The sequence below is a fragment of the Mytilus galloprovincialis genome, chromosome 11 (genome assembly GCF_965363235.1).
Source record: "Mytilus galloprovincialis chromosome 11, xbMytGall1.hap1.1, whole genome shotgun sequence".
Lineage (NCBI taxonomy): Eukaryota > Metazoa > Mollusca > Bivalvia > Mytilida > Mytilidae > Mytilus > Mytilus galloprovincialis.
Genome location: NC_134848.1, coordinates 38,756,084 through 38,828,172, shown reverse-complemented (window position 1 = coordinate 38,828,172; position 72,089 = coordinate 38,756,084). Strand labels below are relative to the sequence as shown.

General features: G+C 33.6%; 1 protein-coding gene and 1 long non-coding RNA gene across 2 annotated transcripts; both read right to left on the bottom strand.

Moving 5' to 3' along the window:
• Nucleotides 1–28,305: 28,305 nt before the first annotated feature.
• LOC143052140 (huntingtin-interacting protein K-like) lies at nucleotides 28,306–54,153 on the bottom strand. Its single transcript, XM_076225103.1, has 3 exons — nucleotides 53,925–54,153; nucleotides 41,340–41,447; nucleotides 28,306–29,751 (listed from the first exon to the last, which is right to left on the bottom strand). The coding sequence occupies exons 1-3, from the start codon at nucleotides 54,075–54,077 to the stop codon at nucleotides 29,656–29,658; spliced, it is 357 nt and encodes a 118-aa protein (XP_076081218.1). The 5' UTR covers nucleotides 54,078–54,153; the 3' UTR covers nucleotides 28,306–29,655.
• Nucleotides 54,154–56,603: 2,450 nt separating this feature from the next.
• On the bottom strand, nucleotides 56,604–59,539 carry LOC143052142 (uncharacterized). Its single transcript, XR_012971006.1, has 3 exons — nucleotides 59,141–59,539; nucleotides 57,040–57,155; nucleotides 56,604–56,735 (listed from the first exon to the last, which is right to left on the bottom strand). It is a non-coding gene; the product is annotated as an uncharacterized LOC143052142 (long non-coding RNA).
• Nucleotides 59,540–72,089: the final 12,550 nt, after the last annotated feature.

Genomic DNA, 72,089 nt, shown 5'->3' with positions numbered 1-72,089 from the left:
AATCAAGTTTATTCAGTCATTTTTAGATATTTTGCCTGTACTCAATCAAGTTTATTCAGTTTTTTTCAGATAGTTTGCCCGTACTCACTCAAGTTATTCAGTTATTTTTAGATATTTTGCCTGTACTCAATCAAGTTTATTCAGTTAATTATAGATATTTTGTCTGTACTCAATCAAGTAGATTTGTAGGTGTTTGGGATATGCAGAGTAAATCGAGTTTTGTACTTCTATAACAAACAATGCTTTAAAAACATTAACGGTGCCAATTTTTCTGCACTCTTCAGTGTTGCTCGTGGTCAAAATATTTGAAATCCAAAGTTTATATAAAAGTAAAAAGCTATAATACAAAAGTCCCAAAAAGTATATCCAAAATCGTGAAAGGAACCAGGGCTTTGCATGAGGGAGATACATTCCTTAATTTATAATAAATTCTTACATTTTGTCACAGCAAATTTTAACTACACAAAAAATCCGTATTTTCATGCCAGTACCAAAGTACTAGCTACTGGGCTGGTGATACCCTCGAGGACTATAACAGCCAAAGGCCATTGATATACCGGGACTGCATTATTCGTTTGTCAAATATAAATGAGGATATGGGATAAACGTTCATGACACAGAACCCTATTAGGCATCATTAAAGCTATACTCAAGTTATAATCATAATAGTACTATATCTTATTTTGACACAGATACATAGTATAGATCAACCAATGCGTGATGGTTTCCAAAACTTTACGGAGTGTCATTTTTTTCATCTTTCCTCCTCATAACTCTGTTGGAACAATTTCAGCAAAAGGAGCACATGAATATTAAACTGATAAAATAATTAATAAAGTTGTAGACGAAACCATAAAATGAAGAGAACACTTTTATTTGATTTTGCCATTTGATTAGAGACTTTACGTTTTGAATTTTCCTCTGAGTATTTTTGTGATTTTACTTTTCACCTGAAAAAAATATTTTTTGTTGGCTGTCATGTTCATTCACAGAACTTTATTTGACAGGTGGTTGTGTGTAGCAACTCAAATTATTCTCTAGATTTACTATCCATTAAAAATGCCAATGATAAGAACGACACAGTGTCTGAACTTGCAGACACTATAATATTGCAAGAGAACTCCAAAGTAGACCAATTTGATAACAGGATCCAAAGAATAATGGGTAATTTCATTATTAGAAAATGGAAATAACGTAACGTCATTGGTTGAATTTCCATTGTTTATGACATTTTTAACCAATCACGATGTTTTGGTCTACACTTTTGAAATTATTACCCCGGATGCATTAGATTCTGAAACGGCGAATTTGATAACAGGATTAAAAATCCAAAGTTTGAATACATGGTTATTTTCAACGGTTTATTTTCAGCATATCAACATGTTACAGAACCCCATAATTAAAACGTTTCTTGAAATCAAAGTAAGTTTAATTTTCTACCCACATTTGGACCAACTTGAAAACTGGACCCAAAACAAAAATATAAATACATGTTTAAATTCATCATATCAAATAACATCAAACATTCAATTTTCGTTAAAATCAAACTAAAATTTATTTTGGACCCTTTAAACCTTAATGTGAACTAATTTGTAAACAGGTTTAAAACCAAAATTCTAAATACACGGTTAGATTCAGCATATCAACGATCCTAAAAAAATCAATTTTTGTTGATATCAAAGTTACATTTTGAACCCTTTGGACCACAATATTGGCCAATTTAAAGTCGACTACAAAATTAAAAATTTAAACACATCGTTGGATTCAGCACATTAAAGAACCCCACGAATTAGACTTGGAACATATCTGTCGTCGTCTGTGAAATTGATCAAAGAATAAGCAATTTATACAAAGTTTAAAAAAAAGTATTATCTTTCGCCCCTAATGCCTTAACGGTTAGGGTCATAACTTTAAATAAATCCCAACCTTCCTTTTTGTTTTGGAACCTTGTTGTACTATGTCATAGAGATCTATAGAGTTATACTCGAGTAATTGTCTGGAAACCAGGAAATCCTTGTTTTTGTCTCATTTTGGCCCCTAATTCTTATACAGTTTGGTCATAACCCCGTTAATTAATCCCATGGTACAATTTCAAAGTGATCCATACACTTAATTTTATTCAAGTTATTGTCTGGAAACAAGAGTGCACTTGCTGAAATGTCTCGCCTGCTTTACTCATCATTGATTTTATGTTGAAAGTCTTAATGATAAGGGTTTTACAACAAGTATCTCATAAACTTAACATTATTAAGATCAATGACAATGAGTTCAAGGTCATATAATAAAAAAACACAAAATGTACACTCTACAATTATTCCATACACCAAATATGGTTGTGCTATTGCTTATGGTAATTTAAAAACAGACCAAAACACAAAAACTTAAAATTGACCAATGAACCATGGAAATGAGGTCAAGGTCAGATGATACTGGCTAGACGAACATTTACACCTTACAATCATTCCATATACCAATTATAGTTGCTATCAATAATTGAAAAACAGACCAAAACACAAAAACTTAACATTGATCTATGAACCATTAAAATGAGGTCAAGGTCAGATGACATCAGCTAGACAGACATGTACCCCTTACAATTATTTCATACACCAAATATAGCTGACCTATTGCTTACAGTACCTGAAAAACAGACCAAAACACACAAAAAATAAAAATGACCAATGAACCTTGAAAATGAGGTCAAGGTCAGATGAAACCTGCGTCTGACAGGTATTCCTTACAATCATTGCATACACCACACATAGTTGACCTGCTGCTTGTAGTATCTGAGAAACGGAAACTTCGTAACATAAGATATCTGCATTCAAGGTTTGAAGCATCTAGGTTTTCTACCATCTGAAATATAAAGCTTCATACAACCAGTTTAAGTGTGCAATTCAAATGCCAAAATTTTAATTCTTTTCAAGCAGTGCTGAACCATGAAATTAAGGTCAAAGACAATGGACATATGACAGACGGAAACTTTGTATCATAAGATATCTGCATACAAGGTATAAAGCATCCAGGTCTGTTACCTCATAAAATATAAAGCTTGATACAAATATTTTATATCTCCGCTGCTGCTGCTGCCAGATAGTAACTCTATGTCTCAAATACAGCAACTTTCTTCAAAGACAAAAATCCATTAATCATGAAACTAGTGCTTTCAGAATAATTTATAATAAAGAGCTGCGCTATGAGTGCATAATACGCCAATCGCTTTTTCAAAGAATACAGTTCCATAACTTCCAATGTCCTATTATAAATTTACAAAAAAATAAAATGCTCCGTAGGGCGCAGGTTGATACGATCGCAGAGGTCGAACCCTGAACAGTTGGGGCAAGTATGGATACAACATTCAAGCTTAATACAACTCTGAATTTGGATTGTGATTAAATATTTGACACAGCATAGTTTTCCGACACAGAATGAATGTGGTCTAAGAACTTAAATATTTTTAAATTGGACATTTCCAATATCCAATATCTAAATACATGGTTAGATTCAGCATATCAAAGAACCCAACGAATTCATTTCTTGATGAAATCAAACAAAGTTTAATTTTGGACCCTTATGACCTCAATATGGACCAATTGGATAACGGGGCCCAAAAATAAAAAAATTAAAAACATGGTTAGCTACAGCATATTAAAGAACCACAAGAATAAACCCCATTGAAATTGGTCCAGAAATAAGCGATTTATACAAAGTATTAGAAATGTATTGGTTTTACTCCCTTTTTGACCTCTAATTCCTAAACAATTAAGGCCATAACCCCCAAACTTAATCCCAACCTTCCTTTTTTGGTATGGAACCTTGTGGTACAATTTCAGAAAAATCAATACATTTACACACAAGTTATTGTCTGGAAACTAGAACCAGATACTCCGCATGGCGCAGCCTTATACGACCACAGAGGTTGAACCCTGAACGGTTGGGGCAAGTATGTACACAACATTCAAGCTGGATTCAGCTCTAACTTTGGATTGTGATTAAATAGTTGACACAGCATAGGTTTCTGACATAGAATGAATGAATGTGGTCTAATGAACTTTTTTGTTTTGCCTTTGAGCAATTCACTATGCTGTTGAATATTAATTCTCTCAAAAAAATTGAAGAAATTTTCTTCTTATTTATAAAATCTGAAATGAGAAAAATTGCCCCCCCCCCCCTCCCAATTTTTTTTCACATCCCCCTTTCCCTTATTCTAAAACTGATCTCAATGATTAGTATTATGTGTTTCTGAACATATACATTTTAACTCATTTTCTTCAAAAATTCCAAAAAAGTTGTCTGTTTATTTACATTCTACATCAGAAATTTCTGACATATACAGTGAAAATTATATTTTTGGATCCGCACTTTACATACACTGTCACACAACTTTTACTCTTTGTTTCTTGTTTTTATGGTCTTGAATGTACATGTTCTTGTATCAAAAGGATTTTACCATATTATCAAATTTAAGTAGTTTATCGATGTTCAATATATTAAATGAAAGAATGAGTTAACAATTTGCTCCGCGATATCACGTCAATTATCATTACATTATCATTTATATAATTGTGTACTGTAAATGTGCCAGTGTTATTGTCACTAACTCTCTCAATCTCAATGGTGGAATTCGGGTTGCTGCATAACCTTTCATCTGATGTTCATTTTCAATTATGTTTAATCATTAAAGATGACTTTTAAACATATCACAAAAATAACAATTTGATCTATTTTGTTGAAAGTGTCAGACCAAATTTTTTGTTTTATTTTGGTCAATGCAGAAGAAGTCTTTTGTTCATTTTCGACGAAATCAATTGTGTCAAGTAGAGTGTTGTTGGGTCAAATCTGTAGGGTAAAACAGAACACGATTAATGTTGAATTCAATTATAATTCAACGCATGACAAACTATGTTATTAACGATATGACTTATTTATGTTTGATCCTGATACAGTCCTCAGCTTTTCCTGAAATGTGAAAACAATATTATCGACTAAGCGCCTACTCAACTAAGAATGTTTTTCAAAGGACAGGAATCGTATGACCAAATAATAAATTCTATACACGACGAATCATTTTTAAAAGGATTTAAATGTGTCATATTGCATTAGAAATTGTTCAATATCTGGTATAAAAATTAAATTTTATTCAACTTGATAAAACTAAATTCGAGTACAAAGACACTCATAACAATTTATTAAAACTGTAAAATAACACAACAATACCGAAGTTTGTGCGACATTGCAAGTTAAGAAAGTATCGGCATCCTGAGTGTAAATATAGATGGACCGGTGAATTAAATTAATATGTAATTTATTCATCTGTATTTTCTTTTAAATGTTTATTGCAAACAGCTAGATAAAGGCAACAGTAGTTTACTGATGTTCAAAACTGATAAATCGATAGAAAAAAACAAATTCGGATCACAAATCAAAACCGAGAGCAACGCATTAAATATAAGAGGAGAATGACGACACAACAGTAAAATGTAACAGACACAGAAAAGAACTAAGCATTAAACAAAATCCGATGAAAATAACAAATATAACATCAAATCTCTTACAGACGTATAGTTTTACAAAGGGTCGATACTAGGCCAGGGGAGATTGCTGTAATCAAGATAGGAACGTGAGTGAAGTCCTAATTAGAAAAACTAACTTAAATACGAGGCAAAAATTGACGACTCATATTTTCATGGAAAAAAAAATATTTCTGAGTTAAGCACATTAAAACACTAACTTTTATGTATCTTTTTATAATGCATAATACGAACCAACTTATTTCAAAATATTAATTAAAAACAATTATACACGGCAATACGGATAATTTGTTTTTTACCCTCACTCTTGAATTTATGATTTCTTATTGGAAGTAATTTACTGTCTTTTTAGAAATTTTTCTCTCTCTCTCTTTCTGAAATTTTCTTTGTATTATGATATCATCTTGAAACTAAATCTGAATTAACTATCGTTTGTATTTTTTTCCTATCGACTTTTACAGATAGTCTCAAGAAAAAACGACTATTCCACGTACATTTTATGAATTGTTTGTAAGTTATTATTGAAAGGTCAAATGAATGTGTTTATAAGTTGTATGTATGAAAAAAACAAGATAAATATTTAAAAAGTGAAAACGATAAAAATAAAAATAAACATGAGACGTTTGAATATTCCCTATTTCTTATACCATCGATAGAAGCATTAGTTATTATTGCTACAATAACGAAAATTGGGTTAAACTGGTTTGAAAAATATCACTTCTTCATGAATTTTGCAGTTTAAATGTTAATATTTAGTTTCAGTTTCCTGACAACAAAACAAATAGAGACTCATTTACCATGTTAACTATTCGATCTTGTCAGTGTTTGACAATGACACCCAACTAAACACACCGAAAGTGTTTCGAAAAAAAAAGGAAAAAAACTTTTCATGGAAATTCAGTAGGCACAACATGTACCGTGAGACATTTTTGTTAGTTTCCTTTTTTGCCTGGACATTGTGTGAAATAGTTGTTATCACAAAACAAAAAGATACAATATATAGTGGTCACGTTCTGTTTACGTTATATATGCCGATGTGGTCATTGTGCGCCCAGTTTTGCTCAAGAGTGCAGTTGTGCAAATCTATAAACTTTATAGAATGGAATAAAACCTGCCAGATAAATGATGCTGAACCAAGGGAAAGTAAATGTGGACTAATTGAAAGTACCGACAATAGCTTTGTTGCTGCCTCGACCTTTCCACAGGTAGTTGCGATATAAGATCTATCAAAACAAATTATTGCAAAATATTTTCAGAACAGTTGGAAGAACAAAATATCTTATCTCATAATGCTTATTTCGAAATAAACAATTGAAATTAGTCATTTTTTATTAAAAATTAATTGTTAACGGTTTTTTACCATTGATTTGCTCGTATTCATTGTAAAAATATGTTAGTCTTTAGAAAGACAACTTTTCAAAAGTAATTGATATCGTCTGAATATTCAAAAATTAATACGATATTTTAGTGCGAACGGTTTAAAGTACAAAATGTATAAACAACATTTGAAAATTCCCTTCCTCCAGTTGAAAATGTACTTAAAATGGTACATATCTAATTAAAGTTCTTTTTGAAAATAAATCCGATAATTTGAGGTATAATTTGAAATTGATTACACAATTATAAAATGACTCATAAAAGCTATAAGTCATTACATGCCTATACGCCATATTGCTATTTATTCAATTTTGCTATTGTTTTTCTGTTTGTCTTTTTCATTTTTAGCCATGGCGTTGTCAGTTTGTTTTAGATTTACGAGTTTGACTGTCCCTTTGGTATCTTTCGTCCCTCTTTTATTCCTCATTAAAGAATATGTCAAACCTTGATGTAGAATTTGAATGTTATTGACAATGCAAAGGGTTATAGTTTGACATCAATATATCAAATGTTGCAAAATTAGGAACCAAAAATCTAAACGCTGGTATATTTGTAAAGAACAGATTTTAAAACTTCTGTGCAAGTTAAAAAAAATCTTCCAAGGAAAATCTTCATTAAATTCCGGTACATACAGATACAATACTTGCCATAAAGGCGATATTCATGTTGATCTAAAGATCTCATTCATCAGGATTTTGTTTATGTCTATATCTAAAAACATTGACCTAGATCTTGATGGAAAAACTTTATAAAATGGTCAGCGTGTATAAATGACATAGTACACACCTTTTATTTTATTATTCTGGGAAAAGAATAGGTTCACAATACTAAAAAATGTACATAGAAGTAATGTGTAATACGACCAGTTCAAAACTTCTAATTTATTTATGAAGATTTGAACCCCTTTTAGATTTTATAACTTAACGGTTTATTTATTTGACTACAAATTTGGTCTTGAGCGTCACTTACAAAATGTTTTTAGATACGCGTGAAGAAATTTATTCTAGGAAAACGTATCATAAGCATTTTAACAAGTGTCATTTATGTTAATTAAGCGAGATTATGTCATTTGAAACTACACATATCTTAGTATTTCCTATTCTTTCTTCAACGTAATTTTCATTGTTTGATGGTACTTTAATTTTATATACGAAAAAACGTATCGGTAAGTATTTGGGGGATGGGGTATCTATTGCATATTACATTCAATGACGTGAGAGGAAAAAGGATTAAAAAAAAGTATTATTTGGAAATTTTACTGAATTAATTGTTCGTATTTTGTCACTAGGTTGATTATTACTTTTCAAATCAAATACAGTAAACCTTTATTTTAATCAGACTTTATTATTGCAGCTATTAACTGTGCCAGGAAAATAAGGACAAACTTATACTACGGCATATTTTAGAATTTTTAAGTATTTTGTGAAAATGATGGTCCAACACATATTTCATTTTTAGATAAACAAAGTCTAAATTCATGAATAAAAGTTCAATCATAACAGTCTCAAAATGCTTTTGTAATTTCAACAAAAAATATTCGTCTAGGCTGAAAATGTTGTAACATCGGGAAAAAATCGTACAAAGTTTTGAAATGTTCATGTTCATATAATTGTTTGGCCGAACATCTTTCAGAAACTAGCTGGTCAATGCGAAAGAAATGATTGTATATGCAATGAGGCCTGTATGCCATGGGGACCTGAATACTTTTGTGCTCTATTACCTATAACGTTATCTGAATGTAGCACACGTAAGTTAAATATTTCATTGCATATACATCTACACAAAATGATCTGATTAATTAAAAAAATGTTTTCATTCATGACTTTAGATGTGTTCACCCTTCACATTTACTGTTGGAGTGAAACAGTATTTTTCTCGTGTCTTTACAGCAGCTTATCAACAGCTTTTAAAGGATGAAATTTCATGTACACCTTCTATTTTCAAACAACTTTGTCATATTTAAACTCTATTATGTAAACGATGTTCTTCAGTGCCTGAAGTAAAATTGTTTTCTTGTTATTATGTCGTTTCGTATGATCTCAGACGAAATTGATAATACATATCAATTCATTTTCATAATCTTCTCATTTTCTTATTATAAAAGTGAAATAATCAATTATAGTTGAAAGATTGGTAAAGAATTTACTTTACATTTAGATCACTGATACAAATATGTTTAAAACTTAATCATTACTAATAATGTGCTTCACTTGATAAGTAAGAAATTGCAAAATTGCAATCTTCTTAAGCTTTAACACTCATACAACAAGAACTGTCACGGTTTTGTGTCAGTGGTCACAGGTTCTTTGCAGCTAGGACCAGTATGTAAAGTTGTTAAAAAACTGAAAAATATTAAGCTTGATATCAATATTATTATCACAAAGTGTCATCATTCACTCATTCTCCGTGCATTATACGTATATATTATCTGATGCATGAGATGAATATAAAGTTATAAACATAAACAAAATTTATTTTTTAAAATGACTTCAGATCTTCGCATACGGGACTGCAGTGACCTTCCACAAGGAAGTGAATCAGGGGTATATACAATATATCCATCCGACGAGAAGATTGATGTTTACTGTGACACGGATACAGCAGGATTTGGTTGGACTGTAAGTGTAGTGAAAAGTAGATTTTATTCAACTTTCGTCTTAATGCTAAAGTGTCATTTTATTCGTACAGAATATATATATTAATGTTAAGTGTATCTTACTTTGAAACATTGGTGTTCACTTTGTCGAACAAATGCAATGAATACCAGTTTTTCTTTGTACTTTTTTACACGAAACATTTGTCGCATCAAAAGAATGTTTTATTAAATAAAAAGCAACAAAGACTAGTTTTATTTTTCTTTGTCAGCGCAGTTTTCCTTTACCTTTGTGTTTTTAAGAATTTGTTGTTTGTGATAGGCTTAATACCGGTTTTTTTTTACTTTCTGTTTTAGCCCCGAGTTATTTCTTCAAAAAACCTACGAGACTTGTTTGAGCTAACTGTCTGGGTTGATTGGGTTTTTTTGGAGGGAAGGTAGGGGTTTGCTATTTTGTTTTTGTTTTCCATTTATTTTCATCATCTTAATTGACAAGTTTATCCTTGTTTGGTGGGTGAATTTGCTAAAACTCGATTACAAGTTTAAAATATAGTGACAATTCAAAGTTGAGAGAATAAACTACTATCAAATATCGCAAACAAATTACCTTATTTAAAATTTGTCTCTATTGATTTTCTGTTAGAAAAGGTAAATCTATTAACATAATATAATTATTTTTGATATGTATGATGTTCACTGCAATGATCAAAACACTTTTTTACCTTGATCACGTATACTTGATTAACAATATTTGGATATCTGGTGAAGATATATGCATATCTAGTTATCCATAACTGTTTATTACTGCTTAAGGACCACCAAAATATGTACTCTTAGCTAAATTTGTTATTTCAGTAGATATAGATAAAGGAAGCTGTAGTGTGAGTGCCATTGAGACAACTCTCTATGCAAATAACAATTTAAAAAAAGAAAACCATTATAGGTCAATGTACGGCCTTCAACACGGAGCCTTGGTTCACACTGAACAACAAGCTATAAGGGCCCCAAAATTACTAGTGTAAAACCATTCAAACGGGAAAACCAACGGTCTAATCTATATAAAAAACGAGAAACGAGAAAAACGTATAAATTACATAAACAGACGACAACTACTGTACATCAGATTCTTGACTTAGGACAGGTGCAAAAATTTGCAGCGGGATTAAACGTTTTAATGGATCCAAACCTTCTCCTTTTTTCTGAAACAATACCATAAAATCACAACATAGAAAAACACACGATAAATATCAATTGGCAGGCCTAACTCAATCAAAAAACGTAAATTAATAGACTATGAACGAATACATTTGATCGGCGATATGAATGTATAAGTTTTGATTCGTAACATATAATCTTTCCAAGCATTTGGAGCTTCTACATTACATCTTAAGAATTGCCAGAGCCTTTTCTCTCAATAAGGAACAGTAAATGCATTTAAACGTTTTAGTTTTGATTCTTCTGACTTCTGGATTTGCCTTCATCAGTAAAGCTAAAAAGAAAATGAAAACGAAAGAGTTACAATTAGTAGCTCAAGTCAAAAGCTATAAATTAAAAAAAAGAAGACAAGAATAACAAAATATTGTTATGACGATACTGCATCCACACACAATTTAACTTCATTGGAAACGGACTAATCGCCGAAAGACAAAAATAATCAAAACCAAGGAGTAAACAAAGACTCACAAAACCAAGGACATTTACAGTTAAATAATAATTAAGAAACAACACGAACTCCACTAAAAACCGGGAGAGAAATCAGGTGCTCCGGAAGGGAAAGCATTTCCTTCACCGTATACGGCACCCGTCGTGTTATTTCTTTGTTCAGTTCGGTAATGATGGAAGGTTACTATGACTGAGAAAGAATATCAGATACAATTTTTGACACACTTTTGTCATAATGACCAATCAGTTCATGATGGCGACCGTAAAAGTTCTTGAGTGATGACCTTAATTTGATTGATTTATAGCCTTGTCCTAACAACTTTTGAGAAAGCAGTATTCCTCGTTCAACAAAATCAACGTACTTTGAGCTAGCTCTAGAGTAACGTATCAATTGTGACACATATGAAATGTCGAGAATGTGTTTTATTTGATTTCATTATCAAAAATGTAATTTTTCAAAGGTTTTCCAAAGCAGAATAAATGGAAGTGTAGATTTTTACAGAGGATGGTGCGATTATGAGATTGGATTTGGAAATTTGAAATCCGAGTTTTGGTTGGGTAATTTTCTTTTTATAATCCATTGAAAAATCCGTTCTCCATTCAGTACAGTTAGAAAAGCCGTCTTTGTTAATTATTTTTTTATGTTATTTGAGGATAAAGTTTTCAACTAAAATGACAAAAAAGATTGGTAATCATTTCTTTGTATAGGAATGTTAGAAGTTTTCAACGGAGACAATTCACGTTTGATGTAAATATAAAAAAAAGATGTCCACAAGAGACCAAAATAAAGGTTATTATTTGAGCATGCTACTTGTTTAGCTTAAACTTTGGAATTAAGGTTAAAGCTTTTTTAAACCAATAAGGCAATTTGACTTATATATCATTCAATTGTTTACCCATATCATAGATTAAATCAAAACAACAAAGTAAAGACCCACTCACAATCATAGTTTTATACGATTTGAACATCAAACACAAAACAAAAACCCACTTCCGTTTTTCACAACACCTGAATATAGGTTACAACCAAGAAAGTGTTGTATGTGTATTTTTGTGCTATTATGTGATTTTTTGTTTTGAAATGATTATTTTATGTAAGGATGATAGAAAAAGTCAAATACCAAAAATTCATTGTACGCGTATTTAAGAATTATAGGATTTAAACATAACTGATCAACCAATCGATTGGTGTTTGTTCTCAGATATATTTCTTATTTCACTTTCTTTTGCGCAGGAAATCATTTCATAAACGTTCTAACCTCTTCTGGAAACTACAAGCTTTACATACACCTTGAAGATTTTGAAGGGAATTCGAGATATGCAAAGTATTCCGAATTCAGTGTCGGAGATACCACAACAAAGTATACTTTGAATCAAAAAAGGATATAGCGGTAATGCAGGTATAACTTTACAATTTCACTTGAGTATTTTAAATAAAGGGACGTTGTGTGTGATATATCTAAATAAGGTGTCAATCCAACAGTATGTACAACCTTAAATATGCATAACAAAATGCGGAAGTATTCTAGTTAAAATATTTACTCCATTATCATTGAAAAGAAATTTTAATGAAAGTTATAGCTGGTTTATTAAAACAAAATGTTCAGAAAATTCATATTCACAAGTGATTAATACGATTTTTCATTAATTCATAATGATTTCAAATAATAAAATACCAAAAATATATAGATATTAGATTATATTGAGTATGGAATTTCTTTATTACAAACTGAATGAGTACGAATGCACAATATTTGGTTATATCGATATCGAAGAATCGATTTAAGTCGTTCTTCCTCATAATCTAGATGCAGCAGTTTATGATGTCTGAGCTTATCTGAAGTTGCATAATTTCTCCCGGAGTTGTGATATGTACCCCGGTATTCTTTCAAATTCTTGCCGTGTGTAATATAACAATCTTGCTTAACGTGATGTTTTCGGTTCAAAGCCGGGTACTCTTATAACTCCTGGTTATATTATTATCCGTAGTATGCTTATAATATGTCCAGCCTCATATGAAAGAGAGGTGAAATATACCAAAGTGACTTTCAAACGCATAAGTCGAAAATAAACTGACAAAGCCATGGCTACAAAAGAAAGAAAGACAAACAGACAAACAACAGTAAACAAAACACAACTTAGAAAAATTACAGATTGAGCAACAAGAACCCAACTAAAACTGGGGGTGATCTCAGGTGACCAGAATGTGGAAAGCGTTGTGTTGCTCATGTATATACAAACCGGTGGTATGTCTAATCGGTAGGTCATATTCGGGGGCATGGGGAAGGGGTTGAAGTTAAGACAATTGGCCGTTTAAGAATCTAAATAATGTCATTGTTCGTACCCCAAAATGAAAATAACGTCACGCCATTGGTTAAATTTCCATTGTTTATGGCATTTTTAACCAATCAGGACGTTATGGTGTTCAATTTTGAAAATATTACCCAGGATGCATTAGATTCTTAAACGGCGAATTGGAATTTATATCTGTCGTCATCTGTGAAACATATATCCAATAACTGTCAAGCGTTCGTATGCAGGCGCTGCTGGAATGTTTAAGAAATAATTCATGGGGGCTTGAATATATCGTTATTTTACCACGGGTTGGCCCTTTATGACAAATATTTTACCCTGAGCGATAGCGAGGGGTAAAATGTCGGCATAACGGTACAACCCGTGGTAAAATCTAGATGTATTCAAGCCCCCATGAATTATTTCGATTCTAATAGGACAAATACGGCATTTTTTGTAGATCGAAGCGCTCTAGGTGGAGGCCATTATTTGCCGTTCCCATAAATTAACGCACTTTTGATTGGCGTAAAAGAACGGAGCAAACAGAATAAGTGACATGCTCAAACTATTCACAAAACTTATTTAGATAGATTTGGATGAATTTTAATGATAACTTACTTCATGTACTTATATGTCTTCTATGTATATAAAAAAATGGGTTTTTTGTAGCCTTATACCACATTTTAGCATCTTTTGTTTACGTTTCCTTGTTGTGATGATTTTCGGTATCAAAAGCGTGTATTTTCCCGTAAAATGCTTAAATTATAACGTCATCATTCTATGACGTCGTGTACTTCATTCATGAAAAAACATATGACGTGGGAGTACGATCGGAACAGCCAATGCAATATATTCATATTTTACCACGGGTGTGTACTCAAAGCGTTTGAAGGACGTCATGTTAGAATGCTACATAGATATGGAAGGTTTACAATTGGTATGCTTAAATCATCTCTTTTGTCGTAGAGTTATGATTTCAATCGTCCCCCATTGTCAATTTCTAGATGTTAGTCAAGATATGAGGCAGACTTAAATGTATTTCTTGTATCCTTAATCTCATGTTCGATAAAGTAGATGCATTCGACATAGTCACCTATATAAAGCAGACTATAAACCATAATTTTATCGTATCTGTTTATTTATTTTGGAAAGATCAAATATTTTACAAGAGAAAAGTATCAACTTCCAATTACATCCACGGTAAATAACGAATTAAAATTGCAAATTGACTTGACCTTTTTAAAGTGCCAGTCTTTGTAAGGATCAGGCAATTTAGGTAAAAATTAAAACATAATTAGAAAGAACCCACCGAGGTAATCTTACTATTTAATACTAACCATCGTCCTCAGTTAAAAAGTGTTAGTCTTTCGTTTGTTTGTGTCTGGTAATATCAAAAACATGGTTTGCAAATTGGTTAGAATGATAGCAATTAAATTACAGAGTTATCTCCCCTTATTTGTTAATTTCTATTGCATTTCAACCAAATCGTATCTTCTATCACCAGAACAGAAAATGAGAATGATTTTTTTTTTTGTGCATAACTACATATTATGAACTGAAATCAATGTCAAATTGAGTGGGGTTTTTTGGTCATGTTTTCACCACTGCCTGAATCTTAGGCAAACTGGCACTTAATAAGATATGCAAATTTTGAGACATGAATGCAACTCATCAGTGAGAAAAATTATAGGCGGAAGATACCAAATGACCATTCAAATCTTCAGTCGAAAACAAACTTTCTATTCATGACAAAAAAACAACAACAAAAAACCAGTCAAAAGACAAATCATAAAACAGCCTACAAAATACGACAAAGCAATAGGAGGCCCTTAAAAAAACGGGTATGATTTCTAAAAGGTACTACTCAAGGTTAAATAAATCATCATCCGCAAGTGGCACCCGTCTATTTGATTTATTGTATATTTACGACTATTATCAATTATAAACAGATTATCGTTTTATGTATAATCTTTCTTCTCTTTCTTCAATGTAAGGGCAAATAACTCATTTTAGAAAGAAATAGTCAGTAAATTTACTTAATATTCTGTATTGTACTAATGTAGCAAGATTATTTTTTTTTCTGACATCATTTATTACCAAAGCTATCTTCGCATATTTCATTTCTAAATTTTATTGTTAATTAAGTGTCCTTCTATTTACCCAAAGGTTTTTAATCTGTAATCTGTACAATTTTGTGAAACCGAGAAGCTAAGTGATCGAAACTTTATATTTAAAAAAAAAATAATAGCACACGATAAGTGTAACTATAAATCTAGCGCTTTCAATTTTGACTGTTAAAAATTGACTGATCAAAAGTACGTTGCATCGAAACACCGTTCATAATCAAAATCAAATCATTTATAAAAACCGCACACACTAAGGTCCCCATATATAAAACTATCACTTTATTAAACAAATACCATAACTAAGAAAAGGCGTGAATACTTCAACGAGAAAGCAACCAAACATCTGAGCAAAGCTACAACATCTCCGGAAGTTCTAAATAGCAGGTACTAAATTGGGATAAATATTTAGTAAATCTAAGACTTACCACTTAATCAAAAAGTTTAATAACAAAAAAGAAATACAACAACGAACACAGTAACCCTGGACAGGTGCATGTTTGTCAATATTTCGTGGATTAAACTTGTTCCTATCCCGTGTCGATATTCCTATCAAAAGTTTTGGATTTCTAAATGTGTGTTTATGGTTTTGTTATGTGGAAGGATTCTTTTCTATTATTTAAATGGATAATTCAGGAATGACTGTAATATTTTGTCTGTCTATTCGAAATAACATCAAAAATGTGGTGCACACTAAACAACGCGCGTTGCAGGTTATTTTACAGTGTGCATCACATTTTTTATGTTATTTCGAATAGACAGATAAAATATTACAGTTATTTCTTATAATTTAATCTTCATTTTAAACCGGAGTAAACCATGAAAAAACGTTGATGACGTCATGGTCACACGACTAAATTATATCTATGAGCTGATAAACAAAACAACGTCAGCAAATCAGAAGACGTGTTACATTCAAAATGAAACTATTGTTGTATCAACGACATTACCTCAGTTACGTAATTACGTTTTTTATGATTTGAAGGAGCAAAAACCAATCGGAATATGCAAGAAAACAATATACCTTCATAAATTATTTTTGGGGATACATCTATTTCACTAACATAAATTTAATTTTGCAGTATTTTTCCAAAACGAATGAAATAACTTTCAAACTTAATGAGTTATTATAATCCAGTTTTTGCAAAGTGTTTCTTACATACATTTATATGGAAGTCAACTATATACAATCTTTTTTTATTTGCCAAGGAAATAGCCTTGCATACCACAACGGCATGATGTTTTCTACCAAAAACCAGGATAACGACGTACGTTCATTCAACTGCGCAGAATCCTGTCAAGGAGCATGGTGGTACAAGTCCTGTCATCATACTAATTTGAATGGGGAATATTTAGGAGGACCACACGAGTATTTTCATAAAGGGATGAAATGGAAAGCATGGAAAGGGGATTACTACTCATTAAAATCTACTAAAATGATGATCAAACGACATTAAGAACAATTTTGTGAAATATTCAAATTTTCTTTTTCAAAAGTACACAGTCAATTGAATTTTATGAAAGTGGTTCAATGAAGTAGCCTATGGATAATTTGAAGATTAGCACATAGTATAACAAATATGCTTAATATAGAGAAATAATCATTCGTGTTTTGTTTTCTTATTTTTTTGTTATTTACTACCTGTTAAATTTCTGTTTGATGAAATATCAATTTTTTAAAAACTATGAAACAGAGAAGTTAACAAATTATAAGATAATTCTGTTGTCTTCGTGCTTCTCCTTTCTTCAATCAGTAAAGAAACAGATGAAAACAGCATAGTATTTTTGGTACCCGAAAAGTACAAGAAACAAAACATTCTCGATTTATTGCCTTATATTTCTCACGAAAATTGATTTCATAGTTTTAAACAGAAATTTAGATTTTTACATCAACTGAACATTCTGAACCTAAAGAATCTAGTCTTGTCTAGAGTTTGTAGTTATTATTCAGTTATTTTGAAATATTTTGCCTGTACTCAATCAAGTTTATGAGATAGTTTTAGATATTTTGCCTGTACTCAATCAAGTTTATGAGATATTTTTTAGATATTTTGCTTGTACTCAATCAAGTTTATGATATTTTTAGATATTTTGCCTGTACTCAATCAAGTTTATGAGATATTTTTAGATATTTTGCCTGTACTCAATCAAGTTTTTTGATATTTTTAGATATTTTGCCTGTACTCAATCAAGATGATTCAGTTATTTTTTTATATCAAGTTTATTCAGTTATTTTCAGATATTTTGCCTGTACTCCATAAAGTTTATTCAGTTATTTTTAGATATTTTGTCTGTACTCAATCAAGTTTATTCAGATATTTTTAGATATTTTGCCTGTACTCAATCAAGTTTATTCAGTTAATTTTCGATATTTTTCCTGTACTCAATCAAGTTTATTCAGTTATTTTTAGATATTTTGCCTGTACTCAATCAAGTTTATTCAGTTATTTTTAGATATTTTGCCTGTACTCAATCAAGTTATTCAGTTATTTTTAGATATTTTACCTGTACTCAATCAAGTTTATTCAGATATTTTTAGATATTTTGCCTTTACTCAATCAAGTTTATTCAGTTAATTTTAGATACTTTGCCTGTACTCAATCAAGTTTATTCAGATATTTTTATATATTTTGACTGTACTATATCAAGTTAATTCAGTTATTTTAAGATATTTTGCCTGTATTCAATCAAGTTTATTCAGTCATTTTTAGATATTTTGCCTGTACTCAATCAAGTTTATTCAGTTTTTTTCAGATATTTTGCCTGTACTCACTCAAGTTATTCAGTTATTTTTAGATATTTTGCCTGTACTCAATCAAGTTTATTCAGTTAATTATAGATATTTTGCCTGTACTCAATCAAGTTGATTCAGATATTTTTAAATATTTTGCCTATACTCAATCAAGTTTATTCAGATATTTTTAGATATTTTGCCTGTACTCAATCAAGTTTATTCAGTTATTTTTAGATATTTTGCCTGTACTCAATCAAGTTTATTCAGTTATTTTTCGACATTTTGCCTGTACTCAATCAAGTTTATTCAGTTATTTCGCCTGTACTCAATTAAGTTATTCAGTTATTTTTTAGATATTTTGCCTGTACTCAATCAAGTTTATTCAGCTGCTTTTCTGACAATTAAGGAGGTAGACCTAGGTTTAGAGAAATAACTCATAAAATCATCAGTACGTTTGTTTTTAATTGTTTGACTGTTTGAATTAAAAGAAATACCGACATAGCTAGATAATACAATTAATTATCTAATTACTAAAAATCAACCTACCATTTTTTTCTTAAAATGTCCAGTACCAAGTCTGGAAAAAAGCAGTTTTTATCTTATAGTTCGTTTTTGTGTGAGTTGCATTGTCGTTTGTTTTTTGTAGCACTTACCTGTTTATGTTGTTTCGTTGTTTCCCTCTTATAGTTGATGTGATTTAGTTTGTAATCCTAATTTGTTTTCTCACAATCTATTTAGACTTTTGAACGGCGGTATACTACTGTATCCTCTATTTATTACGTCAACCATTTTCATAAATATATTCTAAGGTGCTTTGTTACATATATAGATTATTTCCAATCTATTTCAGGTACATGCTTAAATTATATTGCTAAAACTTTACTTTTACAAACGCATTACTAATTTAAAGAGTTTTCTCCCTGCACCAAGGTCTACCCCTTAAATATGTTGTTGTTGTGTACAGGTAAACAGTAACCACTGGAAAGTATAGACACAGAGTGAACATATCTTAATTGACTATAATCAACTGATGAGTTTATAGGGTGTTCGGGATATGCAGAGTAAAGCGAGTTTTGTACTGCTATAACAAACAATGCTTTAAAAACATTAACGGTGCCAATTTTTCTGCACTCTTCAGTGTTGCTCGTGGTCAAAATATTTGAAATCCAAAGTTTATATAAAAGTAAAGAGCTATAATACAAAAGTCCCAAAAAGTATATCCAAAATCGTGAAAGGAACCAGGGCTTTGCATGAGGGAGATACATTCCTTAATTTATAATAAATTCTTACATTTTGTCACAGCAAATTTTAACTACACAAAAAATCCGTATTTTCATGCCAGTACCAAAGTACTAGCTACTGGGCTGGTGATACCCTCGAGGACTATAACAGTCAAAGGCCATTGATATACCGGGACTGCATTATTCGTTTGTCAAATATAAATGAAGATATGGGATAAACGTTCATGACACAGAACCCTATTAGGCATCATTAAAGCTATACTCAAGTTATAATCGTAATAGTACTATTTCTTATTTTGACACAGATACATAGTATAGATCAACCAATGCGTGATGGTTTCCAAAACTTTACGGAGTGTCATTTTTTTCATCTTTCCTCCTCATAACTCTGTTGGAACAATTTCAGCAAAAGGAGCACACGAATATTAAACTGATAAAATAATTAATAAAGTTGTAGACGAAACCATAAAATGAAGAGAACACTTTTATTTGATTTTGCCATTTGATTAGAGACTTTACGTTTTGAATTTTCCTCTGAGTATTTTTGTGATTTTACTTTTCACCTGAAAAAAATATTTTTTGTTGGCTGTCATGTTCATTCACAGAACTTTATTTGACAGGTGGTTGTGTGTAGCAACTCAAATTATTCTCTGGATTTACTATCCATTAAAAATGCCAATGATAAGAACGACACAGTGTCTGAACTTGCAGACACTATAATATTGCAAGAGAACTCCAAAGTAGACCAATTTGATAACAGGATCCAAAGAATAATGGGTAATTTCATTATTAGAAAATGGAAATAACGTAACGTCATTGGTTGAATTTCCATTGTTTATGACATTTTTTAACCAATCACGATGTTTTGGTCTACACTTTTGAAATTTTTACCCAGGATGCATTAGATTCTGAAACGGCGAATTTGATAACAGGATTAAAAATCCAAAGTTTGAATACATGGTTATTTTCAACGGTTTATTTTCAGCATATCAACATGTTACAGAACCCCATAATTAAAACGTTTCTTGAAATCAAAGTAAGTTTAATTTTCTACCCACATTTGGATCAACTTGAAAACTGGACCCAAAACAAAAATATAAATACATGTTTAAATTCATCATATCAAATAACATCAAAACATTCAATTTTCGTTAAAATCAAACTAAAATTTATTTTGGACCCTTTAAACCTTAATGTGAACTAATTTGTAAACAGGTTTAAAACCAAAATTCTAAATACACGGTTAGATTCAGCATATCAACGATCCTAAAAAAATCAATTTTTGTTGATATCAAAGTTACATTTTGGACCCTTTGGACCTCAATATGGACCAATTTATAGACGGCTCCAAAATTCAAAATCTAATACATCGTTGGTTTCCTCACATAAAATACCCCAAGAATTAGACTTGGAACATATATGTCGTCCTCTTCTTCTTCTTTCAGAAACTTCCTCTTGTGGTTAGGAGCATTTTCAATCTCTTGATTATACACAATGGGATTATATTCAGGATATATTAAAAGACGATGGGCTTATTTTACACGAACGATATTAAAAGTTGTTCACTTTGATACTTCGTTAAAAATAGTCTAAAATCTAAAATGACACCGATTCACTTTATGACATTAGTAAAACCGTGGTCTGCCACTATTAAATATCTGCATGTCTCTATATTCTAAAAGGCATCAGCTACCACTTTGGTACAGCAATTGCCTGTATACCGGTAATACATATATTATTGTTAACATCGACGTATTCCTAAGAACATATATATATCTCAACTGTCCTCCATGTACTTCTCACTTTTAACTGATCTTTATGTACGCCACTATTGTGTGTTCTGACAAGGATTGAAAGAAAGCTCAATTCAATGTGATTATTAATGGATGTTTATATTATGACAGAGCATTAATCTGACTTAACCTTTGTTGATGCAATTTATCACATAGATTCCTAGAAATTGTTTCAACCATATTAAAAAAATTGTTGTCGTTTGGAAGTATAGAACCCGCTAGTTTTCTGCAGTCAACAATTGATTAGCTTAATGTTTCCCTATTTTGAAAATTCGTAATCCACTAATCAATTCCAATTATGCTGTCACCTGCTTAAAAAAAAATTTTGCACTGCTGAATTTGAGAAAAGTGAAAATAACAACAGTTGAGATGTTTCACAGCAGATAATAAACATCTGTCCAGTCTGGAGATTAGATTTCTATTTATATCTTATTACTTTTTGTATTTTCCTGTAATAGTGTTTGATCCAGAAATAATTAAAAGCATTTCAAATCTCCCGCAAGTATGCTACTACATTAAGACATACTTAAAACTGCAACTATTATGAACATGAAATGGTCATTTTATAACAGGGATAGATATGGTATCATAAGCAGTCTTTTAAAGTAGCCCTGATTGTGTATGACACAGACTTGTATACCTGTATTATTTTCCTATGTATCATTCTTTCTATCTCTTTTTTCAATGGAATGTCAATTATCATAGCTGGAAACGGTGGAGCTACTCACTATTTGCCATTACATATGGCAATGGTGGCCACTTCAATTCCAGTATTAGAATTCAAGGACTGTGGTACCTGTATGACGGACTCAGAGAATATCATATGTAGAAAGTGGGCTAAAAAAACAACAGAGACAACAGCCAAAGTCAGGATATAGACAGAGCTATGCACTTTACATTTTACATCAATTAAAAATTTAAAAGGAATTTTATGTAAATTTTATGATTTTGAGAAAGAAAAAAAATGTATTTCTGTTCCACATTATAGGGGAAAAAATTGGCTTTCCGTTCTTAAAAAAAAATTAGCTTTCCGTTCTTAAAAGAAAATTAGCATAATAAAACTGAACAAGAATGCAATGTCTCGCCTATTTTTCTCACTATTTTATGTTGAAAGTCTGAAAGATCAGGGTTTTATAACAAGTATCTTATAAACATAACATTTTTAAAGATCCATGATAATGAGATTAAGGTCAGGTAAACACTGTCACACAGAAATGTACATCTTGCAACTATTCCGTACACCAAATATAGTTGTCCTATTGTTTAAGGTAATTGAAAAACAGACCAAAACACAAAACTCAGCATTGACCAATGAACCATGGAAATGAGGTCAAGGTCATATGACACTGGCTTGACAGACATGCACACCTTACAATCATTCCATACACCAATCATAGTTGACATATTGCTATTAATATTTGAAAAACAGACACAACCAGATGCTCCGCAGGTCGCAGCTGTATACGACCGCAGAGGTCGAACCCTGAACGCTTGGGGCTAGTATGGACAAAACATGCAAACTGGATACAGCTCTGAATATGGATTGTGATTAAATAGTTGACACACCATAGGTTTCTGACACAGAATGAATTTGGTCTAATGAACTTAAAATGTGTTGGTTTTTTTTTTGCTTTTGAGCTATTCAGTATGCTGTTGAAAATTAATCCTTTTATATTTGTACAAATTTTCTTATTCATTTCTGAAATCTGAAAAAAGAAAATTTGAAACCCACCAATTTTTGTTCACCTCCTCCTTTCCCTTATTTCAAAAATGATCTCAATTCAAATTTCTTATAGAGTTTTCCACCAGAACTACTCAATGCATTTAAATACATCATAAAATTTAAAATGTCATACAGTCATGATTTCAGTTAATTTAACTACTATTCTGAACAAAGAAAGATAACTCCAATGCAATATTTTATATTGGCAAATTTCCAATGAAGTTTATTAACCTTAAGTTTTTGGCAAATTTCCAATGGAATTGATTAATAATAAAGTTTTTGGCAAATTTCCAATATACATAATTTTAGAGCAGTTTAGGTAAGATATTAAAATGAGTTTCATTCACCAACCTTACACTGCTTTCAAATTATGTTTTGTACTTAAGTAATTGTCCATTTACCTGGAAACCATTTTCCACCTTATTCATTAACGGTTAGAGCCATAACTCCCAAAGACAATTCGTACCATCTCTTTGTGGTATTCCAATATCCAAAATCTAAATACATGGTTAGATTCATCATATCAAATTAAAGAACCCCAAGAATTCAATTTTTGATGAATCAAATAAAGTTAAATTTTAGACCATTTAGACCTCAATGTGAACCAATTGATAACCAGTCCTAAATAATAAAAATCTAAATGCATTGTTAGATTCAGCATATTGAAGAACCCCATACATTCAATTTTTGTTGAAATCAAACAAAAGTTTAATTTTGGACCCTGATGTGGACCAACTTGAAAACTGGGCCCATAATCAAAAAATCTAAGTACATGTTTAGATTCAGCATATCAAAGAACCCCAAGGATTCAATTTTGGTTAAAATCAAACTGAGTTTAATTTTGGAACCTTTGGACCTTAATGTAGACCAATTTGAAAACGGGGCCAAAAATCAAGAATTTAAATACACGGTTAGATTCGGTATATCAGAGAACCCCAATAGTTCATTTTTTTATGAAATCAAACAAAGTTTAATTTTGGCCCCTTTTGGCCCCTAATTCTTTAGGACCAAAACTCCCAAAATCAATCCAACCTTCCTTTTGTATTCATAAACCTAGTGTTTAAATTTCATTTATTTCAGTTGACTTATACTAAAGTTATAGAGCGAAAAACAGACACAACCCCTAATTTGTAAACTGTTGGAACCAAAACTCAAAATATCATGTTATAGTGCGAAAACCAAGAAAATGCTAATTTGGGCCCTTTTTGGCCCCAAATTCCTAAAATGTTGGGACCAAAACTCCCAAAACAAATCCCAACCTTTCTTTTGTGTTCATAAACCTTGTGTTCAAATTTCATAGATTGCTATTCACTTTTACTAAAGTTAGAGTGCAAAAACTAAAAGTATTTGGACGACGGCGACGACGACGCCAACCTGATACCAATATATATACGACCAAAAAAATTTATTAATTTTTGCGGTCTTATAAAAACCAAGAATAAGGCTTATTTGGGCCCTTTTTGGCCCCCAATTCCCAAAATGTTGGGACCAAAACTCCCAAAGTCAATCCCAACCTTCCTTTTGTGGTCATAAACCTTGTTAAAATTTTATAGATTTCTATTTACTTATACTAAAGTTATTGTGCGAAAACCAAATGTCTTCGGACAACGACGACGACGACACAGACGCCAACGTGATACCAATATAGGACCCAAAAATTTAAATTTTTGTGGTCGTATAAAAATGGTGCTAGGTATTTTTTAGAGGTATTTCAATTAACTAAAACTGACATAGCTGATTTATGTAAAAAATGGACAAAGTAAACTAGTGTTTTCAAGCATGGAATATTCACCAGGAATGATTACACTAGTGATTTTGAACCAGGAATAATTAGACTAGTGATTTTGTAGCTGGAATAATTAGACTAGTGATTTTGTAGCTGGAATGATTGCACTAGTTGCCTACTGTGAACCAGGATTTATTACACTAGTATATATAAACTTATAAGACTCATACATTGATGAAGTATTTTGGTACTCACTTTGAGCACATGATAACACAAGAAAATGCTTTAGGCCAATTAAAATTAATTGATAGATTTTCATCCCCGCCCGCCCCTCTGAAATCTTCCCGCCCCGATTTTTTTTATTTTTGAAAAAATTACGATTTCCGGATTTTGTTCATTTCCGTTACCGGTAACCGTCGATAATTTCGTTTCATGTAAAATTTCCTGTTTCAAATTTCGGTTTTCGTATTTCTTAAAGTATTCTTACTGAATGATTAAGTCAATATAATCTGCTGATCTATGATGACAACATCATTTACCGAGAATAGAGATTGATTACGAGAAGGGCATGAAATATTCGGGTTACGAGTAATACGCTGTGTTCAAGAACGCAAATCACCGCAAGTCACACCTTCGATCTATTTTATTTATACAATGACTTTGTGTCAAGAAATTTGGACTGTGAATGAAACCCAAAAGCGTAAGAATCGTGGAACACATTTGACTGGAATAAAGAAATTGACACGAGCATGAACTTTTTAGTTCAGAAAATCGACAAACATACGCATTTTTAATTTATTAATTTTAGCAATTAAGCTCTTAGATTAAGAATTAGCCATGTCTTTCGTTTTTTGTAGAAAAAACAGCAAACATTATCTTTCCCAATACCCATTATAGAGTCATTAAACAACTTTATGTTCTACATTGTAACTATATATGCATCTTACATATTAAGGACGAAGAATATTATTTCAACACCGTTTGAGTTTTCATTTTATTCTGTACTTATCGTACTAGCATTGCATACCAATGCATTATGCTTCATTTTATTAGGACAACAAAACATTGCTTAGAAAGAAATACATTTGATGTAGGTAGTCCAACTGAAGAGAGCATTTCTCCACATTTCTGCTGTGTTCTATAAAATAGGTTTCTAAAGCGGCAATTACATGTAGAACAGTGGTTGCCAAATCATATATATTTATGAATTTGAAAAAGCGGCACCAGCATATGGAGTATATGTGTCTCAATTGATATGTGACTCTAAATCTAGCTCAAAGTACGTTGATTTTTGTTGAACGAGGAATACTGCTTTCTCAAAAGTTGCTAAGACAGGGCTATAAATCAATCAAATTAAGGTCATCACTCAAGCAATTTTATGGTCGCCATCGTGAGCTGAAAGGCCATTATGACAAAAGTGTGTCAGCAATCATATATATCTCTGTGATATTCTTCCTCAGTCGTAATAACCTTCTATCATTATCGAGCTGAACAAAGAAATAACATGACGGGTGTCGTATACGGTGCAGGTAATGTTTACCCTTCAGGAGCATTTGCCGATTTCACTCCTGGAATTTAGTGGAGCTCGTGTTGTTTCCTACTTATTATTTGTAACTGTTGATGTAAATGTCTATAGGTTTTATGAGTCTCTGGTTACTCCTTGGTTTTGATTGTTATTGTCTTATATAAAATACTTTATGGATGTATTTACATGATATATACTGCATATATTAATAGCACGTGACAAGAAGGTTTCATATGAAATAAAATTTAAAAAATAAAATCCTCCCACCCGCCCCATTTTTTTCAAAAATTTGGATGAAAATCTACTAATTAATTTTAGTTGGCCTTATTTACGAATTAAATTATTTTTTTCTCCAAAAACTGGAATCAAACTTTTTTTTCCCAAAAAAAACCATAGCCCCCTCCAAAAAATCAAGCCATTGCTACCTTAATAGATATAAACCAGTCACAACAGTTTTATGAAAACTGTTCATAGCACTTTAGAATTATTGTCTGAAACTGGAAAATATTCCCTTTTTATGAAAGAATTCCCATAACTCAGAAATGTATAATCTAAATTTAGAGAATTCAAAAGGCAGCTCACGTCAATAGACAATTCACCAAAGTTATAAACAATTCAACGAAGTTTCGTGCAAATTGGTTAAAGTGTATTTGAGACTGAGTTAATGTCCAACATGTGCACAACAGACTGACAGACGGAAGGGCAATGGTATACTGCAATACGTCCTGTAAAAAGGCATACAAAAAAAGCGTCAGATTTTCTCACATCCACATTTTTATCAAAAACAGTATTGAGTATCGAGCTAAGAGGTTTAGCATGACAAAGAATCAAAATTTTAACTACGAATAAAAGTAAAAGGCGACAAAGTCAAAAGTGTGAAATCATCTCAGAATAATATTGAATATGTTGAAAGGTGACAGAGTCAGGTGTCTGTTATCTTTGAAAACATCGAAAAGTTGACAGAAAGAGATTCCTTCATATTTTAATCACAATGTCTTTTAAAAAAACTAACCATAAGAATTAATGGAATGTGACAAAAGCAATTAAAAATTGTGATATCACGTATATCAATTATATCCTTGTAACAGAATGCAAAATACTACACATTTTCATAATATTATAGAATAATTTGTCCGTTAATTTACATTTAACTCAATTAGTTAATAATTTGATACAACCAAGCTTTCATATAACACTGATTTCCTTTTTTCTGTTGTTTCAAGTGATTTAACAATTCACTATTAAAGGAGAACATAAAACAAGAATGTGTCCATAGTACATGGATGTCCCACTCACACTATCATTTTCTATGTTCAGTAGACCGTGAAATTGGGGTCAAAACTCTGGCAGTCTGACATGAATACCTTACAATCATTCCATACACCAAATTTAGATAGATGTAATCTTAACCTAGATCAATGCATGAAATGAGGCTCAGGTGAGGTGAACCCTATCTGATGGACATGTTGACCTTGCAAGGATTTCATAGACCAAAAATTATTATCCTATCACTTACAATAAGTGAGAAATTCACATGGTAAAATAAAATGTAGAGTTTTTATAACCAGTCACTGAACATTGATATGTCAAATGTCTATAATATTTGGAAACTTTGTAACACTAGGTATCTATAAACAAGGTGAGCAGCATCCAGGTCTTCTACCTTCTGAAAATCTAATATATAAAAAAGAAGATGTGGTATGATTGCCAATGAGACAACTATCCACTAAAGACCAAAATGACACAGACATTAACAACTATAGGTCACCGTACGGCCTTCAACAATGAGCAAAGCCCATACCACATAGTCAGCTATAAAAGGCCCCGATAAGACAATGTAAAACAATTCAAACAAGAATACTAACTGCCTTATTTATGTAAAAAAAAATGAAGATTTATACAAATAGTTTACGTAACGCAGCTGCCAAGGATTGTAATCCCTATAGCTCGCTTACTGTGACAAAGGCGGGGAAAAAACTATAACAAATCATTAAATTTTTATTTTCATCTCAGAATCATCTCTATTTTCAATAAACAGCTGCACCATGAGCGCATGATACACCTGACGTCTTGTTTTGAAGTTTTATGCAATAATCATAAATAATTTCTGAGAAAGTTTTAAGCAATAACCATATATTGTTTTTGAGACACGGCGGGACATGTGAAACCCCCCCCCCCAATCCTGTTTTTTTTTTTTACAAAAAACTAAATATCACTTAAATAAAATTTTGAATCAAAACCAAAAAGTATACAGCTCTTTAGATTTATATAACAAAGAAGTGTGTGAAGTTTTAAGCAATAATCATAAATTGTTTTTCAGATACGGCACAATATGCAAAAAAAAACTCCCCCTTTTTTACAAAATACTCAATAACTCAAAAATGAAATTTAGAATCATCACCAAAAAGTATACAGATCTTCAGATTAATATAACAAAGACATGTGTAAAGTTTTAAGCAATAATCATAAATCGTTTTTGAGATAAGGTGCGACATGTAAAAAAACCCTCCCCCCTTTTTACAAAATACTTAATAACTCAAAAATAAAATTTTGAATCATCACCAAAAAGTATACAGATATTAAGATTAATATAACTAAGAAGTTTTAAAAGTTTTAAGCCATAATCAAGAATCGTTTTTGAGATACGGTGCAACATGTGAAAAAAAACACACCCCTGTTTTAGTTACAAAGTGCTGTAACTCAAAAAGTTTAAATCTTATTTTCACCAAAAAGTATACAGATCATTTGACCATCATAAGAAACAACTATATTAAGTTTCATGAAATTTGGATAAGTCGTTCTCAAGTTACGGTGCGACATGTTTACGCCGGACGGACACTGGACATTTGTATACCATAATACGTCCCGTCAAAATTTTGAAGGGCGTATAAAAATGCTCATATATACACAAATACCAAAATTCCATAGCTAAAAATTATAATAAAAAAAACCAATGAACAGAACTGAAACAAATTGAGATTTCTGACATGTCTGACCTGATCTTAAATTTTAAGATGGAAAATTAAAGTCGTTCCATGATTTCACTTGTTAATGCAGCTATTCCTATTGCAGCCTTAGTAGAATCCAGTTCTTCAGAAGCTCATCAAATGGTTAAGGGCTATTTCATTAAAATGTATATGGGAGGGTAGGAATGGACTTCAAAATATCCCTACAACCAAGAACCACTTTTTTAGATAATTTTGCATAATGGTAATAGAGGCATACTGAAAAAAGACCCATGACCAACAGTTCTGTTCCTACCCTCCTGCATACATTATAATGGAATAGCCCTAATGAACAAATGTCTTTTTCTATATGAATTGTATATAAACATATTAGTTAGTCAATTCTACTAAAGCTTCTACGATATCTCCTTTATGTTCTCGAAGTTTTCTTTCTGCTAACGATCTTCCAATTTCCATTTCAAGCACCTGTAAAAAGAAAATTAAAAAGAGTTAACTCCCTTAGGTGTTTAGTACCACCTGTAAAATTAAAAATAAAAGAGTAAACTCCCTTAAAATTAAAAATTACGAAAATCAGGATTAACTATACTGAATTATAGGTAAAACTATATGGCACCAACAACTTCGTTGCAGTGCCATAAAAATGTTCCTTCTCTCTCTCTTTCTATGGTTTTCAGACTGCCTTATTCTCCATCTTATCTTTGTATATTGTTGAAGATCCATTTAGGGCCTTGGGCTATTTTCAGATCTTTGGTCAGGTTACAAGTGGCCTCTTTGACACATTCCCCATTTCATTTTAATCTAATCTATAAACATATGCATATATGGACCATAATTTGCTATTGGGCTCCGTTTCCTATAACTATAGAAAAGTGATAAAATGTGAATTACTGTAAGAAAAGTTGTAACTACATCTAAAGATGCCATTATTTTTATCTACATACAAGTGTATGCTACTCTTCCCTAGAAAAAAATTGAAATATACGAATTTCAAAGATTCTTCAACCGTATTTTTGTGTCGTTTCTCACGTTTTTGCTTCCGAAGAGCATAACGCTGACTGATTTATACATAATGGTCACCGGCAAATTCGTAACTTTTGCTTTCAAATAACAAAGAACATCGACCAATAAGAATAGTGAGAAGAAAATGGCGAGAACTATAAGTATTTATGTAGCAGATGCAAGAACTGTGGCGTGACTTTTGTGTCCGATTTCGTAACGCAAATTTTAGATGATGTAATCTGCTTTGTTGTAATACAATTCTTAAAAACAATATGCAAATATGAACTCTCGCGAGATGTTCAAACAGGTAAATCAGAGATGATTTACATTCTTGTTTTGATCTTCGTAATAATTAAGTAAGGAAATGACGTTATCGTTATGCGTTACATTTCACACGAAACAGAAGTCCAGTTATTTATTAAAATTGTTTTTGTCCTTAAGTTCTAATCATTTCCAGTCATATGTGAAACATGTGACTAACATGTGATCACGCCCTTACAGCCGGACATACGATATACTAGTTCTAAACATTGTTTTTGTTTCCAACGGGATGTTAGCAAACATAATCTGTAGACTTGTTTCGACTTGTTTAAACTAGAGGCTCTAAAGAGCCTGTGTCGCTCACCTAGGTTTTTGTGAATATTAAACAAAGGACGTAGATGGATTCATGACAAAATTGTGTTTTGGTGATGGTGATGTGTTTGTTCATCTTACTTTACTGAACATTCTAGCTGCTTACAATTATCTCTATCTATAATTAACTTGGCCCAGTAGTTTCAGAGAAGATTTTTGTATAAGATTACTAAGATTTACGAAAAAATGGTTAAAAATTCACTATAAAGGGCAATAACCCCATAAGGGGTCAACTGACCATTTCGGTCCTGTTAACTTATTTGTAGATCTTACTTTGCTTAACATTATTGCTGTTTACAGTTTATCTCTATCTATAATAATATTCAAGATAATAACCAAAAACAGCAAAATTTCCTTGAAATTGCCAATTCAGGGGCAGCAACCCAACAACGGGTTGTCCAATTCACCTGAAAAATTCAGGGCAGAAAGATATTGACCTGATATGCTTTGGTTTTTGAGTAATAAGCCAAAAACTGCATTTTACCCCTATGTTCTATTTTTAGTTGTGGCGGCCATCTTAGTTGGTTGGCGGGGTCACGCCACACATTTTTTAAACTAAATACCCCAATGATTGTTGTGGCCAAGGTTGGTTTAATTTGGCGAAGTTGTTTCAGAGGAGAAGATTTTTGTAAAAGATTACTAAGATCTACAAAAAATGGTTAAAAATTGACTATAAAGGGCAATAACTCCTAAAGGGGTCATTTGACTATTTCAGATATGTTAACTTTTTTGTAGATCTTACTTTGCTGAACATTATTGCTATTTACAGTTTGTCTCTATCTATAACTAGAGGCTCTTAAGAGCCTGTGTCGCTCACCTTGGTCTATGTGAATATTAAACAAAGGAAGCTGATGGATTCATGACAAAATTGTGTTTTAGTGATGGTGATGTGTTTGTAAATCTTACTTTACTAAACAGTCTTGCTGCTTACAATTATCTCTATCTATAATGAACTTGGCCCAGTAGTTTCAGTGGAAAATGTTAATAAAAATTTACAAATTTTATGAAAATTGTTAAAAATTGACTATAAAGGACAATAACTCCTTAGTGGGTCAATTGACCATTTCGGTCATGTTGACTTATTTGAAAATCTTACTTTGCTGAACATTATTGCTGTTAAAAATGTGTTCAGTGACCCGGCCATTAAGTTTATCTCTAATTATAATAATATTCAAGATAATAACGAAAAAACAGCAAAATTTCCTTAAAATTACCAATTCAGGGACAGCAACCCAACAATGGGTTGTCAGATTTATCTGAAAATTACAGGGCAGATAGATCTTGATCTGATATCAGATTTGCTCTAAATGCTTTGGTATTTGAGTTATAAGCCAAAAACTGCATTTTACCCCTATGTTCTATTTTAAGCTGTTGCGGCCATCTTGATTTAATGGCCGGGTCACTGAACACATTTTTAAAACAAGATACCCCAAAGATGATTGTTGCCTAGTTTGGATTAATTTGGCCCAGTTGTGTCAGAGGAGAAGATTTTTGTAAAAGAAAACTAAGATTTACGAAAAATGGTTAAAAATTGACTATAAAGGGCAATAACTCCTAAAGGGGTCAACTGACCATTTCGGTCATGTTGATTTGTAAATCTTACTTTGCTGAACATAATTGCTGTTTACAGTTTATCTCTATCTATAATAATATTCAAGATAATGAGCCAAAACAGCAAAATTTCCTCAAAATTACCAATTCAGGGGCAGCAACCCAACAACGGTTGTCCGATTCGTCTGAAAATTTCAGGGCAGATAGATTTTGACCTGATAAATTATTACACCCCATGTCAGATTTGCTCTAATTGCTTTGGTTTTTGAGTTATAAGCCAAAAACTGCATTTTACCCCTATGTTCTATTTTTAGCCGTGGCGGCCATCTTGGTTGGTTGACCGGGTCACGCCACACATTTTTTAAACTAGATACCCCAAAGATGATTGTGGCCAAGTTTGGATTAATTTGGCCCAGTAGTTTTAGAGGAGAAGATTTTTGTAAAAGATAACTAAGATTTACGAAAAATGGTTAAAAATTGACTATAAAGGGCAATAACTCCTAAAGGGGTCAACTGACCATTTCGGTCATGTTGACTTATTTGTAAATCCTACTTTGCTGAACATATTTGCTGTTTACAGTTTATCTCTATCTATAATAATATTCAAGATAATAACCAAAAACAGTAAAATTTCCTCAAAATTACAAATTCAGGGACAGCAACCCAACAACGGGTTGTCCTATTCATCTGAAAATTTCGGGGCAGATAGATCTTGACCTGATAAACATTTTTACCCCATGTCAGATTTACTCTAAATGCTTTGGTTTTTGAGTTATAAGCCAAAAACTGCATTTTACCCCTATGTTCTATTTTTAGCCGTGGCGGCCATCTTAGTTGGTTGACCAGGTCACGCCACACATTTTTTAAACTAGATACCCCAATGATGATTGTGGCCAAGTTTGGTTCAATTTGGCCCAGTAGTTTCAGAGGAGAAGATTTTTGTAAAAGTAAACGACGACGGACGACGGACGACGACGGACGTCGGACGCAAAGTGATGGGAAAAGCTCACTTGGCCCTTCGGGCCAGGTGAGCTAATAATATTTTAGATAATAACCTAAAACAGCAAAATTTCCTTAAAATTAACAATTTAGGGGCAGCAACCCAACAACGGGTTGTCTGATTCATCTGAAAATTTCAGGGCAGATAGATCTTGACCTGATGAACATTTTTACCTCATGTCAGATTTGCTCTAAATGCTTTGGTTTTTGAGTTATAAGCCAAAAACTGCATTTTTCCCCTATGTTCTATTTTTAGCCTTGGCGGCCATCTTGGTTAGTTGGCGGGGTCACGCCACACAATTTTTAAACTAGATACCCCAATGATGATTATGGTAAAGTTTGAAGTAATTTGGCCCAGCAGTTTCAGAGGAGAAGATTTTTGTAAAAGTTAACGACGACGGACGCAGGACGACGCCGGACGCCAAGTGATGAGAAAAGCTCACTTGGCCCTTGGCCAGGTGAGCTAAAAAGGAAAATACAATTTTCAAAGAGATTGCGGCGGGGGTCTATTATTTTTCCTATGTGCATAATGTTACATACGATCTTGTGTCAAAATAAATGCCCAATGACTTGACAAAATCGATTTCAGATTTGACTGACGTTTAAACACACTACGTTTCCCAATAACGATGTAAAGGGTCCTTGGAAAATTCAATCGAAATTACGTCTCTTATCATGGTGCCGATGTTCGTTGGATTGATTTTGCTTCAGCAGTAAATATTACTGGATATTTTAGGTGAATAAAGATAATAAAATGAAAAATGCATGTTAATATACCGTTACACTTGGAATGTACAAAGTTGGTAACTTTGTCACAATTTTTAATTATTCATGTTCTGCAAACACTTTTCAGAAACGCAATAAACTTGTCATAGGAAAAGTAAACTTTTAACAGGCATGACTTGAAAGGAAGTACTTTATTGATTTTAGCCCACTAAAGTAGGTTAAAATGTGGAAACCATGTAGATGGTGTACAGGTCACAAATATCACATGGTGCCTATTTTAAAGATTTTAATTCCAAGTTAAAAGTTTTTTTCTTTACTGGATTTAAAGAATTTTACATTGCCAATGATTTGGAATAAATTTTATATAACTGGAATTTCAAAACCAAATATAAATATATTTTTTTGGCCAAAACATCAAGATACAACGATTATGGTATCCTGTATCAATGAAGAAAATATGGAAAATTCTGAATAAATTGTACTAATTGTTTTCAAAACAAGCACATATTTAGGAGATTTATAATACTGTTACATTTAAGATGGATTTTAAGAAAAAGTATACTGTTGAGATTATTTTAAGCAGATTTTGAAATAAAATAAAACTAAAAAAATGCTTTCGGTTTCTTATGGTTTCCTATCACATTTAAAAAAAACTTTAATATAACATTGAAAATAGATTTTAAATATTAACATGAAGCAAATAACACTAGTAATGGTGTTTATTTATGCCTTTTGAATTATATTGTGCAAAATAAAGAAAATAAAGATTGGTTTCCTGTTTGGTTTCCTGTCACGTAAACGGTGAATCAAAATGTATTAATTTTTTCTCGAAAAACTCTATTGTTCCATTCATACTATTCTAACAACAACACAACCCACAAAATAAAAGTTAAAATTTTAGAACTTATAAACTAGAGGCTCTAAAGAGCCTGTGTCGCTCACCTTGGTCTATGTGCATATTAAACAAAGGACACAAATGGATTCATGACAAAATTGTATTTTGGTGATGGTGATGTGTTTGAAGTTCTTACTTTACTGAACGATTTTGCTTCTTACAATTATATCTATCATGAAGTTTGCCCATTAGTAACAGAGAACTATATTTGGTAAAAATTTACATAAATTTACCAAATTAATGAAAATTGTTAAAAATTGACTATAAAGGGCAATAACTCCTTAAGGGGTCAATTGACCATTTAGGTCATGTTGACTTATTTGTAGATCTTACTTTGCTGAACATTATTGCTGTTTACAGTTTATCGCTATCTATAATAGTATTCAAGATAACCAAAAACGGCAAAATTTCTTTAAAAATTACCAATTGGAGGGCAGCAACTCAACAACCAGTTGTCCAATTCATCTGAAAAATTCAGGGCAGATAGATATTGACTTGATTAACAATTTAACTTCTTGTCAGATTTGCTCTAGATGCTTTGGTTTCATAGTTATAAGCAAAAAACTGCATTTTACCCCTATGTTCTATTTTTAGCCGTGGCGGCCATCTTGGTTGAATGGCCAGGTCATCAGACACATTTTTCAAACTAGATACCCCAAAGATGATTGTGGCCTAGTAGTTTCAGTGGAGATTTTGTAAAAGATTACTTAGATTTATGAAAAATGGTTAAAGATTGACTATAAAGGGCAATAACTCCTAAAGGGGTCATCTGACCATTTTGGTCATGTTGACTTATTTGTAGATCTTACTTTGCTGAACATTATTGCTGTTTACAATTTATCTCTATCTATAATAATATTCAAGATAATAACCAAAAACAGCAAAATTTCCTCAAAATTACCAATTCAGGGGCAGCAACCCAACAACTGATTGACCGATTCATCTGAAAATTTCAGGGCAGATAGTTCTTGACCTGATAAACATTTTTATCCCATGTCAGATTTCCTCAAAATGCTTTGGTTTTTGAGTTATAAGCCAAAAACTGCATTTTACCCCTATGTTCTATTTTTAGCGGTGGCGGCCATCTTGGTTGGTTGACCAGGTCACGCCACACATTTTTTAAACTAGATACCCCAAAGATGATTGTGGCCAAGTTTGGATTAATTTGGCCAAGTAGTTTCAGAGGAGAAGATTTTTGTAAAAGATTACTTTAATTAACGAAAAATGGTTAAAAATTGACTATAAAGGGCAATAACTCCTAAACGGGTCAACTGACCATTTTGGTCATGTTGACTTATTTGTAGATCTTACTTTGCTGAACATTAATGCTGTTTACAATTTATCTCTATCTATAATAATATTCAAGATAATAACCAAAAACAGCAAAATTTCCTCAAAATTACCAATTCAGGGGCAGCAACCCAACAACCGCTTGACCGATTCATCTGAAAATTTCAGGGCAGATAGTTCTTGACCTGATAAACATTTTTATCCCATGTCAGATTTCCTCAAAATGCTTTGGTTTTTGAGTTATAAGCCAAAAACTGCATTTTACCCCTATGTTCTATTTTTAGCGGTGGCGGCCATCTTGGTTGGTTGACCAGGTCACGCCACAGATTTTTTAAACTATATACCCCAAAGATGATTGTGGCCAAGTTTGGATTAATTTGGCCAAGTAGTTTCAGAGGAGAAGATTTTTGTAAAAGATTACTTTAATTAACGAAAAATGGTTAAAAATTGACTATAAAGGGCAATAACTCCTAAACGGGTCAACTGACCATTTTGGTCATGTTGACTTATTTGTAGATCTTACTTTGCTGAACATTATTGCTGTTTACAGTTTATCTCTAACTATAATAATATTCAAGATAATAACCAAAAACAGCAAAATTTCTTCAAAATTACCAATTCAGGGGCAGCAACCCAACAACCGATTGACCGATTCATCTGAAAATTTCAGGGCAGATAGATCTTGACCTGATAAACATTTTTACCCCCATGTCAGATTTGCTCTAAATGCTTTGGTTTTTGAGTTATAAGCCAAAAACTGCATTTTACCCATATGTTCTATTTTTAGCCGTGGCGGCCATCTTGGTTGGTTGACCGGGTCACGCCACACATTTTTTAAACTAGATACCCCAATGATGATTGTGGCCAAGTTTGGTTTGATTTGGCCCAGTAGTTTCAGAGGAGAAGATTTTTGTAAAAGTTGACGACGACGGACGACGACGACGGACGACGGACGCCAAGTGATGAGAAAAGCTCACTTGGCCCTTCGGGCCAGGTGAGCTAAAAAGGATACAAAAAGAAACCAGAGGTCGAATACCAAATTATGGTCCATACATGTATATGGGCGTTTTTCAATAAAAGCGTACTTTTCAGACCTAAAAGAATTGGAAAATAAACTTGTCTAAAATTTAATTTCAAGAGTTATTTTGAATACCTCTATATTAAACCTGTTTGTAAACAAAAATTGCAATCTTAAATATTCTTTAAAATTATATTATTTATTAATAATTTGTGTACTGTTTCGTAGGGAACTTTTGTCCCCTACGAAACTTCTTCTAAACACATATATGTTTTGCAATATTAAATGTTTCCTATAGACATTCCAGTTTTTTTACTTTAAAAACTAGAAAAATATCCTTTTTTTCTGAATTGGAAAACCATTTTTATCGATAAAGATTAGACAGTACTTCACATATGAAGGTTCAACTAATGTTACGTAGTGGACATTTTGATGCGTTTCGTAGTGGACAAAACCGTTTTGTAGTGGACAAAAAGTTTCGTAGTTGACATCAACCCTATCATATGCTAATAAAAACATAATAAAAATTACATGAAACTAATCCTTGTTATTTGTTTTGCACGAATATAATTAAAAAAATATTAAAAAAAGATTGCATGGTAGTGGTAGTGTCCACTACGAAACGTTTTTCTCCCATACTTGTTTCGTAGGGGACCGTTTCGTAAGGGACGTATTTGCATGTTTTATTTTTCCCCCACAATCCCTATATTGCAATAGTAACAAGACTGATTGTATTCATCAAAGCATTTATCAAGCTGTACACTGATATTTTTTTCATAATTTTAAAACCAGATACTGAAGGAGATTTGACCCGTTTCGTAGTGGACATTATCAAAAATACGGTATCACTCTGGTCCATTTAATGTGCTCAATTTTTCTTATCAACAATTTAATTGCCGTTATAAAAGCATCACTTCTTTTGTAAGACCCTAATGTTTATATCTCTTGCAAACAAAAATGACATTGATTTTATAAAACTGTTTATTGGCAAATTTTAATGACTTCGTTTCATAGTGGACATTTTGTGAGGGACACACCTTCTGAAATTAAAAAACCTATATTGAAAGCTGTTTATTAAAATATGTTGGCTCTGAACATACTTTTGAATTATTAAAGAACTTATGTAAAGTAAAAAAAACATTTATTTCTTCATTTTTTTACAATATTTTAGAGTATGAATGTTGAACAGGCGGTCTAGGGACATGCCATTTTGGTTGTTTTGGACCATTCAAGAGTCAATATCTTATCAATCCCTCTAAAAATAAACCGTTTCTTTGCTTAAAAATGTTAAATCTAATTCAATGTACTGACTGCACAAAAAATTTCTTGCAAAGATCAAACACATTTTTTTTAAAGTGGCTGGGACAAGAAAATACGTTTTTATTGAAAAACGCCCATATATTTTGTTTAATCTGTTTTATTGTTTCTTTGACATAAAAGAAATTTGAAATTTTATGCTATATCATGTATATATTCAATAAGAAATTCAGAAAAATTCTGTCTGAGCAAATTGTTTTTTGTCTGATATTTTGTCCATCAGACAGAGTTTAGGATACACTGATAGTGGTTTAGCTTAATACATATATGCATGAAAGGAATTGTGAGTAATAGTTATCAAAGGTACCAGAATTATAATCTAATACGCCAGACGAGTATTTTGTCTACATAATACTCATCAGTGATGCTCATATCAAACATTGTCAAAAGAGTTTAAAAGTTGAAGAGCATTGATGATCCAAAATTCCAAAAAGTTAGGCCAAATACGGCTAAAGTAATCTACTCCTTAGTTTTTCGAAAAAGTCAAAGTTTTGTAAACCAGGAAATTTACAAAAATTACCATATAATTGACAATCATGTCAACACCGAAGTGCTGACTACTGAGATGATGGTACCCTAGGAGACGAAACGTCCACTAGCAGTGGCATCAACCCAGTGGTGTATCCAGGTGTAATGATAAGTCGTTATCCTAAGGCTATTTTTTTCTTATTTTTTCTGTACACTTAGCTTTCATTTTTTATTACCATGCATTGTCAAGCTTGGTAACTCATAATTATTTGTCAGTAACTAAATGTACGATGCTGTCCCATACTGAACCTTCTGACCTTGTTTGTTTACATTTAAATTTCAATGGCGTCAAAATCACGTGATGTCAATTCGTTCTACCCAATCAAATTGCTCTACTGTCAATTAGGGGATTTTCCAGTCTACGGCAATTACGTTATTTCTTTGTGGGATATTGCTTCAAAATAGTTTGCAATAATTTTGGGTTTTATTCAACAGGAAAACTCTTTTTTTGCCATCCCTTTTGACATCAATGGAATTCTGTATGAATATTCATCTACAGTCATGATGGTCAGAATATCGATCTTTTTATAATGAATAAAAAGAAAATTCTATGAAAAATAAATGTAAATTATTTTTCATTAACCTACTCTATATTCCTGTACAAAATTATGGCATGGGCATCGTTTTTTCAATTAGTTTTCCTTTCATTTTGGTTAGGCTTTTTTCGCGGGAAAATCGCGAAAGACGTAAGGAGCATGTCATTTTAAAATTCCTAAAAATACGATTTGCTTGACCTGTATTGCCTGCCACAAGATTGATGACGCTGAATGGAATGTACACAAAGCAATGGAGGCCGGAAGCGGGATTTTGTGAAGTTCTAGAATGTTTTTAGACATTCGGAAGTCGGGATTGAAACGGGCATTAGAAATTTGGCATTTTTTAGCAATAATTGAAAACAACAATGAAAACTTACCTTCAGAAATGTTTTTTTATTCAAAAGTGCAGAAAAAACGTATTCTACATTGTTTTTCTACGCCGGAAGTAGCGTAGTGACGTCAATGCGGAGTTTCCCCGTGTGTTAAGTTCAAACACAAATACCTAACGAACTGACAAGATGAACGATTTTAGACTACGGTAGGATACACATTTATCTATGCCATTCTATGGACATACATGTATGTGTGTTTATTTGTTTAGTGCATCTTGTACATGTATATATAATTTTTATTTATAACTGAAAAACAAAGGATATAGGGTATCTATCCATGACACAAAATCAGTACATGATCAACCAAAAAACACACAAAAAGCTAAGAAACAGCACTTTTGTGGTATTTAGGCTTAATTTCATAGAGATCCATACACATGAAACACTTAAACTTAAGTTATTGTCTGAACAACAAATATCTTCGGATTATGAAGACAACATGATAACTTGGTATTAAAGAGTTAACTCCCTTAGGTGTTCTGTACCTCCATAACTTCAGTTTGATACTTAAAGAGTTAACTCCCTTAGGTGTTCTGTACCTCCATAACTTCAGTTTGATACTTAAAGAGTTAACTCCCTTAGGTGTTCTGTACCTCCATAACTTCAGTTTGATACTTAAAGAGTTAACTCCCTTAGGTGTTCTGTACCTCCATAACTTCAGTTTGATACTTAAAGAGTTAACTCCCTTAGGTGTTCTGTACCTCCATAACTTCAGTTTGATACTTAAAGAGTTAACTCCCTTAGGTGTTCTGTACCTCCATAACTTCAGTTTGATACTTAAAGAGTTAACTCCCTTAGGTGTTCTGTACCTCCATAACTTCAGTTTGATACTTAAAGAGTTAACTCCCTTAGGTGTTCTGTACCTCCATAACTTCAGTTTGATACTTAAAGAGTTAACTCCCTTAGGTGTTCTGTACCTCCATAACTTCAGTTTGATACTTAAAGAGTTAACTCCCTTAGGTGTTCTGTACCTCCATAACTTCAGTTTGATACTTAAAGAGTTAACTCCCTTAGGTGTTCTGTACCTCCATAACTTCAGTTTGATACTTAAAGAGTTAACTCCCTTAGGTGTTCTGTACCTCCATAACTTCAGTTTGATACTTAAAGAGTTAACTCCCTTAGGTGTTCTGTACCTCCATAACTTCAGTTTGATATATATAATTACTTACAATTAAATCCACATCCTCTTTACTTATTTTTATCTTTGACAATTCTTTCTCTCTTGCAATGAATTCTGCTCTTTCTTTGGTCTTTTTCTCTGTTAATTTGTTCATAGCCTGAAATAAAAAAAAATAAAATATATATGAGCTCATTACAATCTTCTCTCATCATGTTCATTAGAATTGCAATTTCAGCACAATATCTTCAAACTTAACCACTGTTAATTTATTCTACATCAAGGATCTGGAAATTTTTCTCCTTATTTTGGTCATTTTGAGATAAATTAATTTAAACGCTGATGCCTTTTTTTAAAAGATAGGGGTCAAAATCACATTACTGCATGTGTAACTGGAGTGATATTTCCACTGGTCTACCCAAGTTCTGGGATATTGGACAAACAACATAAAACTATGTACGGTAAACATAAAGATGTTTATTTTAAAAACATATATGATTGAACATAATTACAATATATAATATATACTAAAATACGGTGGTGGTTAGTCGACTTGTATAAACAAAGGTTCCATATTTGCAAGCCAATGATATCAGTGTCTACTCATTTCAAATTCTAAGTGAAGACTGCCCTGAACTCTGTGAGTGACGTAATACTTATAGTTCCTAGATACATCGACAGGCCTCGACAATAACGCTTGTCCGATTGTCTGGTACCAGAGGAAAAAAAGGTCGGACAAGTAAAAGCTGTATCAAACTTGTCCGTCAGGACAAGTACACTTATTCTGTAGAAAATAAATTTAATCCAACTAGGATGAACAAAGTAATTATAAACAAAAAACAAGAAAAGAAATATTATTTTGACATGATTCTGAATTCTGTTTATTCAAATGCAAAACCTTTTTCGTCATCATGTTTACTTGCAATCGATAATTTTTAAGCCCAGTAGTCAACACTTCGGTGTTGAAATGAATATCAATAATGTAGTCTTTTTATAAATTTCCTGTATACAAAACTTTGAATTTTTTGAAAAACTAAGGATTCTCTTATCCCAGGCATAGATTACCTTAGCCTTATTTGGCACAACTTTTTGGAATTTTGGATCCTCAATGCTCTTCAACTTTGTACTTTTTTGGGTTTAGAAATATTTTTGATTTGAGCGTCACTGATGAGTCTTATGTAGACGAAACGCGCGTATGGCGTACTAAATTATAATCCTGGTACCTTTGATAACTATTTACACCACTGGGTCGATGCCACTGCTGGTGGACGTTTTGTCCCCGAGGGTATCACCAGCACAGTAGTCAACACTTCGGTGTTGACATGAATATCAATAATGTGGTCTTTTTATAAATTTCCTGTATACAAAACTTTGAATTTTTTGAAAAACTAAGGATTCTCTTATCTAGGCATAGATTACCTTAGCCATATTTGGCACAACTTTTTGGAATTTTGGATCCTCAATGCTCTTCAACTTTGTACTTTTTTGGGTTTAGAAATATTTTTGATTTGAGCGTCACTGATGAGTCTTATGTAGACGAAACGCACTTATGGCGTACTAAATTATAATCCTGGTACCTTTGATAACTATTTAACTGGTTCTTTATCAGGTATTTTTTAACAGGTAAAAGGAATACTTTTCTGGGAAACCAGTCTTTTTTTTTTTTAACTTTTGATTTTTTTATTTCCAACAATTACAACATATACATGATATACATACAATATAATACATATAAGATAAATACAATGTCATTTTTATAAATAAATCTTAATTGGAAATATTTTACATTTTCTATTGAAAAGATAAAGAAATAAAAAAAAATAAAAAAAAAGTAAAATGAAATAGAAAATAAATAAATAAATAAAGAAGGAAAACAAAAAAACAAAAAATAAAAACAAAACTCAAAGGGATTATCCAGTTACATCCCTATCTTTATTTTTAATATCACATAATTATGCTGAAAAAAAAATTTGAAAATTTACGAGACATATTTCTTTCGTAACAGCCATCAACACGATCAAGTACATAACATGGCAATAATATTTTCTTTAAACAAGAATGTGTCCAAAGTACACGGATGCCCCACTCGCACTATCATTTTCCATGTTCAATGGACCGTGAAATTGGGTAAAAAATATAATTAGGCATTAAAAGTAGAAAGATAATATCATAGGGAACATGTGTACTAAGTTTCAAGTTGATTGGGCTTCAACTTCATCAAAAACTACCTTGACCAAAAACTTTAACCTGAAACTCGCACTTTCATTTTCTATGTTCAGTGAACCATGAAATTGGGGTCAAAAGTTTAATTTGGCTTTAAAATTAGAAAGATCATATCATAAGGAATATGTGTACTAAGTTTCAAGTTGATTGGACTTCAACTTCATCAAAAACTACCTTGACCAAAAACTTTAACCTGAAGCGGGACAGACGGACGAACAGACGAACGAACAGACGAACGGACGCACAGACCAGAAAACATAATGCCCCTCTACTATCGTAGGTGGGGCATAAAAAGATTATAATTAAGTTGTCATAAGTAATTGTAACAAGAACAAAAAAGACATTAGCCGGTATACAATAATAGTTTTTCAAAAACATTCCATACATTGTCAAATTCAGTTATCTTTTTATTTTTTACAGATATCATACTCTCTAATTTATACATGTCTTTCAGTTTCATTATAATTGCTTGCAATGAGAGATTCTTTTTAAAGCATCTAGAATTATACATATATTGTTTAATATAAAGAAAAATCATGTTATATGGGTTGTTGGGAAATATCTTGGATAAGTCTCCAAAAAGAAAGTTTAATTTATTCATTGGGAGACTTATTCCACCGGAAAGGAACCAGTTATCAACATCCTGTAGAAAATCTTGTACAGTATTGCAATTCCAAAATAGGTGTTCTATAGACTCATTATCTGATTTACAAAATGTACATAAAGGATCATCAGTAAATTTTATTTTAACTAAATACTGATTTGTGGCAATAATGCAATGGTTAATCCTATATTGCAGCCACTGTAATTTACTATTTTTAGTAACAGCAAAAGGCAGTCTGAAAATCTTTTTCCAGTTCAAGTTCTGTTCACCTAAAATTTTAACCCACTTAAGCTGTCCAGTAGGAATAACATTATTTCTTGTCAGTACAGAATACATATCTTTTGATCCTTTACAATGTTTTAAAAATATTTGAAGACATGATGGTAAAAAAGGACAAGCTAATTTGTAAGATCCTTTAGGGAAAGATTTGGATGCCTCTTTCACTGCCGAAATAACACTGCTAAATTTAAGAAAATCTGTGTTAATGTTATATATTTGCTTAAATTGATCAAATGAAATATACAATCCATTTTGGTCAACTATATCATTTACAAATCTAATACCACTTTTGAACCAATCTTGATAAAATACTGATTTATGACCAATCTTAATATTATTATTTAGCCATAGTGGATTTGATAAAAATGAATCAAAGTAAAATTTCTTTCTTTTTGAATAATCATTTCCCAGGATCTTAGTACATCTTTCCAAAAATGGTTGTTAACTGTCATATACAGTTGTCTAATATAATCAACACCACAACTAAACAACTTTCTTTTATCTATATTTGACATGAATATATTTTGCCATTTACTATCTCTCTGCAAAATCCTCCTAATCCATGTTGATTTAAGTGCTGTAATGAACATATTCAAATCAAGCATTTTCAAACCACCCTCCAAATAGTCTTTGATAAGAATATCTTTCTTAACTCTATGTATAGGTGAGTTCCATATGTATGAATAAATAAGTTCATTTATTCTCTTAATAATATCATCTGAAGGATTTGGCAGAGAGATAATGAGATGGTTTACAATAGGCAAGACTAGAGTCTTAATCACAGTTATTCTCCCTATAACAGTTAGATTCCTTTTAGACCATTGTTTTAAAGTATTTTTAATCTGTACAATTCTTTCAGAATAATTTATTTTAACAATTTTTTCAAGATCTACATCAAAATTGATTCCTAGTAATTTAAAAGAAGTTTCACCCCAGGACAGATTTCTGTTAGGACATAAAGTATCTGTACTATATTTTTTGCTCCCAAACCAAATAACTTGTGTTTTTGTGAAGTTAATATTCAGTCCAGATATTTTTGCAAACCAGTCTAATTCTAATAATGATTCTTGTAAAGATTTTTCACTCCCATCCAAAATCAAAGAGGTGTCATCAGCAAATTGTGACAATTTATGCTCAACCCGTGTGACCTCTATACCACTAATGTCGCTATTTCCCCTTATTTTCAATGCCAGAATCTCAACACATAAAATAAAAAGATATGGAGACAGGGGGTCCCCTTGTCTACAACCTCTTCCAATAGTAAAAAAATCTGAAAGGTTCCCCCCCCCTGGATGACAGCAGAGTTGATATTATTGTAAAATACTTTAACCCAATTGATGATAGATTCGCCAAAATTGAAAAATTTCAAAACATTTACCAAAAAGTCCCATGATATTGAATCGAAAGCTTTTTCGAAATCAATCAAAAGTAATAACCCTGGTATTTCATGTTCCTCTGTGTACTGTAATATATCATAAATGAGTCTTATATTTTCCCCAATATACCTTCCACTAATAAAACCAGTCTGATCAAAATTGATCAATTTATCAAGGACACTCTTAAATCTGTTTGCAATAGCTGCTGATCCAATTTTGTACACAGTGTTCAGTAAAGATATAGGGCGCCAGTTTTTTAAAAAGTGGCGAGGTTTATTACCTTTTGGTAAACAAGTAATAATCCCTTGTTTTTGTGTAACAGATAGTTCCCCTGTTTTTGCACCATAATTTAAAGAATTTACAATAAAAATTTGAAGATCCTTCCAAAAAAATTTATAGAACTCTGCTGAAAAACCATCCGTTCCAGGGGTTTTGTTGTTTTTCATTTTTTTCAATGCTTCTCCAGCTTCTTTAACAGTTATTGTACCTTCCAAGCTTTCTCTTTCCTGAGATGAAAGTATAGGAACATTTAAATTTTTCAAGTCTTTTTTAAGATCATTTAAAGTACTTTTAGTATCCCTTTTTTTATAAAGATTGTCATAAAAATATTTAACTTCATTCAAAATATCTTTTTGTTTTGTTATAGTTTCCCCATTTTCTTTCTCTACTTTGGGAATAATTTTGCTCATAAAATTGCGTGATTCTAAGCCACAGAAATAATTAGTAGGTTTTTCCCCTTCCTGTATCCATTGGACACGGGATCTTACTAATTTCCCTTTTAATTTTTGTGTTCGTAAACTTTCAAGCTCATGTTTTTTTGCTTCTAATGCGTTAATGGAATGTTCATCAACTCTTTCCTCTAATTGAGTTATTTCATTTCGAAGATTTTGTTCCCTTTTTTCATCTTGCTTTTTTTTATAGCTTGAGTATGAAATTGTCTTCCCCCTAATTTCCATAAGAAGAGTCTCAAGCAAAAGCTGACAATTAATTCTAAAATGAATGTCTGTATTATCTATTTTGTCAATATTTTCCATATTATAAACTAAAGCACAATATTGTGTTTTCACTTCCTGAATTTTTTGCTTAATAGTATTTATATAGTCTATATCATATAATAAAGAGTTGTTAAACTTCCACAAACCTTTTCCCCTAATGAAAGGGTTAAATTCTAAATCTAGCAAAATCATAGAGTGATCTGACCGATAGCTTGGAAGTATATTACAATTTTTTAGACTGTTTAAAAAATTTTCAGTGAGAAGAAAAAAGTCTAATCTAGCCTGTTTAAAAGGATTTCTCTTCCTCCAGGTGTATCGCTGTACATCTGGAAAAAGTTCTCTATACGGGTCTATCAAATTTCTTTCTTCAATAAATTCCAATACTTTTTCCCTAGCTTTCGAATTGTTAATATTCACATAGTTGCAATAATCTATACATGGGTTTTGGACAAGATTGAAATCACCACAAATAACAAAGTATTCATTTTCAAAATCATCAATAACAGACATAATATTAGAAAAAAAATCAGGATTGTCTGTATTTGGTCCATATAGACATACAAGAGTTATCTTTCTATTTTCTACAAGAATATCTAAAATTAAATAGTTTCCATTTATATCTTTTTTCAGTCTTACTGATCTGAATCAATGATGTGCTTTGTAGATAAGGTAACTTTACAGGACAGTTCGTCACCTCAAAAGATTCAGCTCCAAGTTTAATAGACAGTTTGGCACCGAAGGAGACATATTTAGTAGACATGATTCATTGATAGACAGTTTGAGAAGGCAGGAGACATTTGAGGACAAAGACAAAACAGTACCTCATTTTGCTACCTTATTCTGTTCCTTATAATAAATACAACTAGAACAGACCATTTCGCGGGCATTAAAGCTTGTGATATTTTGTGTCGGGAGAATTTCAGTAAAAGATTTCATATCTGGAGAATTTCAGAAAAAGTATAAAAATTCATAGGTACTTGGAAACAGTTTAAGTCCCCTCCCTTGTTTCCAATGTCCGTTATTTTTTTCTGTTAAATTCCATTGTTTTCGAGTTTCTGTATACTACATGTATAAATGAAGTGTATTTGCTATTTACTATGAATGTCTTCTCCTAGACGACCACTGCTATATATTATTTGGAGAGTCTCTATCAATGCAATAATTATTGTCTTGTCCTTGAGTACTCTTGTGAAATTTATGTGCAAGTTTAAAACCAGAAGTCCTGCTTGACTTACATTTAAAAGCGAAATTGCGGACATTTTAATAAAAGCTTGGTTGAAAGCATGTTAACTATTTTAGGCTGAATTTTTGTAAAAAAAATTATGTCTGGAGAATTTAAGAAATGATATCAAAAATTACATGGAGACAGGACAATATTTCTAATCCCTCTCCTTTTTTTCAAAGTCCGTTATTATTTTATTTTCTGTTATATCCCATTATTTTTGCGTTTCTGTATACTTTGAACATAGTTTTACGTATGTTTATTATAAATATTAACTAGAACACACCCGCGAAATCGCGGGTAAATACAGCTTTTGGACTGTTTTTGGATGATTTTTTTTGTAAAAGATAGTATGTATGGGAAATTTCATAAAAGGTATCAAAAGCCTTCTCCCTAGTTCAAAAGTCCGATATTTGTTTCCTATCTGTTAATTCAAATATTTTCGTGTGTCTTGCCTGAGACCACAATTATTCTTCTCCTTTGCTACAATGCAGCTTTTGGTAAAAGTCAAATGAAATTAACAATTTGCACCGTTTCAAACATGAAATAAATCTAACTGCTTATATATAGACCATTATTAGTCTAATAAAATATGCTTCTAGGACAATCCATCAGTGTTTTTCTTCTTTTGGGAGCCTTATTAAGATGTGAACGGTAGGATATGCATCATGTATAAATGACTAAGGCTAATTTGAGGGGTGGTCGGAGGGGTCCTGATCCCGAAGTCTCGCATTTAAACCATGAAATCCAGAGATGCAGAATTAAAAGAAATGCATATCTCGAAATCACGAAATCGAAACATATATTCCCCGATCCAGTAAGGATCACTCCCCAAATCCCGAGCTTAAAAACACACGATCTCGAAGCCCCGAAAAATGCTCGCCTTCTTTTAATCTCTACCTTACTTTCATTTTTGCCAAATCACTATTTTCCCTTTCAACAATAAATTTTTATGCCCCATTTATGGGCATTATGTTTTTATGATAGTCTGTCCGTCCGTCCGTTCGCTCGTTCGTCCGTCCGTCCATGTCTGTCCCGCTTCAGGTTAAAGTTTTTGGTCGAGGTAGTTTTAGATGAAGTTAAGCATGTTTTACTTATTTTAATATATATATGCAAGTGGTATGACCCCTATAGTAGTAAACATTTCAAAGAAAACAGTAGACAGAATCAGGGCCGACATTCTATACTAACATAGAAAGTCCCTGACAGAATACAGATAGTCTCTATATATAAAAGTAGTATAAGTGGTATGATCCCTTAAGCAGTAAACATTTCAAACAAAAAAGTAGACAGAATCAGGGCCGACATTTTATACTAACATAGAAAGTCCCTGACAGAATACAGATAGTCTCTATATATTAAAGTAGTATAATCGTAGTTTACATGTAGATAAACGCGAAAAATAATTATCTTCTCTAAGGAGGTATAATAGTTGTGGTTCTTGCGATCTAAAGACCATGATATGGAGAACGCTCTGAATGGCTTATTTTTTTTCTCCATTTTTGTTATCCATCATACGATTGGTTGTACTTGTGTCAAATATTTTACTTATTTTAATATATATATACACACAACTGGTATGACCCCTTAAATAGTAAACATTTGAAAGAAATCAGTAGACAGAATACAGAGAGTCTCTATATATTAAAGTATCATAATCGTAGTTTACATATAGATAAACGCGAAAAATAATTATTGTCCTTTATAAGGAGGTATAATAGTTGTGGTTCATGTGATCTAAGCCCCATGCTATGGAGAACGCTCTGATTGGCTTATTTATTTTTCATATTTAGTTATCTATCATACGATTGGTTGTATTTGTGCATCTTTCAAACCGGAAATCTAATCTATGACTAAAAGTTTGTCCGATGACGGAATCATATCCGGACTCCTTTTTTGTCTTTTTTCTCCCAAAATAACTCAATCTGAATAATCATAAGAATGGATGACAAATGCGACTATGCATGTTACCTATAGGACACAGAGGCATGATGATTGATTTATTGTGGAAGGAAGAGAAGCGACACCCAAAATGATGTCTTCTCGTTTAATAGTATAGAAGTGAATTTAACTTTCTATTAACTATTAATTCTATAAAGTTTCTTCTCCCTAGCGATCACTGCTATATTATAAAGAGAGTCTCTATATATTATAGTAGTATATTAATCATAGTATACATGGGAATGATGCAGATAAACGTGAAAATAATTGTCTAGTCCCCTTCCGAGTACTTATGAAAATTGTGTGCAAGCTAAAACCCAGGTATAATCATAGTGTTCTTACGATATAAAAACCACGATGTGGATAACGCTCTGATTGGCTTATTCATTTTTTTTTTTTTTATCCCAGTATCATACGATTGGTTATCAATGTTAAAACTGGTAGTCATGTCTGACTTAAAAGTCAGTTTGATGACAGAAACTCAATGCTATATTGTATAGAGAGTCTCTGTATATGATAACAGTATAATAATCATAGTCTACATTGTACATGCAGAAAAACGCAACAATAATTGTCCTTTCCCCGTCCGAGAACTTATGAAAATTAATATGTACATAGATATGGTGACCTATAGTTGTTAGTTTCTGTGTCATTTGGTCTCTTGCAGAGAGTTGTCTCATTGGCAATCACACCTTATGATGGTTCATCTTCTTCTTTTTATTGATTGCATTTGAATAAACTTTTTTCAACTTAAAAAAAAACAGAATACAAATCTAATGAGTGTACAGGCCTACATGTATCAGATGGTGCCTCATGTTTAGTCTGATGAGACTGGAATTGATGAAAACTAGAACCTAATTCTTGTGACATGACTAGTTTCGCAGTTGTACTTGACTCATATTTTTGAAAAGTATTTCAAAAGAAATACATCAAATTCTGTTATATTGTTTAAATTTGTTTTGCTCCTTTAATCAACTAAAAGTTTATCTTTAATAGAATTTTTTTGGACAAGTAACAATTTAATTCGGACAAGTAAATTTTGGTATGTACATGTACTTGTCCTGCAGGACAAGTTGAAAAAAAAGTTATTGTAGAGGCCTGCATCGAGCCCAGCTAGGCTGTATGTCAGGCACATGCAAGAAGCAGGAAGTCCCCACAAGAATAATTACATGGCCGGTCTCGTGAGAAAGAGTTATGAAACTTTAAATAATGCTAACATTAATCAATTTCCCATAGAATCTATAATAGAATGAACAAGTAAACAAAGTGACCACCATTAAGCATGTCAAGAGTATGCTCATACTTGTAGCATCAACAAACTTGTAAATGTTTCATTGCATTTACTTCCTGAATTTTCCTACCATTTTCCTAAAATTATTCAAAAGCAAATTATTAAAGTCAGGGAGAACAGACCCAGGGTGAACATGTTATTAGAGCTAATGGACCGGATACAGTGGTACTTAGGTCTTAAGGTTCATGTGGACCCTATGGCTAAAATGGCTGTATTTTCACTTCAAAATTTACTCCGAGTACAGACAAACCTGCGCATCTGCCAAAAATTTCCGGCATAGCATGCCCTAGATAAATGAATTTTTAGTATGTTTTCTGTTTTAGAAAAATAAAAAATTGCCAGAATTTTGCTGTGCACTTTTTTTCATTCCTCCAGAAGGTGCCAAAATAAACTAAGTTGGGAAACAGGTTTGAGAACATCCCCACATATAAAAATTAAAGTGAGCATTACCAATAGATGGACAATAGATACCTGACAATTATTGAGGATTTAAATGTGTACCTGAGTGGACCATATCAAGGTAAACTCAACTGTTTGTTAACTTTTATCATCTTCTGCTAGGACGAAAAAAAGTGTATGGCAAAATCCAGTTAAGTTATGAATTTTCTAAATCATACAATGCATTTGAACTCTATCTATCTAGGGCATGCTATGCCTTAAAACTTTTTTTCCAGATGCACCGGCTTACCTGTACTCAGAGAAAGTTTTGAGGTGAAAATACGGCCATTTTAGCCATAGGGTCCACTAGTCCGAGATTACTATGACGTCCCACGGCTGTTTAGCCAGACAAGCTGGGGCCATGGGACGTCAGAGCTTGTTCCATATCAAAAAGTGGATATTTGCCCACCCAAAATAGATGTGCTGCTTCCTCGCTTTTGGAGCCGACTGAGGGCCTTGGAATTATAAAATTCAGGCATCAATCTCTTCAGTTTTCATTTATCTCTTCATTTATGTAAGTTTCACCTACCTGCCAAATCTGCTTGTCTGGCTAAACAGCCGTCGGACGTCAGAGTAATCTCGGACTAAGGGGCCACATGAACCTTAACAGGTCAGGAATAACCACCAATTGGTGGATTATACCTCAATTGACATAAAATCCACCAATTGACATATAGTGGTACAGACCAATTGGTGGATAATTCTTTGTTTTTCAAAACAAATTATTCCACCAAAATGGAGCATTGTTTTCTTAAAACCATATTATGGTATGAAAACTTGTCAAACATTCCTACTTTAGAATAGTGAACTAACTTATTGCATTTATGATTTAATCAATAATTTTATTTGAAGTTTCTTCTATTGTTACCTTGTCGATTCTTGATTGGCAAATTTACCTGTAATCACCTGTCAATGGACATCATTACTGTCTGCAGTCATGTGATCATGAGTACAATTCCACAGGTGAATGGAGCTCTTTGTTAAGGGTGGGTCTTTTCACCACGGAACACCACCGCACACCACAGAACACCGTCGAACACCTCAAAAACCACCAACCACTAGGAAAAAACTATGATATTATACAATAAAACAAATTAAATTACTTATAATTAAACAATTTTTCGATTTTTATGGGCATCATTTTTATGTTAAAATCGAAAATCAATATGAGGAAAAACGTCTCCGGATTCATCACTTTCTGGATTACATTGTGTGTGTTATAAAATTCAAATATATTCATAATTTATAGTAATCAGTTCAAGTATCCTGGATCTCTGTTCATTTGTTAGATTTTGATATTTTTCTCTTTTATTATTGGTACAACTATTTTATAAAAGAGATAGAAGAAAAAATGGAAAAAAGTATATTTGAGGTGTCCATGAGGGTCAGCGGAGTTCAAAAAGTGGGGTGTTATAAGACTATTCATTTCTGTTTTCTGTAGATATTTGGACTTTTAATCTTCTGAATTGTTGAATTAATAACTTGAATATTATATTTAATTCACATTGATGACGATAAAAGACAAAATAATGAACTTTTGGGGTGTTCGGTGGTGTTCGGCGGTGTGCTGTGGTGTTCGGTGGTGAAAAGACCTACCGCTTTGTTAATACTTGACTTTCATTATCAAAAGTCAATCATGGTCAATAGTACAAATGTTTCAACAAAAGAATTGTTGTACACATGCATTCTCAAGAGATGCAGCAGGCTTTGAAAAAACTGAAACTTTCGGAGGACTCAATGCGGGTCATGAAAAAGGTTGCAAGTTGCAAAATCATGCTCCTGTCTCACACTAGCATTTAATTACAAAAAACTTGCATTATACATCAATTGGTGTATACCAATATACCTCAATTGGTGGATTATACGTCAATTGAGGTATAATCCACCAATAGGGCTCTTCACGGTTAGTTCGGCCATATTGGATAGGGGGCAGATTTTTTGGAAGGAGGTGGAAATGGTATGAAAGTGTGGGAAATCCTATGTGTGTTTCCAAGCAACAGCTCTGTTTTAATGATGTTTTCCCGTATTTTTCACACCATTTTTACCTCTATTATGAAAATCTGCCCCCTATCCAATATGGCCGAACTAACCGTGAAGAGCCCTATTGGTGGTTATTCCTGACCTGCTTAAGCCTTAGACCACTCGTCAACCGAGCAACACCCTCCCCCTAAATCGTTTATTCAAACTCAACGTCGCCACAATGAATTACTTTTTCAGTTTTGAAATTCGGTTCTGCAATGATTTTGTTTAAAGAATGCACCAACTTACATCGCCAATGCTTTGTGCCGAGATTTCCGTTTCCTCGACAAAATCAGTGACTTTTTCTAAATCTGCCGCCCCTGAATCGTGTTTCTTTGATTTGTCCTTCTTGCTGTCATCTTCTTGATCAGGCTCCTCTACTTGTTCTTCTTCAGTTGTCATATTTAAACTGGAAATCAGTGCAAAATAACTTGTGATTTACTTTTCGTTTTCACGTGTTTTGTTTTGAAAGAACGATAACTGTGCAAAAAATATCTGAATACTGCGGTCTCACTAATTACCGAAAAGAAGAATTTTAGCGACAAGAATAATAATATTAGATTTTATCCGTGTACAGTGAATTTAAAATTTTAAGTTAGTTGGGAAAATTTTTTAGTGTATAAATTTTAATTAACTCCCGTCTGGATGATATCCGATGAGGAGGTGTTCCATAACTGGAAGGATTTACGAAGAAGAAGACAAGAAGCATGAGAAGCGATATTAATTTTTTTAATTATTATTATTATTATTAAAATCACTTATTCCAAATAAATATTCAAAGAGTATGCAAAAGAAAAACAATTTTAACGACAGGAAAGTCACAAGTTAATATTGATCATGAGAAAAAAAAATGAAACTTAGATCTACGAGAAACAATGGAAAGTATAGTTGAACCCTTGAGCTTGATCTTTAACCAATCATTGAAAGAAAAGACAGTACCAAAAGAATGGAAGAATGCACTTGTTAGCGCTATATTTAAAAAAGGAAACAAATCGCAAGCAAAAAATTACCGCCCAGTGAGTCTAACATCAGTTGTATGTAAAATATTGGAGAAAATCATAAGAGAGCATATAATAAAGCATATGAAGCTAAACAGGTTATTCTCAAATAAGCAGTATGGGTTTATCTCTGGGAGATCAACCTCATTGCAATTACTAGAGGTAATTGACATATGGACAGAGGCGATAGACGACGGATATGAGGTAGATTGTGTATATACAGACTTCATGAAAGCATTTGATAAAGTTCCACACAAAAGGCTGCTAAAGAAAATCGAAAATTATGGAATAAAAAACCCAATACTAGATTGGATAAGAGATTTTCTTTCAAATAGACAACAAAGAGTCTCAATAAATGGTGAAGCATCGGAATGGAAGGAAGTAACCTCAGGTATACCACAAGGCTCAGTTCTAGGACCACTCTTGTTTGTACTCTACATCAATGACTTACCGGAAGGAGTTAACTCAGATGCTTACTTATTTGCTGATGATACAAAAAAATTTAGAATAATAAAGGAAGACAGAGACCACGAAACATTACAAAAGGATTTAGACAAACTAGAAAAATGGAGTGATACATGGTTACTCAAGTTTCACCCAGAAAAATGTAAACATATAAATATCAGCAAAAAATCAAAACAAGAGATTGAAAAATATAATCTACTAGGAAAAGAAATAAGCAGTTGCAAAGAAGAGAAGGATATAGGGGTAGTCATTGATGAAGAATTAACCTTTGAAAAGCATATATGTGAGAAAGTAAACAAAGCAAATTCAATCTTTGCGGCATTAAGAAGATCTTTCAAAAATCTAAATGCAGAAATCTTTATTCCATTATATAAAACACGTGTAAGAACACATCTAGATTACGCTAGTTCAGTATGGGCACCTTTTAAGAAAAAATATATCGATAAAATTGAAAGTGTACAAAAGAGAGCTACGAAACAAATACCTGGACTTAAAAACCTAAGCTACGAAGAAAGACTAAAGAAATTAAAATTACCAACACTAGCGTACAGAAGAATAAGAGGGGACATGATTGAGACTTATAAGATTATACACAATAAATATGACCCGGAAACTAGTACTTTCCTTAAATTAATGTCGAGTACAGAGAATAGACACGTCCCAGCAGGCACAACAACGTTGAATCAACATTGAATACACGTCAGATTTCAACGTTGAATCAATGTTGAAAAGTAGTGTTGGATTGAAAATTGATATGACGTTGAAAATACAACGTTGATTCAACGTCAGCGTCCAACGTTGAAATTAGGTTGAATATTGGTCTAAATTTGGTGGAGGTATGTTGAAAACAAGTGGATTTCAGGTTGAAAACAAGTCGAATGTTGGTTGATTTGTGGTTGTTGCGTGTTAAAATCAGGTTGAATGTTGGTTGAACTGTGGTCAGTGTATGTTGAAATCCGGTCGAATTTCGGTTGAACTGTGGTCAGTGTATGTTTAAATAAGGTCGAATATTGGTTGAACTGTGGTCAGTGTATGCTGATAACATGTCGAATGTTGGTTGAACTGTGGTCAGTGTATGTTGAAAATAGGTGGGAATTGTGGCCAGGTAGACTGTTAATGCGGTAAATGTTGAGAATATGATGTTGAACACTGATTGAATTGAGGTTTGTTAACAGCTGAAATCGTTACCCTTTATTATATCCATAAATGCCATTTAATGTGTAGTAAAAGTTTCGCAAAAGTATATGTTCTATTAAGTTGGATAGTCATGTGTTGGTGGTTGGTGTACATGTAGTATGTTGTTCAGTTAGCATACATTTTTGTGCCTTCATTTTTATTGATAGAAATTGTACATGTTGTACCTTCATCTATTCTGTTCACACTCAAAAAATATGTGTTACATAAAACAGTAATTATACAACAAGTTGCCCACTTATGCATCTCACAATTTCAAACAAACACAATCTGAATACTTAATTTTATTTTGAAAAATAAGTCCTTCTGCTAGGTACATTCCCAGATATTTCAGAGACATATTCTAGGCATCTTGCACTGTTGTTCCATATTGTAGTCTTCATTGAACATTCGTTTACAGCATCTACAACAGAAAAAAAAAACATATTGTATTAACATAACTTGGCTAATTTTGTAAAGAACACTAGTGTCATATGTGAACAAATAATCACTGCAATGCTATTATTTTTTTTCTTTTAATATCCATTGAGAGGTACCATGTACTTTTAAACATGAGTTCAGATAGAAAATAATTTATAATTTTAATATAAAAGACAACCCTATATATTTTAGTAGACAAAGATCCTAGAGCACATTTAAAAGGAATTGTCACAAAATGTCGCACACTTTTAATGTGGAAAAACAATGAAATATATTTTAATACTCACCTCCTATTATTTCAATCTAGTTGGAATCACCAAAGGCATGTTTATTCTTTATACCCGTTTTGTATTTGTAATTTCCGACAGAGGTTTATTGGTTAGACATCTCATTGGTTAGACATCTACAAAAAAGAAATATTATAAATATTATAATTGCAGCATTTCCAAACTGTCAAATCCCTCTTTTACTTGAAAATAAAAGTTTCATATGTGCGAAACGCTTACAAAATTTGTGTAAAATTCCAAATGAATATTATTCACATAAAATTAATTATATAGAGATTAATACATGACCTTTTCCATATCAGCCTGGGTATCATCCCGAGACCCCCATATCAGCCCGAGACGGAGTCGAGGTGCTGATATGGGTCGAGGGATGATACCCAGGCTGATATGGAAAAGGCCATGTATTAATCGCTTTATCATATACTTCCGACAATAGTTTTATGTAAGGCAAATAAACAAATGATAACTAAAACAGTCAAAAACTTTATAAAGAAGTTAAATTATGAATCAGTGGCGGATCCAGAATTTTTCATAAGTGGGGCCCACTGACCGCCTAAGAGGGGGCCCGCTCCAGTCGCGCTCCAGTGATTCCCTATATAAGTAACCAATTTTTTCCCCGAAAAGGGGGGGCGGGTCCCTGTACCCCCCCCCCTAAATCCGCCTCTGTATACTATAATTGTCCAACAACAGCATCACTACCTTCATATATATTTATGCTAACATTTCCTATTGAGGCATTTTGAAACATTGAAAATTTGAAAGAGTTTTATGATCATTATTACTCCATGTTTGTTGTACTATAAAATGATTCATAATTGTCAATGGCATTTGTTTAACAAGTACTAAACTATCCCCACAAAAGTTCCCGTAAATTTTGACGTCGTCATAAAAAATATCTGACGTCACAATGGAAAAGAAAACAACCGATACCGGAAACACCGGAAGTAACTTGCAAGAGAGGCACTATTATGGATTTTGTGCACGAGATGCACCTGATATGGGTTATCAGCCCGGGTGGGAAATTATGGCTTGTGTACTTCCGCTCATTACACATATGCAAAAGCTATCATATCAATGCTAAGTATATGATAAATTGATATATGTCATACGTTACATCTAAATTCTTTATCAAAAGATATTTCGGCATGGACTTGATAAACGCAAGAAGCTAGTGTTTAACTTTGAACCTGTGTTTACATTTTTCTTCAAATTGCAATAAATTCTTATCTTTCGTGATACGTCATATTTAATCTTACATTTACATGTATATCATCATGGATTAAGCTTAGAAATTAAAAGTGAATTATACTATAGGAATATTTTTATTACCTTGAATTTTTTGTGCTGTAATAATTCACTATGGTTAATTGATAAAGCATCTTTTTATACGTTATCATATAAACCACTTAAAAATTGGTTAGATCATTGTGTATTAATTTGTTATGGTCACACATGTTTCTTATCTGCGGTATTTCTTCATTAATAAATCCTAGGAATACATGCTGTGAGTGACATCTATTCTGACCCAGAGAAAAGAATTTGTTTGTTTTAAATGTGTAGCAAGGTCAAGAATGCCATGTGTTGTGAATCTTTGACTTTTAATTATATCAAAACATAAAGCATGCAAAAGAACTAGTATGCGATCACATTTGTGAACTTCAATTGATTACTTTTATTTGCCAGACGAATAAATTCTTTAATTCTATCCAAAGTTCCATGATATTTTATGACTCCACCCTCCCAATATCTGCAATAATTCTTTGCCAAAGTATTACCGCTTTTCAACGCTTTAAATTACCAAATCATTGTTAATTAAAACACACCATTCACACATACTCCCCCGTTTTCAAGTCTTTACATACTAGTTTGCCTCAACCAATAAATGTACAAATATAACTTAGGTCAACTTTGTTGTTCCTCCGAGATTTAAAAACATTGTGTGTATTTTATCTAATGGAATATAACAACTACGTGTATAATTATACATTATATCTGAGCTGCCTAAATCACTTTACTCATAAAATTACAGCTAAAGTATTGTTAACATTAAATTTTCATATAACTATTATTAAATCAAACAATAAATGAAAAATATACTTACTTTGCACTGCATATAGCAACTGTTCACTTGATGTGGTGATCAAAATTGGCGCAAATAAATTCGAAATGTTTGCCTCATACGCATGAGCAATTTAGAAAAAAGATATATCCGTTTCGAGAAATTCTCATATTTTTATTTTAAAAGATTAATTTATATATGGAACAGTAATCATTCAATTTATTAAAAACCATCAGTTCACCAGTATAAATAAAAAGTGATTATTTCAGCAAAAAGGACTATACAAAGTTTGTTCAAACGCATCTTGACTGAAATCTTGGTCGACACTTAAAGTCATCAACCTTAATTTAACCTTGTATCAACGTTATATTTTCAACCAATTAAAGCATTGAAAGCATCAACTCATATTCAATGTTGAATCAACGTTGACAGTTCAACGTTGAAATTTTTAACTACAAATCAACGTTGATTCAACAACGTATTTTAAACGTTGATAGGATTGACGTTGTTACAACGTTGATTTTACGTTGATCAACGCAACAACCATATTTCAACATATTTTCAACGTTGATTCAACGTTGTGTGCCTGCTGGGGTACAGTACAAGAACAAACAGTATTAAAATCATGCACCAAAGGTTTAATACTAATCTAAGGAAAAATAGCTTTACGGTGAGAATAGCTAAAACCTGGAACAAACTACCAGAAAAAGTGGTTAAGGCACCGTCTGTTAATGCCTTTAAAAACAGACTAGACAATCATTGGAAAAATGAGGAACTATATTATTCTGATTACCGCGCAGTTATAACCGGAAGCAGCAGTAACAGTAATAATAATGGTTACAAGAGCGCAATTATTCGTAATGCATTTTCCATAGGGTACCACTAGTGTTCCGTATTTTTTTTCTCGAAGACTACACAAACTAGGGAAAATCGGATGGCAGTTCCTGTTAGTACAAATGCCGGTGTTGCATTACAACTAAAAAAAAATATAGGGTCATGCGGCTCAAATTGACTTAAAATGCAGTTGAAAAAAATCGTCTACTTTTTTCGCTTAATGAAAAAGGCATATTTTTAATGGCTCCGACGTGCAGAAATTGAAGATATTTTCTATACTTCGTAAAATGTGAATATGATTTTCGGCAATTTTTAAACCTAATTGGATAAGCTTTCGATTAAATGTAATTCCAATCCTGTATCAACCAATCAGAAGCCGTATAGGATTCTATTCTGAGTACCATCTTGGGGTAAAAAACTTGCCGGTAAAATGTAAACAAATAATTGCGCTCTTGTAACCTATACGGTAGGGAAAAAAATTTCCGAAAATAAAGCGCCCGCGCCAAAAGTCGCGCTGGCGTCTATCTAGATGATATCACATCTTGAAAACATTATCTGATCACTCTCTGAATTTGGAGAATTAGTTTTTGCCCGCCGATCAGGCCTAAAATTGGAACTGATTTTTTCACCAAATACGGTACTGGTCAAAGAGACATGAAGATAATGTTAATTTATTGGCCTAATTTTTCGAAGGTCATCCAGCACTGATCATATTGTCGACAAAACCGTTTTGATATGGAAAAGCTACATCGAATTTTGAAGAATGGCTATATATGAAACCATTTCTTAAAAAAACACGTTTTTGAAACAGACTATAGTTTTTCCAAATGTTGCAAATATGATACTATTTCTACTTTGGCAAGAGAAACTATTCTTGGACTACGATATTCAATGCCAAGATCAATTTTTCTACTTTGCAATTTAACTAAATCGTTGGTATTTGCTTAGGGACCCTTTTGGCCAATTTTCACGAAATTAGCTTTTTGCTAGAATAGCAACTGAGACACGGTCGTTAAGGTTAAAAACCAAAATTTACCTTCAAATTCAAGATAAATACATGCTTTTTCCGATAGAAACAGTAGATATCACAAAAACGTTGCATTCTCTTCATACTTTGTCGACATTCGAGCCCACCCTAGATTCAGATATAGAAATAAATACAAATAGGAAACAGACTATAGCATGAATTCACGTTGATGAAAAGTCCATTTGATCCCGTTTCTCACAATTTCACATTTTTTCCGAGCTAAATGACAATTTTTGATATTTTTCAAAGCCTTGTTAAAAAAAAGTGTCATTTCTCTATAGGTTACAAGAGCGCAATTATTCGTAATGCATTTTCCATAGGGTACCACTAGTGTTCCGTATTTTTTTTCTCGAAGACTACACAAACTAGGGAAAATCGGATGGCAGTTCCTGTTAGTACAAATGCCGGTGTTGCATTACAACTAAAAAAAAATATAGGGTCATGCGGCTCAAATTGACTTAAAATGCAGTTGAAAAAAATCGTCTACTTTTTTCGCTTAATGAAAAAGGCATATTTTTAATGGCTCCGACGTGCAGAAATTGAAGATATTTTCTATACTTCGTAAAATGTGAATATGATTTTCGGCAATTTTTAAACCTAATTGGATAAGCTTTCGATTAAATGTAATTCCAATCCTGTATCAACCAATCAGAAGCCGTATAGGATTCTATTCTGAGTACCATCTTGGGGTAAAATGTAAACAAATAATTGCGCTCTTGTAACCTATAGACCCAATATATGAGTCTGGTGAAGAGGAGCCGTGAGGATCCTGTACCGGAAAACATCTTTAAGTAAGTATCTTTAAGTAAGTATCTAATATTGAGTTGCTACATTTATTTACATCTGATATTTTGTTACTAGGTACACACACACACAGCAAGTATTATGTTTACCCTGTCATATTATAGTATTACTTTTACTTGTGTTTTAGAAAAAATATATATTTGTCTTATAATTTGTTTTCAAAACTATCTTTGTACAATATATAATAAACTTGCAAAATGCATTATTTGTGCATCATTGTCCAGAAAATACATACACAAATTGTGTAATACAAAGAACTGAAATCAAACAAGAGGAAATTCAAAACATAAATAAAATGTGAATATTTTTTTATCATTTTATTTAGTGTATTGTCTCATTTAACGATATTTATCATGTTTATGGATATTAATTGAAGATTAAAGAAATTTATGACAATCTTGAGTTTTCAACAGGTGTTCACTATTTACAATGTTTGTATATTACTTTTTTTATATTCAGGCGCGTGTAATTGTAAAGAGTGCATTTCTTTCTAACTTAAACCATGCAAACGACTAAGCGCGCACATGTTAATATGATCATTTCTTTCAAACATACGTTTGCAAAGTTTACATAAACTTTGACAAACTATGCAAACGCTAAAAAATGCGTCTGTCGTTTGTTAGTACAAATGATGCATTTGTTTCCAACTTCAACCTGCTTAAACGAAATATTTGAATTTGTTTCTACGTTTGTAAAAAAAGTCTGTTTACCAACAACATGTGCATGCTTTATTGAAAGTTCAAACAGGGTAATTAAAGACTTATTAAACGATGTATTTGTTTCTACTTATGTAGCGTTTATAGAAAACCGCAACAAATGCGACACAACCTTGAACGTTTACAAATTTGTTTGCTAGAAAGAAATGCAGCCATAGTCTTCTGACACGTGTACAAAGTTGAAGGTGTTAATTGGATGTTATTGTAGCAATAAAACAAAGAACAAGCGCCTCGTTAATCTCATTTGATGTTTTACATTGTGTGTTACCTTAGAGTGAAGTCACAGCTAGCTAACGTTGGTCCTATCAGGACAAATTAATTCTACAGTTAGAAAGGAAATATTATTACATGTTTTTGTTTCAATAAATCCTTCAAAGGGAAGGTGACAAATCTTTGTTTTTATTTTCGTTTTATAGCGTATACATTTCCTTTGCCTTACAAATGTTTATTTTCTTCATCTATCAATATAATAATAAGAATTATTAATTTATGTCTGCCCGTATATTAAAAATGACTAAATGCACATTTTTTATATATAATTAAAAAAAATGTTTTCTTAGCTTGTCGCTAAATAGCTTCTTGTCCCTTCTTGTCGCTAAAATTATTCTTAGGATTTTATTTGATTCGTACTATATATAACAAAGTCAATCAAATAGCCTTGAATCATGGTATCGTATATACCAGACTCAAGCTAGCGACCAATCCTAGCGACCAATCAAGCTAGCGACCAATTCTAGCGACCACTAAAGAACACAATGAGAATCAACTTGTCAAAGAATCATAATGTGGTATATGAGAAAACCACAAAACGACATAATGAAACAACGTTCTGTTAAAAATAGAATATGGCTACCGATACGGTTTATATTGTTTTTTACCTTTAAATAACTAGAGATATCCATCATATCAAGTCAGAAGGGACACTACAACATCAATGTCGTCTGTAGCCTAATGTACTGACTAGTTTGCTTGCTAAATGTCTGCATCAATATAAATCAGTAAAGGGAGAACGTCCCAGAAAATCGTAAAAAGTCAAAATATCGTAATTCTATAGAAAAACAAAGGAGATAGGGTATCTTTAATAAGCAAATGCACAGCGAAAAATACACAAAAAGCAAAGGAACAATCTTTTTTAGCGAACTATTTTTATTCCCCTACATAAACACATACTTTATGTTATTATATATGTATTTATAGAATGGAAAGTGCGCTCCTCTACGTATTTTACTCTATAGAGAAGGACATATACTATATTTTGAGGTCTTCTTTACGTTTTCTCGGTTTTCCAAACTCTTAACCGAGATGGTAAACAAAAATCACGGATTGCAAATAAACTATTAAAAACGGATCGTATATCCCCCAATCACATAATCGTTATATACGAGTAATTTACGGATACGAAATGAGAATAAAAAGTAAACGAATTAAATTAGAAAAAAACAACAGTGTTTGTCTACGATGATTTGCTCGCATAATTATTTTCCATGTTCAGAGAACCGTAAATAATTTTAAAAAGAACATATTTTAATAAACATGTGTACCTAGTTTCAACTTGATCTGACTACAATGTCGTCTTAGATTCAATCTAAATCAATGGATACACGGAAAAACGAACGAACGAATAAACCTACACATCAGATAACATTAGGCAGCAACAATTTGATTTTCTGGGGGGGGGGGGGGGTGGCTATGGATTTTTTGGGGAAAAAAAGTTTGTTTCCAGTTTTGGGAGAAAAAATAATTTGTTCTGATCCTGAGAAAAAAAAATTGTTTGTTTCACCCTCAGCTGCCACTATATGTAATGCTAAAATTGAAAGAAAAAAATTTGTCCAGAAAAAAAATCCCCCCCCCCCCCCCCCCCGAAAATCAAATGTTGTATGCGTAGCATAGAATAACTATTTAATGTGAGTTGACTTAAACTCGTTCCTGTGTAAAATGTATAAGCTTTCAAATAAACAAAATAAGAAATATCTTATGTTCGAAAGAATTATTATATACTGGCTTTCTATACAATCGGCATCCTCAAATGGTCCGAGTACACAGTTATCGTCCTTTGATTTTTCGTTGTCCACGAATATAGTCCTTAGTGTGGACAGTGTGTTATTTGTCATTTTTTTATACCCCTTCCAAATGTATTTCTTCATGTTTTATGCCTAAAATAGCAAGTAAGGGGGATTAAAGCACACTGTAAAAAAAAAATTGGGTCATGAATTTTAAAGTAAAGTAGTGATTTGGTCCGGTTAATTAGAAAAGGTTAAAAGATAGCACATCGGAAGCTTTCGAAAGATTTCAGGACCCCTTAACATAAAATTGTCCGTATTTGGAGTTAGAACCAAGGAATTTTTCTTTAATATTTGGGTGCTATTGAGAAAGTGTAGGTGGGATTCAATTCCCAGAAGGTTTTAACCCAAAAAACATCATTTCAGTGGGCCCTGCTCTGATTTATTACATTCCAGTTGAGCCATGTCCGGTGGCGAACTTTACCGTATGAAGCTTGCGAGGCCTTCCGAAAGAATGTACGTTGGACACGAAAAAAAAACAACATCACCACGTGTGGGAAAAAACTTTGCCGTAGGGAACTGTACAGAAAGACTGAAAAATGAGCCCATACCCATAACTGTATAGGTACCTCAGACTTTGGATGGCCAGTGAAGTCTTCAGGTGCACTTTCCCACCCAGGGATTGATACGAGTTGAAGATATGGATAATAGCTTTCAATCTAACCACCTGCGGTAAAGAACTTTGCCGTAGGGGGATGGGAGTAAAGCGACTGCTGCCACCACCCATAATGGACCAAAATGAGAAATTGAGTATGTTGTTGTCAGCTTCCGGTGCACTTTCCCACCTGGGGATTTTCATGAATAAAAGGGTCTGGGACAAGCTTTTAATCCCACTAGGTGTGGGGAAAAACTTTGCCGTAGGGAACTGTACAGAAAGACTGAAAAATGAGCCCATACCCATAACTGTATAGGTACCTCAGACTTTGGATGGCCAGTGAAGTCTTCAGGTGCACTTTCCCACCCAGGGATTGATACGAGTTGAAGATATGGATAATAGCTTTCAATCTAACCACCTGCGGTAAAGAACTTTGCCGTAGGGGGATGGGAGTAAAGCGACTGCTGCCACCACCCATAATGGACCAAAATGAGAAATTGAGTATGTTGTTGTCAGCTTCCGGTGCACTTTCCCACCTGGGGATTTTCATGAATAAAAGGGTCTGGGACAAGCTTTTAATCCCACTAGGTGTGGGGAAAAACTTTGCCGTAGGGAACTGTACAGAAAGACTGAAAAATGAGCCCATACCCATAACTGTATAGGTACTTCAGACTTTGGATGGCCAGTGAAGTCTTCAGGTGCACTTTCCCACCCAGGGATTGATACGAGTTGAAGATATGGATAATAGCTTTCAATCTAACCACCTGCGGTAAAGAACTTTGCCGTAGGGGGATGGGAGTAAAGCGACTGCTGCCACCACCCATAATGGACCAAAATGAGAAATTGAGTATGTTGTTGTCAGCTTCCGGTGCACTTTCCCACCTGGGGATTTTCATGAATAAAAGGGTCTGGGACAAGCTTTTAATCCCACTAGGTGTGGGGAAAAACTTTGCCGTAGGGAACTGTACAGAAAGACTGAAAAATGAGCCCATACCCATAACTGTATAGGTACCTCAGACTTTGGATGGCCAGTGAAGTCTTCAGGTGCACTTTCCCACCCAGGGATTGATACGAGTTGAAGATATGGATAATAGCTTTCAATCTAACCACCTGCGGTAAAGAACTTTGCCGTAGGGGGATGGGAGTAAAGCGACTGCTGCCACCACCCATAATGGACCAAAATGAGAAATTGAGTATGTTGTTGTCAGCTTCCGGTGCACTTTCCCACCTGGGGATTTTCATGAATAAAAGGGTCTGGGACAAGCTTTTAATCCCACTAGGTGTGGGGAAAAACTTTGCCGTAGGGAACTGTACAGAAAGACTGAAAAATGAGCCCATACCCATAACTGTATAGGTACCTCAGACTTTGGATGGCCAGTGAAGTCTTCAGGTGCACTTTCCCACCCAGGGATTGATACGAGTTGAAGATATGGATAATAGCTTTCAATCTAACCACCTGCGGTAAAGAACTTTGCCGTAGGGGGATGGGAGTAAAGCGACTGCTGCCACCACCCATAATGGACCAAAATGAGAAATTGAGTATGTTGTTGTCAGCTTCCGGTGCACTTTCCCACCTGGGGATTTTCATGAATAAAAGGGTCTGGGACAAGCTTTTAATCCCACTAGGTGTCGGGAAAAACTTTGCCGTAGGGAACTGTACAGAAAGACTGAAAAATGAGCCCATACCCATAACTGTATAGGTACCTCAGACTTTGGATGGCCAGTGAAGTCTTCAGGTGCACTTTCCCACCCAGGGATTGATACGAGTTGAAGATATGGATAATAGCTTTCAATCTAACCACCTGCGGTAAAGAACTTTGCCGTAGGGGGATGGGAGTAAAGCGACTGCTGCCACCACCCATAATGGACCAAAATGAGAAATTGAGTATGTTGTTGTCAGCTTCCGGTGCACTTTCCCACCTGGGGATTTTCATGAATAAAAGGGTCTGGGACAAGCTTTTAATCCCACTAGGTGTGGGGAAAAACTTTGCCGTAGGGAACTGTACAGAAAGACTGAAAAATGAGCCCATACCCATAACTGTATAGGTACCTCAGACTTTGGATGGCCAGTGAAGTCTTCAGGTGCACTTTCCCACCCAGGGATTGATACGAGTTGAAGATATGGATAATAGCTTTCAATCTAACCACCTGCGGTAAAGAACTTTGCCGTAGGGGGATGGGAGTAAAGCGACTGCTGCCACCACCCATAATGGACCAAAATGAGAAATTGAGTATGTTGTTGTCAGCTTCCGGTGCACTTTCCCACCTGGGGATTTTCATGAATAAAAGGGTCTGGGACAAGCTTTTAATCCCACTAGGTGTCGGGAAAAACTTTGCCGTAGGGAACTGTACAGAAAGACTGAAAAATGAGCCCATACCCATAACTGTATAGGTACCTCAGACTTTGGATGGCCAGTGAAGTCTTCAGGTGCACTTTCCCACCCAGGGATTGATACGAGTTGAAGATATGGATAATAGCTTTCAATCTAACCACCTGCGGTAAAGAACTTTGCCGTAGGGGGATGGGAGTAAAGCGACTGCTGCCACCACCCATAATGGACCAAAATGAGAAATTGAGTATGTTGTTGTCAGCTTCCGGTACTCTTTCCCACCTGGGGATTTTCATGAATAAAAGGGTCTGGGACAAGCTTTTAATCCCACTAGGTGTGGGGAAAAACTTTGCCGTAGGGAACTGTACAGAAAGACTGAAAAATGAGCCCATACCCATAACTGTATAGGTACCTCAGACTTTGGATGGCCAGTGAAGTCTTCAGGTGCACTTTCCCACCCAGGGATTGATACGAGTTGAAGATATGGATAATAGCTTTCAATCTAACCACCTGCGGTAAAGAACTTTGCCGTAGGGGGATGGGAGTAAAGCGACTGCTGCCACCACCCATAATGGACCAAAATGAGAAATTGAGTATGTTGTTGTCAGCTTCCGGTGCACTTTCCCACCTGGGGATTTTCATGAATAAAAGGGTCTGGGACAAGCTTTTAATCCCACTAGGTGTGGGGAAAAACTTTGCCGTAGGGAACTGTACAGAAAGACTGAAAAATGAGCCCATACCCATAACTGTATAGGTACCTCAGACTTTGGATGGCCAGTGAAGTCTTCAGGTGCACTTTCCCACCCAGGGATTGATACGAGTTGAAGATATGGATAATAGCTTTCAATCTAACCACCTGCGGTAAAGAACTTTGCCGTAGGGGGATGGGAGTAAAGCGACTGCTGCCACCACCCATAATGGACCAAAATGAGAAATTGAGTATGTTGTTGTCAGCTTCCGGTGCACTTTCCCACCTGGGGATTTTCATGAATAAAAGGGTCTGGGACAAGCTTTTAATCCCACTAGGTGTGGGGAAAAACTTTGCCGTAGGGAACTGTACAGAAAGACTGAAAAATGAGCCCATACCCATAACTGTATAGGTACCTCAGACTTTGGATGGCCAGTGAAGTCTTCAGGTGCACTTTCCCACCCAGGGATTGATACGAGTTGAAGATATGGATAATAGCTTTCAATCTAACCACCTGCGGTAAAGAACTTTGCCGTAGGGGGATGGGAGTAAAGCGACTGCTGCCACCACCCATAATGGACCAAAATGAGAAATTGAGTATGTTGTTGTCAGCTTCCGGTGCACTTTCCCACCTGGGGATTTTCATGAATAAAAGGGTCTGGGACAAGCTTTTAATCCCACTAGGTGTGGGGAAAAACTTTGCCGTAGGGAACTGTACAGAAAGACTGAAAAATGAGCCCATACCCATAACTGTATAGGTACCTCAGACTTTGGATGGCCAGTGAAGTCTTCAGGTGCACTTTCCCACCCAGGGATTGATACGAGTTGAAGATATGGATAATAGCTTTCAATCTAACCACCTGCGGTAAAGAACTTTGCCGTAGGGGGATGGGAGTAAAGCGACTGCTGCCACCACCCATAATGGACCAAAATGAGAAATTGAGTATGTTGTTGTCAGCTTCCGGTGCACTTTCCCACCTGGGGATTTTCATGAATAAAAGGGTCTGGGACAAGCTTTTAATCCCACTAGGTGTCGGGAAAAACTTTGCCGTAGGGAACTGTACAGAAAGACTGAAAAATGAGCCCATACCCATAACTGTATAGGTACCTCAGACTTTGGATGGCCAGTGAAGTCTTCAGGTGCACTTTCCCACCCAGGGATTGATACGAGTTGAAGATATGGATAATAGCTTTCAATCTAACCACCTGCGGTAAAGAACTTTGCCGTAGGGGGATGGGAGTAAAGCGACTGCTGCCACCACCCATAATGGACCAAAATGAGAAATTGAGTATGTTGTTGTCAGCTTCCGGTGCACTTTCCCACCTGGGGATTTTCATGAATAAAAGGGTCTGGGACAAGCTTTTAATCCCACTAGGTGTGGGGAAAAACTTTGCCGTAGGGAACTGTACAGAAAGACTGAAAAATGAGCCCATACCCATAACTGTATAGGTACCTCAGACTTTGGATGGCCAGTGAAGTCTTCAGGTGCACTTTCCCACCCAGGGATTGATACGAGTTGAAGATATGGATAATAGCTTTCAATCTAACCACCTGCGGTAAAGAACTTTGCCGTAGGGGGATGGGAGTAAAGCGACTGCTGCCACCACCCATAATGGACCAAAATGAGAAATTGAGTATGTTGTTGTCAGCTTCCGGTGCACTTTCCCACCTGGGGATTTTCATGAATAAAAGGGTCTGGGACAAGCTTTTAATCCCACTAGGTGTCGGGAAAAACTTTGCCGTAGGGAACTGTACAGAAAGACTGAAAAATGAGCCCATACCCATAACTGTATAGGTACCTCAGACTTTGGATGGCCAGTGAAGTCTTCAGGTGCACTTTCCCACCCAGGGATTGATACGAGTTGAAGATATGGATAATAGCTTTCAATCTAACCACCTGCGGTAAAGAACTTTGCCGTAGGGGGATGGGAGTAAAGCGACTGCTGCCACCACCCATAATGGACCAAAATGAGAAATTGAGTATGTTGTTGTCAGCTTCCGGTACTCTTTCCCACCTGGGGATTTTCATGAATAAAAGGGTCTGGGACAAGCTTTTAATCCCACTAGGTGTGGGGAAAAACTTTGCCGTAGGGAACTGTACAGAAAGACTGAAAAATGAGCCCATACCCATAACTGTATAGGTACCTCAGACTTTGGATGGCCAGTGAAGTCTTCAGGTGCACTTTCCCACCCAGGGATTGATACGAGTTGAAGATATGGATAATAGCTTTCAATCTAACCACCTGCGGTAAAGAACTTTGCCGTAGGGGGATGGGAGTAAAGCGACTGCTGCCACCACCCATAATGGACCAAAATGAGAAATTGAGTATGTTGTTGTCAGCTTCCGGTGCACTTTCCCACCTTGGGATTTTCATGAATAAAAGGGTCTGGGACAAGCTTTTAATCCCACTAGGTGTGGGGAAAAACTTTGCCGTAGGGAACTGTACAGAAAGACTGAAAAATGAGCCCATACCCATAACTGTATAGGTACCTCAGACTTTGGATGGCCAGTGAAGTCTTCAGGTGCACTTTCCCACCCAGGGATTGATACGAGTTGAAGATATGGATAATAGCTTTCAATCTAACCACCTGCGGTAAAGAACTTTGCCGTAGGGGGATGGGAGTAAAGCGACTGCTGCCACCACCCATAATGGACCAAAATGAGAAATTGAGTATGTTGTTGTCAGCTTCCGGTGCACTTTCCCACCTGGGGATTTTCATGAATAAAAGGGTCTGGGACAAGCTTTTAATCCCACTAGGTGTGGGGAAAAACTTTGCCGTAGGGAACTGTACAGAAAGACTGAAAAATGAGCCCATACCCATAACTGTATAGGTACCTCAGACTTTGGATGGCCAGTGAAGTCTTCAGGTGCACTTTCCCACCCAGGGATTGATACGAGTTGAAGATATGGATAATAGCTTTCAATCTAACCACCTGCGGTAAAGAACTTTGCCGTAGGGGGATGGGAGTAAAGCGACTGCTGCCACCACCCATAATGGACCAAAATGAGAAATTGAGTATGTTGTTGTCAGCTTCCGGTGCACTTTCCCACCTGGGGATTTTCATGAATAAAAGGGTCTGGGACAAGCTTTTAATCCCACTAGGTGTGGGGAAAAACTTTGCCGTAGGGAACTGTACAGAAAGACTGAAAAATGAGCCCATACCCATAACTGTATAGGTACCTCAGACTTTGGATGGCCAGTGAAGTCTTCAGGTGCACTTTCCCACCCAGGGATTGATACGAGTTGAAGATATGGATAATAGCTTTCAATCTAACCACCTGCGGTAAAGAACTTTGCCGTAGGGGGATGGGAGTAAAGCGACTGCTGCCACCACCCATAATGGACCAAAATGAGAAATTGAGTATGTTGTTGTCAGCTTCCGGTGCACTTTCCCACCTGGGGATTTTCATGAATAAAAGGGTCTGGGACAAGCTTTTAATCCCACTAGGTGTCGGGAAAAACTTTGCCGTAGGGAACTGTACAGAAAGACTGAAAAATGAGCCCATACCCATAACTGTATAGGTACCTCAGACTTTGGATGGCCAGTGAAGTCTTCAGGTGCACTTTCCCACCCAGGGATTGATACGAGTTGAAGATATGGATAATAGCTTTCAATCTAACCACCTGCGGTAAAGAACTTTGCCGTAGGGGGATGGGAGTAAAGCGACTGCTGCCACCACCCATAATGGACCAAAATGAGAAATTGAGTATGTTGTTGTCAGCTTCCGGTACTCTTTCCCACCTGGGGATTTTCATGAATAAAAGGGTCTGGGACAAGCTTTTAATCCCACTAGGTGTGGGGAAAAACTTTGCCGTAGGGAACTGTACAGAAAGACTGAAAAATGAGCCCATACCCATAACTGTATAGGTACCTCAGACTTTGGATGGCCAGTGAAGTCTTCAGGTGCACTTTCCCACCCAGGGATTGATACG

Bases quoted from the DNA above. Each gene is read 5' to 3' on its own strand.
- LOC143052140 (XM_076225103.1), bottom strand. From the start codon at position 54,077: ATGACAACTGAAGAAGAACAAGTAGAGGAGCCTGATCAAGAAGATGAC. The intron at 41,448-53,924 runs GTAAGTTGGTGC...TTTTTATTTCAG, and splicing joins CGGCACAAAGCATTGGCGAT to GCTATGAACAAATTAACAGA. The intron at 29,752-41,339 runs GTAAGTAATTAT...TTCTTTTTACAG, and splicing joins AAGAGGATGTGGATTTAATT to GTGCTTGAAATGGAAATTGG.